Genomic DNA, 72,089 nt, shown 5'->3' with positions numbered 1-72,089 from the left:
GGCAAGATCTTTAGTATGAACATCAATTTTGCGCCAATTTTCAAGCATAGTTCATCATTTCGTGCTTCCTCATATTGGACTTTCCGCTCAAGGATTTCATATTTTTCATTTTCCTCTGTGATGAGGGTTTCGAGTTCCTTAATGGTGATGGTGTGCTTACTCACCATCTCCATACGACCACGAAACATAGTGAGATTCTTTCCTTTGAGGGAGCACATGAACCTATTTAGTATATCAAGCTTAGGATCATCTATATCATCATCCTCATAACTATCTTCTGCATCAAGATACTCATCACTAGAAGTAGGAGGAGTGAAGTGGCGGGTTTGATCGTGGGGTTACCTTGACCTTGTCAGGAGAGCTTTGGTCCTTTCCATCTTCAATCATGGCCTTTGCCATTAGGCACTTGTGAGTGTTGCCCTTGTAGTCCTTCATATAGTTGTAGCTGACAACATCACCACTCTTTTTGACTAGCCTCAACGTGTTTTGAGAATCTTGAGAAACTCCGGCAACACCACTAACATCATCTGGATCGGATTCTTCATGTGCAATCATTGCTTTCCCATCCCTCTTTTGAGCTTGGAGTTCAAAGGATTTGGCAACTTCTTCTAGGGAAAGGTCTTGGGAAACCTTGGTTTATATTCTCTCTTCTCATAAGGGTACTCGTTGGAGAAGTGGTTGGTTTCTTCATAGTTGTAGCATTTTCTCACTTTCTTCTTCTGGAATCTTCCCTTGAATTTTCCCGCGCTAAACTTCTTGACAAAGAGAGCAATGTCTTCATATGATGGTCTCTCATCTGAGTCAACCTCATCACCATCCTCCTCATCATCATCATCTTCTTCTTCACTTTGCTCTTCTTTGCATACATGCTTGGCCTTCAATGCAAGATTGATCTTTGATGTTGAGGTACCATGCATTGCAAGATGTTTCATAGCATTTGCCTTTGACTCTTCAAATAATTGGAAGGTGGGTATGATGTCATTCGGAGTCATTTCCTTAAATCCATGGTGTTGTCTTATGTCCCATACCATTTAATGATGATACGGAGCAAGAGCATGAAGCAACTTATCCACAAGAAATCGCTTAGTCAAGTTGAATCCATCTTGTGTCTTGTCACATTCACATGACTCGATGTCGGCGGTGAGAGTCATGAGACGCTCAAGAAGATGCTTGGGAGATTCACATTTCTCCATACAAAAGTCTTGCAATTGACCCTTGGCAATTTTATATTGAGCAAGCTGGAGAGTGGAGGTACCGGTCCTGGTTCTCACAATGCTATCCCATAATTCCTTGGCACTTGTGATATGTATGTGTGGTCTCTTTTGCTTGTCAGTCATACCTCTTCTTATGCACATGGTTGCTGTGTCGTTGAGATTCTTATCATATACCTCTCTTGGTGTAAGATTCTTCGGATCAACAACTTGGTAGCCATACTCCAAGATCTCCAACATCTCATCATTTCCATATCGAAGATGGTCCTGCATAGCAACTATCCACAAAGCAAAATCGGCAGTTTCATCAAGTAAAGGAGGTTTGCCTTGAGGGTTATACTTGGGTTTCTCTATTTGAGGTCTTGCATAAACCAAGGAACATTGGAGTGTTCATTGCTAGGAGGTTGTTGGCCAAGTGAAGGAGTAGGCACAACTGGCCTTGAAGCCGCATCACCAGAAGGTAGTGCAAGCATCGAGGTTAGTGTGGCTATCCTCATTTGGACCAAGGCCTCAAGAGAGGCATCATGCTCCTCCTTTTGCTTAGCAAGAGCTCGTTCCAGATCCTCTAAAGTGAAGGACTTGGCTTCTGTGGAAGCCGCGCCCGTATTCTTTGGATCTGCAACAAGGGGGTCCCATCGGGGTTCTTCTCACTCTAGGGCGGTTAAGCCACAAGAATAGAGCACGAGGCTCGGATACCAATTGAAAGGATCAAGATGGACCTAGATGGTGGGGGTGAATAGGTACAATTACAAATTTTAATTGTTACTTAGCAATTTTAGGCAATAATGCGGAATATGAAAGTGAGCCTATCAATTGCAAGTGTGATGCTAAGATCTAGGCAAGATAAACAAGTAACACAAGTATATAAGTAAGCAAGCACAATATGATATAAGTAAGTGCTAAGAGACAAGTAACCACAAGTAGAGAGTTAGGGTTAGGAATAACCGCAACTCCGGGAGACGAGGATGTATGGCGATGTTCACTTCCTTGGAGGGAAGCTACGTCACCGTTAGAGAGGTGGATGTTACCACGAAGGCACACCAATGCCATGAAGGCTCACCCTATTCTCCCTTTGAGACAACACCAAGGAGGCATTTCTCAGCCACTAGTGGTAGACCTTGGGGTGGTCTCCAAACCCTCACAAACTTTTCCGGGGGTAACCACAATGGTCGATTCCTCTCCGAAAGACTCCTACCGCCTAGGAGTCTCCAACCTCCAAGAGTAACAAGAACATTGGGAAATTCTCAAGAACTTGCTCAAATCATGAATTCCTTTGGTGAGAAGAAAGGGAAGGAGTGGATCAATCACTTGATTGGAGAACTTCTCTCAAATGTTCCCAAATCCCTTGGGGATCTAGGATTTGGTGTAGGGAGTCAAGAGAGGGAGTGAGATGTGTTCTTAGTAAGCTCAAAGTGAATGGTCAACCTTATCCCGTGGGAGGGAGAAGGCTATATATAGTGATAGTGCAAAATAGACCGTTGAGCCACTTAGTGCACAGGGGCTGACGGACGTCCGGTGGGTACCGGACGACCGGTGACTCAGATTGGACCGGACGTCCGGCCGGGCGGCCGGTCATCCCGTCATTGGAACACCTACTAGGCTACAGAAGAGGCATGAGACACACAGATAGTGGATGTTCGGAAGACGTTGGTCGACCGGTGACCGAACGTCCGGTGGAGCCGGAAAACCATTAATAAGTATTCTGTTGGGACTGTACCAGACATCCGGAAAGGAACGGTCGTCCGGTGACCAGTCGACCGATGGGACCAGACATCCGCTAATATATATTCTGTGAAGATGCACCGGCCATCCAAGAAGAACCGGATGCCCGGTCGGCTGTGAGTGGTCAGACGTTTGTAGACAATCGGGCGTCTGGTGATAACTGACCCTACTAGCTTGGAATCATATGAGAATTTGTGCACCAGCTAGAGGAAGAATTTGAGATGACACGGAGATGATGTGTGAGGATATTTTGTGGGTTTAAGCAAGTTCTTTCACGAAGTCCAATGATCCCTTCTTAATAGTGTGGGATCCCTATACTCAAGAACAAACCGAAATGTCTTTAGCTTGTATCTCTGGTCTTGAGTGATATTTTTTGTCTGTAGTCATGATCCACACATGGCCCTTGAGACATAATCCTGAGATATACTTGATAAACATGATTAGTCCCAAAATGCATGTTGTCATCAACATCAAAATACGATTAAGGGCATGATTTCACTTTTAACCACCCGTTGCATTGGTAAGAACAAGTAAGAATTTTATACTAAGCTTGGGTGTGAGCGATTTTTCTCCACCACGCCCTACTAGTTGATACGGATTCGACATTGTGTTTTTATATATTTCGCTAACAATGGCACATGATAAACCCACACTTGAGGGCCTCAGTGCGGATGTGAAAGTCACCAATGAGCATCTCGCCCAACTTGAGGGTGCTCGGATTGTGGCTGAAGAGAGGCTCAAGTCCATCGAGAATGCACAAGGTGTTGCGAACACACATCTACAAGAAGTCTTGTCACGTCTGGACGAGTTGCGGACTGCACCTCCCGTCAACAACAACGCCGTTCCTCACAATTCCACGGTTGTTGCCGCTACTTCGCGAGCTCGACGTGTGCCCATTGGTCATCCACAACACCCAGCTACTGCCACTAATGCTGCAACCATTCCTCCCATGTCGCCGAGCAACATGGGAACAACTATGAGGATTCTTCTGGTGACACCAAGGACGACCATCACAATGACCGTGCTCATCAACAACTACGTTTCAACCGTCAAGGTATGGCACGTGGTCCACACAGGTATGATGTTAGAGATTACGACCACTCTAGTGCTAAAATGAAATTTACTATGTCTTCTTTCAATGGTAAGTATAATCCAGATGTTTATCTTGATTGGGAACTTTCAAGTGACAAAAAATTTGCATGTCATGATATTCCTGAGAACCAAAGAGTTAAGGCAGCCACTAGTGAATTTACAAACTTTGCTTCTATTTGGTTGAGTGAGTATTGACCTGTTAATGCGAACAATATACCTGCTACTTGGGGTGCTTTAAAACGAGTTATGCGACAACATTATGTTCCTTCATATTATGCTCGTGATAAACTAAATCAATTCCAACGTTTACAACAAGGTAGTAGTTCTGTAGACGATTATTATCAAGAATTGCAAACTGGCCTAGTGCAATGTGGCTTAGTTGAAACTGAAGATGCTATGATGGCTAGATTTTAGGTGGTTTGGATCAGGATATTCATTATATCTTGGACTATAAGGAGTAAAATTCTATTACCCGTTTGTTTCATTTCACTTGCAAAGCTTAAAGGGAAGTACAGGGATGACACAACAAGGGACGAGGTAATTTTTCTGCAGGTCGTCACTCATCATGGACACCCTCTCCTACTGTTTTGTCCACTACCGAGGCAACACCACCTATGGTGAATAATGATTGATAGTAGAGCAATTTGCTATCTCCGGTTATATGATTGGTACATCCACTATCAATCACCCATTTTAATCCACCGGAGAAGGCAACCTATACACAATTATGACTTGGTTAAAGGCACCAATTTTGCAATGGGGCCTCTCAAGTTAGTCACAAGGGTCTTACGGACCCAAATAGCGTAAAACTGGAATGCATTTCGAGGACCAACAAACTTTGCATAAACTTCTCCATCCTTAGTCTTATGAAGTACATAGGATGGAGGCATGAACTCTTTTGGCTTGTTGAGAGTGGGCATGCCCCTTGTGGCCTTCCCACTAACAACCTTACCTTTCTCCTTGCGCCCTTCTCGCACAAAAGTTTCTTTTAGAGGGGTGGTGCACTTTTGTGAGGATGTCTTCTTCTTGCTTGTGCTTGGGTCAAACCTGAGTCCCTCTTTGGAAAACACCTCATTGTGTTGGGTCAATACCTCATTAAGGTAATTTTGCCCTTGAGCACATGTCATGAGACCTTTCTCGATTTGAGCCTTGAGAAAGCGATTCTCATCAAGAATAGATGCTAGATCACTACTAGAGTTAGTAGTACAAGCATCAACATTGGTAATAGGAGAAGAGTAAGCCTTGGCTAGAATTTCAAGAGAAGTAAGCTTGAGCGTCTCAAAACTCTTTGTAAGAATGGTGAGTTCTTCTTCCTTAGTCTTGAGGGGCACGGATAGGAGCTCACAATCCTTAGAGAGAGAAACATTAGACTTCACAAGCTTACTTTTATCATTCATCAACTCTTCGCAAGAGTCAATAGACTTTTTCAAGGAGGCAAGCTCTTTAGTATGAACATCAATGTTTGCACCAATTTTCAAGCATGGTTCATCATTTCGTGCTTCCTCATATTGGACTTTCCACTCAAGGATTTCATATTTTTCCTTCTCCTCGGTGATGAGGGTTTCGAGTTCCTTAATGGTGATGGTGTGCTTACTCACCATCTCCATAAGCATACGAAACACAGTGAGCTTCTTTCCTTTGAGGGAGCACATGAACTTATTTAGTTTAGCAAGCATAGGATCATCTATATCATCATCCTCATAACTATCCTCCGCATCAAGATACTCATCACTAGAAGTAGGAGGAGTGAAGTGGAGGGTTTGATCATGGGGTCACCTTGACCTTGTTAGGAGAGCTTTGGTCCTTTCCATCTTCAATCATGGCCTTTGCCGTTAGGCACTTGTGAGCATTGCCCTTGTAGTCCTTCATATAGTTGTAGGTGACAACATCACCACTCTTGTTGACTAGCCTCAACGTGTTTTGAGAATCTTGAGAAACTCCGGCAACACCACTAACATCATCTGGATCGGATTCTTCATGTGCAACCATTGCTTTCCCATCCCTCTTTTGAGCTTGGAGTTCAAAGGATTTGGCAACTTCTTCTTGGGAAAGGTCTTGGGAAACCTTGGTTTATCTTCTCTCTTCTCATAAGGGCTCTCGTTGGAGAAGTGGTTGGTTTCTTCATAGTTGTAGCATTTTCTCACGTTCTTCTTCTAGAATCTTCCCTGGAATTTTCCCGCGCTAAACTTCTTGACAAAGAGAGCAATGTCTTCATATGACGGGCTCTCATCTGAGTCAACCTCATCACCATCCTCATCAGCATCATCATCTTCTTCTTCACTTTGCTCTTCTTCCATACATGCTTAGCCTTCAATGCAAGATTGATCTTTGATGTTGAGGTACCATGCATTGCAAGATGTTTCATAGCATTTTCCTTTGACTCTTCAAATAATTGGAAGGTGGATATGATGTCATCCGGAGTCATTTCCTTAAATCAATGGTGTTGTATTATGTCCCACACCATTTGATGATGATACAGAGCAAGAGCATGAAGCAACTTATCCACGAGAAATCGCTTAGTCAAGTTGAATCCATCTTGTGTCTTATCACATTCACATGACTCAATGTTGGCGGTGAGAGTCATGAGACGCTCAAGAAGTTGCTTGGGAGATTCACCTTTCTCCATACAAAAGTCTTGCAATTGACCCTTGGCAAATTCATATTGAGCAAGCTGGAGAATGGAGGTACCGGTCCTGGTTCTCACAATGCTATCCCATAATTCCTTGGCACTTGCGATATGTATGCATGGTATCTTTTGCTTATCAGTCATACCTCTTCTTATGCACATGGTTGCTGTGCCGTTGAGATTCTTGTCATATACCTCTCTTGGTGTAGGATTCTTCAGATCAACAGCTTGGTAGCCATACTCCAAGATCTCCAACATCTCATCATTTCCATATCGGAGATGGTCCTGCAAAGCAACTCTCCACAAAGAAAAATCGGCAGTTTCATCATTTAAAGGAGGTTTGCCTTGAGGGTTATACTTGGGTTTCTCTATTTGAGGTCTTGCATAAAGCCAAGGAACACTGGAGTGTTCATTGCTAGGAGGTTGTTGGCCAAGTGAAGGAGTAGGCACAACTGGCCTTGAGGCCGCATCACGAGAAGGTAGTGCAAGCATCGAGGTTAGCGTGGCTATCCTCATTTGGACCAAGGCCTCAAGAGATGCATCATGCTCCTCCTTTTGCTTAGCAAGAGCTCGTTCCAAATCCTCTAAAGTGAAGGACTTGGCTTCCGTGGAAGCCGCGCCCATATTCTTTGGATCTGCAACAAGGGGGGTCCCATCGGGGTTCTTCTTACTCTAGGGCGGTTAAGACACAAGAATAGAGCCCGAGGCTCGGATACCAATTGAAAGGATTGAGATGGACCTAGAGGGTGGGGGTGAATAGGTACAATTACAAATTTTAATTGTTACTTAGCAATTTCAGGCAACAATGCGGAATATGAAAGTGAGCCTAACAATTGCAAGTGTGATGCTAAGATCTAGGCAAGATAAACAAGTATATAAGTAAGCAAGCACAATATGATATAAGTAAGTGCTAAGAGACAAGTAACCACAACTAGAGACTTAGGGTTAGGAATAACCGCAACTCCGGGAGACGAGGTTGTATGCGATGTTCACTTCCTTGGAGGGAAGCTACGTCACTGTTAGAGAGGTGGATGTTACCACGAAGGCACATCAATGCCATGAAGGCTCACCCTATTCTCCCTTTGAGACAACACCACAGAGGCATTTCTCAACCACTAGTGGTAGACCTTGGGGTGGTCTCCAAACCCTCACAAACTTTTCCGGGGGTAATCACAATAGTCGATTCCTCTCCGAAAGACTCCTACCGCCTAGGAGTCTCCAACCTCCAAGAGTAACAAGAACATTGGGAAATGCTCAAGAACTTGCTCAAATCACGAATTCCTTTGGTGAGAAGAAAGGGAAGGAGTGGATCTATCACTTGATTGGAGAACTTCTCTCAAATGTTCCCAAATCCCTTGGGGATCTAGGATTTGGTGTAGGGAGTTAAGAGAGGGAGTGAGATGTGTTCTTAGTAAGCTGAAAGTGAATGGTCAACCTTATCCCGTGGGAGGGAGAAGGCTATATATAGTGATAGTGCAAAATAGACCATTGAGCCATTTAGTGCACAGGGGCTGACGGATGTCCAGTGGGTACCGGACGACCGGTGACTCAGATTGGACCGGACGTTCGGCCGGGCGGTCGGTCATCCCGTCGCTGGAACACCTACTAGGCTACAGAAGAGGCATGAGACACACAGATAGTGGACGTTCGGAAGACGTTGGTCGACCGGTGACCGAACATCCGGTGGAGCCGAAAAACCGCTAATAAGTATTCTGTTGGGACTGTACCGGACATCCGGAAAGGAACGTTCGTCCGGTGACCAGTCGACCGATGGGACCAGACATCCGCTAATATATATTCTATGAAGATGCACCGGCCATCCAAGAAGAACCGGATGCCCGGTCGGCTGTGAGTGGCCGGACGTCTGTAGACAATCGGTCGTCCAGTGATAACTGACCCTACTAGCTTGGAATCATACCAGAATTTGTGCACCAGCTAGAGGAAGAATTTGAGATGACACGGAGATGATGTGTGAGGATATTTTGTGGGTTTAAGCAAGTTCTTTCACGAAGTCCAATGATCCCCTCTTAATAGTGTGGGATCCCTATACTCAAGAACAAAACGAAATGTCTTTGGCTTGTATCTCTGCTCTTGAGTGATATTTTTTTGTCTGTAGTCATGATCCACACATGGCCCTTGAGACATAATCCTGAGATATACTTGATAAACATGATTACTCCCAAAATGCATGTTGTCATCAACATCAAAATACGATTAAGGGCATGATTGCACTTTTAACCACCCGTTGCATTGGTAAGAACAAGTAAGAATTTGATACTAAGCTTGGGTGTGAGCGATTTTTCTCCATCAAGCCCTACTAGTTGATAGGGATTCGACATTGTGTTTTACTATATTTCGCTAACAATGGCACATGATAAACCCACACTTGAGGGCCTCACTGCGGATGTGAAAGTCACCAACGAGCGTCTCGCCCAACTTGAGGGTGCTCCGATTGTGGCTGAAGAGAGGCTCAAGTCCATCGAGAATGCACAAGGTGTTGCGAACACACATCTACAAGAAGTCTTGTCACGTCTGGACGCGTTGCGGACTACACCTCCCGTCAACAACAACGCTGTTCCTCACAATTCCACGGGTGTTGCCGCTACTTCGCGAGCTCGACGTGTGCCCATTGGTCATCCACAACACCCAGCTACTGCCACTGATGCTGCAACCATTCCTCCCGTGTCGTCGAGCAACATGGCAACAACTATGAGGATTCTTCTGGTGACACCGAGGACGACTGTCGTGGTTCTAACTCTGACAGTGATGTAGGGGGGTATGTATGGAGAGGCTAGATCTTAGCTATGGAGGAGTTGTAAGCACACGAGGATTACGAGTTCAGGCCCTTCTCGGAGGAAGTAACAGCCCTATGTCTCGGTGCCCGGAGGCGATCGACTGAATTATGTGTGTATGAATAACAGGGGTGCCAACCCTTGATACTAAGGAGGGGGTGGCTTATATAGAGTTCGCCAGGCCCCTCCAGCCCTCAGTAATGCAAGGTTTAAAGTACATTAAGACTGGGGGTTATTGGTAACGCCCCTAATAAAGTGCTATGATGACCATAAAAGCTACTTAATGACCGACCATTTGTGTGCAGGGTGACTTTAGATCTCCTGACAGTCGAGTGGTTGGAATTTGGTCGCGTGATTGCTTCGTGGTCGAGTGTCTTGAATCTGTCGAGTGGGATACCTCCAAGTCGATTGAAAGGTGACTTCTTCTAGGGATGTCCTTGGGTAGGGTACTTAGGACAGGTCCATGCCCCTACCCTAGGTACATAGCTTCATCATTAGCCCCCGAATGGATCGAGGTTCGAGTGGGGAAGGAGTTGGGGATCTTTCTGACTGGTTCTTCATGTTATATGAACGTCTTGTTTTGGATCAATTGTCACGGATGACATCGTCAACTTCTTTCAGTCACCTTGATCCATTCTTGGCCTCTTGTCGAGTGAATTTCTTTACTTGTGAAGTTCCGAGTGACGGTGTGAAAGGGATCTTCTGTTTGACGAGTTGTTCTGCAGCCCGCGGATTTTGCGGGATTTGAATTTCGGGAAGCGCGCGGGACGGGGGTGGCCGCAGTAGTCGGATGGTATAGGATGGAAGCTCCTCGATCCCTACACCACCTTTTTCGCCACGTACCGCGCGTGCTCCTGTTGCGGGATTTGACGGGATTGCCTGGGCCTACCAGTCAGCCACTCGGAAGCGACCTCTTATAAGCTGCTGGCTCGGGACCCCCGAACAGTGCGCCTTCACTTTTCCCCCTTCCTTCACAAGATCCTCCGCCACCTCCGCTGTCACCTTGGTGCCGTAGGTCTGTTCGAGCTTCGCCGGCGACGATGGTGAAGGAGAAGACGTTGGCTCTGGAGCGCGCGAAGAAGGCGGCGGTGCAGGGGATGGGGAAGAAGTCCGCTCGGGGCAGATCTTCCTCGAGGACTGCTCTGCCCAAGGATTGGATCCAGGGCGACTGGATGCTGTCGGTAATTCGGCAGGATGATCTCGATGATCTGGTCGAGGGGGGATTCATTACCCACAAATTTGCGCGCCTCCCGGGGAAAGAAGTCGAACCCCTCGCGGTGCAGGGGATGGTGAGTGCGTCCTCCTCGCCACCCATATCGATCATGGATTCTCTCTGCCTCCTCATCCTTTTTTCTGGAGTTTCTTGAACTTCTTCGGAGCGCAGCTCCATCACTTTACTCCCAATTCTATTGTGTATCTTGCTGCTTTCGTTTCCTTGTGTGAAAACTTCTTAGGTTGCCGCCCCCATTGGGGACTCTTCAAGCACATCTTCACTTGCCGCTCTCAGTCGGTCAAGAAGGCCAAGTCGAGTGACGAATGGACGCATGTGATCCAGCTGTGCGGGGGCCTGGCGGTCCAGATGAGGGGAGAAAGTTCCTTTCCGTCTATCACTTTTCCCAAGTCAGTCCGTGGGTGGTAGTCGACTTGGTTTTACTGTAAAGACCAGGTGACCCCAGGACAGTCGACTGGGCTTCCCCCTTTTTCTCTGAATCGAGCACAAAAACCTGCCTCTCTGAAAGTGACACCGGAGGAAAAGGCGCAAGTCAAGGTGCTGGTCGGTCGAGTGGTTCAGCTTGTCCGCGAGGGTGTGACTGGCATGGACTTGTTGGAAGTCTTCCTTCGGAGGCGCATCCAACCGCTTCAAGCTCGTGACCACCCGATGTGGCTGTACTCGGGTCTCGAAGACACCACTCGGATTTACCCAGAGGAGGTCACTGACGATATGTTGGAAGGGTGGCTGTCGAGTATAACAGGGAACAAGGACAACCCCCGAGGAGCCAGGAGGATTCCTCCACTCAACCAAACATACGAAGTGGACAAGGTCTGACCTTGCGTTTCCGACTGTCATCTTGCTTTCTTTATTTGTTCTTTTTGGATTAGTCGATTGACTTTTGTCTCGTTTGTTGTCCTCTAGGCCACTACTGAGATGTACTCGACACCCAATGGAGCACAGGAGCAGGCCGAGGAAGGAGAGGCGAGCGGAGGTGAAAGTGGAGACGAGGGAGAAGAGTGGGAATCTGACGGCGAAGGAGAGGGGGATGACGACGATGACTCCAGTGAAGAGGAGGAGGAAGAAGTCGAACCTCCCCGCTCGGAACAGCGATCCAAGCTTACACACGACCCTGCGCGGGAACGTGGTAAGGCGACTGTCCCTGTTGGGCAATCGTTGAAGCGCCCTCGGACCTCATCTCCAGCGCCAACAGAAAAAGCTCCCAAGCACCCACGAGCGACGCCGTCCAAGCCGCCCAAGGCTCTGCCCAAGATGAAGATGACTGTCCCCACCATTGCTGGATAATAGTAGAATTTGTTTTCCTTTGTCGAACGTGACGGACTCTTGATCGACTCATTGAATAAGCTGACTGACTTTCGAAATTTGTAGTGCTTCCACCTCGAAGATCTCCGCCAAGGACGATGATCAAGAGATGGAAGATGTTGTTACCTCCAACCCCGATACGATTACTGATGCTCTGCTTTTAGTCGACTGACGATTTCTTATAATTCCGGTCGATTGGATTTTTCTTGTAGCTCCTCCTCATGTCATTGACCTCCCTAATGATGACGATGAAGTGCCACTGAGGGCGCGAAGGAACAGGAGGGCGCCGGCTGGCAAGACCCCACAAACTACACCGGCGCCTGAGGCCGCAGTCCGGGAGGGTGGTGATACTAGTCGGGTTTCTGTGACCTTCGCTGAAGCTCTGACGAGTGTTCGGCCTTCGACGTCGACTGCAAATCCGCCTTCGCTTTTTGCCACACACCACGTCCCTGAGGACCAAGTGGGTGCCGCTAAAGAGGCTATACGCCAGACGGGGACCATGATGGAGCAAGTGAAGGTGGTTCAGGAAGCCAGCCAAGCAGCTTATGACGCGAGCTCAGCTCTTCAGAGCAACGTCCAGGTCAGTCGATTCACCGCTTGTTCTGTTAGGATATGCTATCTGAAGAATCTCTTTTCCGAAGATCTTTATATCTGTATGCCCACTGGGTGTGTCTATTAATCTTTTTGACGAGTGGGGGCACGCTAAGTGCACCCACTGGGTGTAGTCTCCGAGACTACGGTGGACTGCTGGCAGTCGACTGTAGTCTTTATATTGTGTTGCTTTAGCTGAACTTCTTCACTCGGTCTGGTCAGGCCATGTCGAATGGCACTGTACACGGTCGGCTGCGGGCAGTCGATTTTTTTTGGTCGAACCAGTGGGGGCACGCTGAGTGCACCCACTGGGTGTAGTCCCCGAGACTACTGTCGAATGTTTTTGATTCGGCTGTAGTCTTAGAAATGCCATCATTGTCTCTTGGTTACTCGGAAGCAACTTATCTTGGATTTCTGTCGACTGATTTTTTGCAGAAATCCTGCGAACTTGTGGCTCGCTATACTGAGTTGGAGAACAAACAGATCCAGCTGAACCTTGACTTGAAGCTTGCTCAGGAGAACTTGAAGAAGGCGAGGGACGAAGCGAAAGGTATGGCTTGTGAGCTTTTGTCGACTGTCCTTTCTTTCTGGCCGTCCTCGATGTTGATCTCACTTGTTGTTTCACAGACAAAATGGAGGAGGCTCTGAAGAAGAAGGATCAAGACCTTGCCGAAGCGCAGAAGGAGGCCCTGAACAAAACGAAGCTTGCTGAAGAAAAACTGGCTTCAGTCGGTACTCTTGAAAAGGAAAACTCCAGGCTGAAAACTGCTCTCGACGCGGCTAACCGAGAGGTCAGCCGTCTGAAGAATGGCAATATAGCTCTGAATGACAAGGCAAGTGAACTGGCAGGAAAGAGGAACGATTTGGAGGCTTATCTCGGTGGACTCGCCAAGAAGCTGTTTGTCATGCTCAAGGGTAATTACTCCGGCCCGACTGACTTGCAGTTACCAAATCTGCGTAGAACCACTGACTTATCCTTGAATTGTGTTTACAGAATTTTGCCAGAACTTCGAAGAGGAGACCAGTCGAGTGGAGACAGACTTGGACCCCATCAATTCTCTAGTGAAGGATGAGGCTGCTGTGAACGTGCTCCGACTGGAATCTCGTGTTGCCGGCGTTGTTGACTATCTTGCTCGGTTGAAGGTTGCGATGTCACGGATCGACACGTCGCTCTGGCCTAGGACGATGCTTCAGAATGACCTTGAGTCCCTGATGACTCGACTAAATGAAGTCCCAGGTCGAGTGGCGGAATGGAAGAAATCTTCTGCTAGATGTGGCGCTGACGTCGCTCTGTCTCTGGTCCGCGTCCACTGCAAGGAGGCGTGAGAACAAAAGTTGGCCGCCATCCAAGTTGCCAATACCAGTAAGCATAACTTTCAAGACTTCATGGAGACTTTCATTGCTGCTGCCACTCGCATTGCAGACGGGATCGACTTGGACGAGTTCGTCGCCCCTTCCAGTCCTCCGCATGAGGAATAAAAACTTTTATGCTTCACTTTAAATTTGCCTCGGAATGCCGAGTGGATTTTGTAACCATTAAACTCTGTCGAGCTGGAGGCTCGAGTACTTTGATCTGCGGTCTAGAACCTTTGGATCTTATGTGAACTTGATTTATCGTTGAATATCTTCATGAATTATCTGTCGAGTGGAACTTGTTCTTCACTAGAAATAACTTTGTATTTGTGGTGCAACTCCAAAGGAGAAGGTAGCAGTCGATTTGCACCTCGTCGTCCTTGCGGATTGGGATGTGTTCCGTACTTAGGCGAGCACTGGGCTGCAGCTAAGCCTCCGAGTGGAAGGTCTGCTCTCCACTCAGTAGGATTTTAAAAACTTAGGCGAGTACTGGACTGCAGCTAAGCCCCCGAGTGGGAGGTCTGCTCTCCACTCGGTAGGATTTTTTCAAACTTAGGCGAGTACTGGACTGCAGCTAAGCCCCCGAGTGGGAGGTCTGCTCTCCACTCGGTAGGATTTTTCAAACTTAGGAGAGTACTGGACTGCAGCTAAGCCCCCGAGTGGGAGGTCTGCTCTCCACTCGGTAGGATTTTTTCAAACTTAGGCGAGTACTGGACTGCAGCTAAGCCCCCCGAGTGGGAGGTCTGCTCACCACTCGGTAGGATTTTTAAATACTTAGGCGAGCACTGGGCTGCAGCTAAGCCTCCGAGTGGGAGGTTTGCTCTCCACTCGGTAGGATTTTTAAACACTTAGGCGAGCACTGGGCTGCAGCTAAGCCTCCGAGTGGGAGTCTGGCTCACCACTCGGTAGGATTTTTAAACACTTAGGCGAGCACTGGGCTGCAGCTAAGCCTCCGAGTGGGAGTCTGGCTCACCACTCGGTAGGATTTTTAAACACTTAGGCGAGCACTGGGATGCAGCTAAGCCTCCGAGTGGGATGTTTGCTCTCCACTCGGTAGGATTTTTAAACACTTGGGTGAGCACTGGGCTGCAGCTAAGCCTCCGAGTGGGAGGTTTGCTCTCCACTCAGTAGGATTTTTAAACACTTAGGCGAGCACTGAGCTGCAGCTAAGCCTCCGAGTGGGAGGTTTGCTCTCCACTCGGTAGGATTTTTAAACACTTAGGCGAGCACTGAGCTGCAGCTAAGCCTCCGAGTGGGAGTCTGGCTCACCACTCGGTAGGATTTTTTTTACAAACTTAGGCAAAACGGATTCGCAGCTAAGCCACCCACTGGGAGATTTCACACGCAAGCAAAAGCAACAACAATTATAGGAAAATTTGTAACACTCTTGTCTTTGATAAATAGACTACAAAAGTTTTTCTTATTACATCTCATCCGAGTGAGAATTCAAGTGTGAAAGGGGCGGAGCAGTTCTGCATTCCAAGATCGTGGCTCATCGATCTGGCGATCGACATTGTAAAGGTGATATGCTCCATTGTGGAGGACTCTGGTGACGATGAAGGGACCTTCCCAAGTAGGAGCGAGCTTGTGTGGTTTCTGTTGATCCACTCAGAGGACCAAATCTCCTTCTTGAAAGGCTCGACTCTTCACATTTCTGGCATGGAATCGACGCAAGTCTTGCTGATAAATGGTCAATTGGATCATAGCCATTTCTCTTTCTTCTTCCAGGAGGTCGATCTTGCCGGGCTTGTTCTGCTTCATCTTTGGTATAAAGCTCGACTCGGGGTGCATTGTGAAGTAGATCACTCGGCAGGACTGCTTCCGCTCCGTAAACCAGAAAGAACGGAGTTCTTCTAGTCGAACGATTCGGGGTGGTCCTCAATCCCCATAGAACTGACGGAAGCTCGTCGACCCAAGCGCCTGCTGTGTGCTTGAGATCACGCATCAGCCGAGGCTTTAGTCCTTTGAGAATCAGACCATTTGCCCTTTCTGCTTGTCCATTTGACTGGGGGTGGGCGACCGATGCGTAGTCGACTCATGTGCCTTGAGAGGCGCAAAAAGCTCTGAACTTGTCTGAATCAAAGTTTGACCCATTGTTGGTGATGATGCTATGCGGGACTCCATATCTGAATGTTAACTCTCTAACGAAACTGATAGCAGTGCAAGCATCAAGATTCTTGATAGGCTTAGCTTCAATCCATTTGGTAAACTTGTCGACTACCACAAGCACATGTGTGAAACTGCTCCTGCCTGTTCTCAATGGGCCAACCATGTCCAGTCCCCAAACAGCGAAGGGCCAGACGAGTGGAATGGTCTTCAGGGCTGATGCAGGCTTGTGCGACATGTTGGAGTAGAACTGGCACCCTTCACACTTGTCGACTATCTCTTTTGCCATTTCATTCGCTCTTGGCCAGTAAAATCCCGCTCGGTATGCTTTGGCCACAATGGTCCGAGAGGACGCATGATGACCACAGGTCCCCGAGTGGATATCATCAAGGATTATCTGACCTTCTTCTGGTGTTATACACTTCTGACCGACTCCAGTCGCGCTTTCTCTATACAACTGTCCCTTTATGACTGTAAAGGCCTTGGATCGACGGACGATCTTTCGAGCTTCTTCTTCGTCCTCCGGGAGTTCCTTTCTCAGGATATACGCGATGTACGGTATCGTCCAGTCAGGGGTGATTGCCAAAACTTCCATGATTAGGTCGACCACTGCCGGAATTTCAACTTCAGTCGGATCTGTGGCACTCTTTGGCTGCGGGGCTTCATCTGTAAAAGGATCTTCTTGGACTGATGGCGAGTGGATGTGTTCCAAAAACACATTACTGGGGATGGATTCTCTCTTGGAGCCTATCTTTGCCAAATCATCAGCCGCTTGATTTTTCAGTCGGGGGATGTGATGAAGCTCTAACCCCTCGAATTTCTTCTCTAACTTTCTCACTGCATTGCAATAACCAGTCATAGCTGGACTTCTTACGTCCCATTCTTTCATCACCTGATTAACCACCAAATCTAAGTCGCCATAGACCATGAGGCGACGGACGCCGAGTGAAATGGCCATGCGCAACCCATACAAAAGTGCTTCATATTCTGCTTCATTATTGGAGGAATCGAAGTGAATCTGGAGAACATATCTGAGCTTATATCCTCGGGGGGAAACCAATACTACCCCAGCACCGGAACCATTCAGCATCTTAGATCCATCGAAGAACATGGTCCAGTGCTCCGAGTGAACTTGAGTCGGAAGTTGCTGTTCCATCCACTTGGCGACGAAATCTGCAATTGCTTGGGACTTGATAGCTTTCTTTGCCTCAAACTTGATATCTAGGGGAAGAAGTTCAATCGCCCAATTGGCCAATCAACCAGTTGCATCTCTGTTGTGCAAAATCTCTGATAGTGGAGCGTCGCTGTCGACTGTAATGGAATGATCAGAGAAGTAATGTGCAACCTTCTTCGTGGTCATATAAATCCCATATACAAGCTTCTGGTAATGAGGATATCTTTGCTTTGAAGGAGTCAAAACTTCAGAAACATAATATACTGGGCGCTGAACTTTGAAGGCCTTTCCTTCTTCTTCCCGCTCGACCGTAAGTACTGTACTGACAACTTGTCCTGTGGCTGCAATATAAATCAGCAAAGGCTCCTTGCTGATTGGGGAAGCAAGCACCGGTTGGGTGGAGAGCAGAGCTTTGAGCTCTGTAAACGCTGCATCAGCTTCTGGAGTCCACTCGAACTTGTCGGACTTCTTCATCAGTCGGTAAAGAGGCAATGCCTTTTCACCAAGGCGAGAGATGAATCGACTTAAAGCGGCCAAGCATCCTGTAAGCTTCTGGACGTCATGCACACGCACAGGAAGTTTCATCCGGAGTATAGTACCAATTTTTTCAGGATTGGCGTCGATTCCCCGTTCGGAAACGAGAAAACCAAGTAACTTCCCACCTAGAACTCCGAACATGCACTTTGACGGATTGAGCTTGATATCATACCTCCTGAGGTTGGCAAAGGTTTCAGCAAGGTTAGTCAGCAGGTCGGAACCCTTTCGTGACTTGACCACAATATCATCCATGTATGCCTCCACATTCCGACTGATTTGAGTGAGAAAACACTTTTGAATCCTCCTCATGAACGTGGCTCCGGCATTCTTGAGGCCGAACGGCATGGTGACATAACAGAAGCACCCGAATGGAGTGATGAAAGCTGTTTTGATCTCGTCGGGCCCGTACAGACGGATCTGATGGTACCCGGAATAGGCGTCTAGGAAAGACAAACACTCACATCCTGCAGTCAAGTCGACTATCTGGTCGATGCGGGGGAGAGGAAAATGATCTTTCGGGCAGGCCTGATTGATATGCTTGAAATCAATGCACATGCGAAGTGACTTGTCCTTCTTGGGGACCATAACAACATTGGCGAGCCACTCGGAGTGGTAAATTTCTCGGATGAACTCCGCTACTAAGAGCCGAGCCACCTCCTTGCCAATGGCCTTCCTCTTCTGGACGGCGGACCGTCGAAGATGTTCTTTCACAGGTTTAAATTTTGGGTCGACTTGTAGATGGTGCTCAGCCAGCCCCCTGGGAACTCCAGGCATGTCAGCAGGCTTCCATGCGAAGATGTCCCAGTTCTCATGGAGGAACTAGATGAGCGCTTCTTCCTATTTGGAGTCGACCGTCGTTGAGATGTGAGTCGGAGCAGCGTTTGGATCGGTCGGGTGAATGTGAACTGCCTTCGTTTCACCGGACGACTGAAAAGCTGATTCTGAAGCAGGCTTCTTAGCTCGTAGCAACTCACTCGGATCTGCAGTCTTCTGATACTCTTGCAGCTCGACTACCGCCATCTGAGCGTCAACAATCTTTGAGCCTTTCTGAAAACACTCTTCTGCTTTCTTCCGATTGCCTGTAACAATGATCACACCTTTGGGACCAGGCATCTTCAATTTGAGATACACATAACATGGTCGAGCCATGAAGCGTGCATAAGCTGGCCTACCCAAAATAGCGTGATAAGCACTTTGGAAATCCACAACTTCGAATGTCAACTTTTTCTTGCGGTAATTCTTGGAATCACCGAAAACCACATCAAGAGCAATTTGGCCGAGTGACTCGGCTTTCTTCCCAGGAATGACTCCATGGAAACTCATGTTACTGGTGCTGAGCCTGGACATTGGAATGCCCATCCCTTTCAATGTTTCTGCATACAGTATGTTCAAACCGCTGCCTCCATCCATCAGGACTTTGGTCAGTCGAGTGCCTTCGACAACTGGGTCGACCACCAGAGCTTGCCTCCCAGGGGTGGCAATGTGCGTATGGTGATCAGACTGGTCGAATGTGATGACAATCTGGGACCACTTCAGATAATCGGGTGTTGCCGGAGCAACCATATTTACCTCACGGCTAATAACCTTCAGTCGACTTTTGCTCTCAACGTCAGCAAAAATCATCAGGGTGGAATTGACCTGGGGGTACCCATCATCACTATCTTCCTTGTCCTCAACTTTGTCCGACTCCTTTTCCTTATCTTTGGACTGCTTGCCCTGAAACTGCTGGATCAGAAGCCGACACTGTCGAGTGGTATGCTTTGGGTAAATGAGTTTACCCTCTTCATCTTTCTTGGTGTGGATGTGACACGGTAGATCCAAAACATCATTTCCATCTTGGTCTTTAACTTTCTTGGGGTTCCAAGGTCCTTTGGGTTTTCCCTTAAATTTTCCCTGGGTTACGGCCAGGGCCTCCCCAGGAGCGACTGGCTCGGCTTTCCGCTTCTGTTTCCGACTGGAATTTCCTCCGGATTCCTGGGCGACTGCTTTATGCTTGCCACTCCGGAGTCGATCCTCATCTTCACCATTAGCGTATTTGGTGGCAATCTCCATCATCCAATTCAGAGACATCTCTCCGGTTCGACCGAACTTCAGATTCAATTCTCTGTACTTAACGCCTTCTTTAAAGGCACAAACTGCTTGATGATCTGTTACATTTTCAACTGTGTGATGCAATGTGATCCACCTCTAGATGTAATCCCTCAGAGTTTCATTCGGTTTCTGCATGCAAGACCGCAATTCTGTAAGGCGTGCAGGTCGCTTGCATGTTCCTTCAAATGTGGTGACAAACACTCGAGAGAGATCCTCCCAAGTGTAAATGCTGCTGGGTGCTAACTGATTCAGCCACGCTCTGGCCGAGCCTTCTAACATGAGAGGCAGGTGTTTCATGGCTACCTCATCATTCCCACCGCCAATCTGGACAGCCACTCGGTAATCTTTGAGCCAAGTATCGGGCTTGGACTCACCGGTGAACTTACTAACTCCAGTCGCCAACCTGAAGTTGGGAGGAATTACAGCGGCTCTGATGGCTCGACTGAAACACTCCGGCCCTGAAACATATGCTCTGCTACTGGTAGGCGCATCTCTGTCGTGGCCTTCTCGGTGAGCTCTATTCCTGTCGACCAAACCTTGAACGAGAATGGATCTCGCATCAAAGCCTGGTTCCCTGGGGTCAACTGGAATTCTCCGCCCAACACTATGAGGGCGTCTGTCAACCTGCTGTCGAGGCACATATGATCCACTCCTCGGGGGAGGGGTTGGCACTCGATGTCGATCATCACGATCGAATCGGTGATCATACTGATCATTCCTTCTATACTGATCACGCCGGTCTCCACGTCCCTCACGCCTCGGAGGCGATCTTGGGCTATGAGCCGACTGGACTGTATCCGCTGCAACAGATCGACTGTGGATCCTGTTCCGCGACTGAGAAACAGCGGAATTCTGGTCTCCCGCTGCCCGGAGCAACGCTCTGATTTGCAACAAGCCTCTGCCAGCCTCTGACTGGGAGGGCTGAATCGACTCTGCTATACTGGCTGCAGCCACCAAATTCTGAATCGGAGTATGATATACCTGCGGGGGCGGAAAGAGTTGACGTCGACTGGATTCTGGAGCCTGTTGACGCGCTCGCTCATCGAGTATTCGCTGGAGATTCTCCAGTCGAGTGCGCTCGGCCAAGTTAGCCAAGCGCGCGTCCTCCAAGGCTCAGGCCTCGGGGGTTTCTCCAACGATAGGAGTGTGGAGTGCATCCATGTTCCGGCGGCGAAGCTCCTCCCGCTGCAACGACGTGAGAGGCTCGGGGAGATACTCCTCGTGAGGACGCGACGGGTCGCCCCCATCCGCGCCTCCGTCAGCGCGGGGGAAACTAGGAGGATTGTGTGGCCCATCGATCACCAGAACCTCTGCAGCTGGGTCACTGCTGTCGCATTCGGATGCGGTCTCTGTGGAGCCAGTCGACAGGTCGAACAGGCCGTAGAGGGATTCGTCGGGCTCGATTGTCGCGACTTGTGGGGTGGCCGACTGGCGGGCCACCGCATGCCTCACCCACCTCTGAAGCCTCGACTGACCGGAGCGCTTGCGCCGGCGAGAAACAAGGTGGGGAGATGCCAAGAGAGCCGACCGATACTGGGTCGACGGCTGCCGCAGGAGGACACCGCGGACGCATGCGCGAAAGTGCGTCGCCCCACGGATGGGGAGCGCGTCGACGTCGAGTGGAGCCTCCTGAAGCCAAGCGGAGTCGTCGGCGATGAACGTGAGCGCGCCGAGACAGATCTCGCGGCCCTCTACCAAAGCTCCACCCGAAACCATGATCAAGGAGATCGAAAAAAATTGCAACTTCTGAAACTAGGCGCTAAGACTCCTAGCCCCACGGTGGGCACCAACTGTCGTGGTTCTAACTCTGACAGTGATGTAGGGGGGTATGTATGTAGAGGCTAGATCTTAGCTATGGAGGAGTTGTAAGCACACGAGGATTACGAGTTCAGGCCCTTCTCGGAGGAAGTAACAGCCCTACGTCTCGGTGCCCAGAGGCGGTCGACTGAATTATGTGTGTATGAATAACAGGGGTGCCAACCCTTGATACTGAGGAGGGGGTGGCTTATATAGAGTTCGCCAGGCCCCTCCAGCCCTCAGTAATGCAAGGTTTAAAGTACATTAAGACTGGGGATTACTGGTAACGCCCCTAATAAAGTGCTATGATGACCATAAAAGCTACTTAATGACTGACCGTTTGCGTGCAGGGTGACTTTAGATCTCCTGGCAGTCGAGTGGTTGGAATTTGGTCGAGTGATTGCTTCGTGGTCGAGTGTCTTGAATCTGTCGAGTGGGATACCTCCAAGTCGATTGAAAGGTGACTTCTTCTAGGGATGTCCTTGGGTAGGGTACTTAGGACAGGTCCATGCCCCTATCCTAGGTACATAGCTTCATCAACGACCACCACAATGACCGTGCTCATCGACAACTACGTTTCAACAGTCAAGGTATGGCACGTGGTCCACACAGGTATGATGTTAGAGATTACGACCACTCTAGTGCTAAAATGAAATTTAATATGTCTTCTTTCAATGGTAAGTATAATCCAGATGTTTATCTTGATTGGGAACTTCCAATTGACAAAAAAATTGCATGTCATGATATTCCTGAGAACCAAAGAGTTAAGGCAGCCACTAGTGAATTTACAAACTTTGCTTCTATTTGGTGGAGTGAGTATTGTCGTGTTAATGTGAACAATATTCCTGCTACTTGGGGTGCTTTAAAATGAGCTATGCGACAACGTTCTGTTCCTTCATATTATGCTTGTGATAAACTAAATGAATTGCAATGTTTACAACAAGGTAGTAGTTCTGTAGAGGATTATTATCAAGAATTGCAAACTGGCCTAATGCAATGTGGATTAGTTGAAACCGAAGATGCTATGATGGCTAGATTTTAGGTGGTTTGGATTGGGATATTCGTTATATCTTGGACTATAAGGAGTAAAATTCTATTACTCATTTGTTTTATTTTGCTTGCAAAGCTGAAAGGGAAGTACAGGGACGACACAACAAGGGACGAGGTAATTTTTCTGCAGACCGTTGCTCATCATGGACACACTCTCCTACTGTTTCGTCCACTACCGAGGCGACACCACCTATGTTGAACAATGATTGATCATAGAGAAATTTCCTATCTCTGGTCATATGATTGGTACATCCAATATCAATCACCCATTTTAATCCACCGGAAAAGGCAACCTACACACAATTATGACTTGGTTAAAGGCACCAATTTTGCAATGGGGCCTCTCAAGTTATTCACAAGGGTCTTAGGGACCCAAATAGTATAAAACCGGAATGCATTTCGAGGACCAACAAACTTTGCATAAACTTCTCTATCCTTAGTCTTACGAAGTACATAGGATGGAGGCATGAACTCTTTTTGCTTGTTGAGAGTGGGCATGCCCCTTGTGGCCTTCCCACTAACAACCTTACCTTTCTCCTTATGCCCTTCTCACACAAAAGTTTCTTTTAGAGGGGTGGTGCACTTTTGTGAGGACGTCTTCTTCTTGCTTGTGCTTGGGTCAAACCTGAGTCCCTCTTTGGCAAACACCTCATTGTGTTGGCTCAATACCTCATTAAGGTTATTTTGCCCTTGCGCACATGTCATGAGACCTTTCTCGATTTGAGCCTTGAGAAAGTGATTCTCATCAAGAATAGATGCTGGATCACTACTAGAGTTAGTAGTACAAGCATCAACATTGGTAATAGGAGAAGAGTAAGCCTTGGCTAGAGTTTCAAGAGAAGTAAGCTTGAGCGTCTCAAAACTCTTTGTAAGAATGGTGAGTTCTTCTTCCTTAGTCTTGAGGGGCATGGATAGGAGCTCACAATCCTTAGAGAGAGAAGCATTATACTTCACAAGCTTACTTTTATCATTCATCAACTCGTCACAAGAGTGAATAGCCTTTCTCAAGGAGGCAAGATCTTTAGTATGAACATCAATGTTTGCACCAATTTTCAAGCATAGTTCATCATTTCGTGCTTCCTCATATTGTACTTTCCACTCAAAGATTTCATATTTTTCCTTCTCCTCGGTGATGAGGGTTTCGAGTTCCTTAATGGTGATGGTGTGCTTACTCACCATCTCCATAAGCATATGAAACATAGTGAGCTTCTTTCCTTTGAGGGAGCACATGAACTTATTTAGTTTAGCAAGCATAGGATCATCTATATCATCATCCTCATAACTATCCTCCGCATCAAGATACTCATCACTAGAAGTAGGAGGAGTGAAGTGGAGGGTTTGATCATGGGGTCACCTTGACCTTCTCAGGAGAGCTTTTGTCCTTTCCATCTTCAATCATGGCCTTTGCCATTAGGAACTTGTGAGCGTTGCCCTTGTAGTCCTTCATATAGTTGTAGGTGACAACATCACCACTCTTGTTGACAAGCCTCAACGTGTTTTGAGAATCTTGAGAAACTCCGGTAACACCACTAGCATCATCTGGATCGGATTCTTCATGTGCAACCATTGCTTTCCCATCCCTCTTTTGAGCTTGGAGTTCAAAGGATTTAGCAACTTCTTCTTGGGAAAGGTCTTGGGAAACCTTGGTTTATGTTCTCTCTTCTCATAAGGGTTCTCGTTGGAGAAGTGGTTGGTTTCTTCATAGTTGTAGCATTTTCTCACTTTCTTCTTCTAGAATCTTCCCTTGAATTTTCCCACGCTAAACTTCTTGACAAAGAGAGCAATGTCTTCATATGACGGGCTCTCATCTGAGTCAACCTCATCACCATCCTCCTCATCATCATCATATTCTTCTTCATTTTGCTCTTCTTCGCATACATGCTTAGCCTTCAATGCAAGATTGATCTTTGATGTTGAGGTACCATGCATTGCAAGATGTTTCATAGCATTTGCCTTTGACTCTTCAAATAATTGGAAGGTGGATATGATGTCATCTGGAGTCATTTCCTTAAATCCATGGTGTTCTATTATGTCCCACACCATTTGATGATGATACAGAGCAAGAGCATGAAGCAACTTATCCACGAGAAATCGCTTAGTCAAGTTGAATCCATCTTGTGTCTTATCACATTCACATGACTCAATGTCGGCGGTGAGAGTCATGAGACGCTCAAGAAGTTGCTTGGGAGATTCACCTTTCTCCATACAAAAGTCTTCGAATTGACCCTTGGCAATTTCATATTGAGCAAGCCGGAGAGTGGAGGTACCGGTCCTGGTTCTCACAATGCTATCCCATAATTCCTTGGCACTTGTGATATGTATGCATGGTCTCTTTTGCTTGTCAGTCATACCTCTTCTTATGCACATGGTTGATGTGCCATTGAGATTCTTGTCATATACCTCTCTTGGTGTAGGATTCTTCAGATCAACAGCTTGGTAGCCATACTCCAAGATCTCCAACATCTCATCATTTCCATATCGGAGATGGTCCTGCAAAGCAACTCTCCACAAAGCAAAATCGGCAGTTTCATCATTTAAAGGAGGTTTTCCTTGAGGGTTATACTTGGGTTTCTCTATTTGAGGTCTTGCATAAAGCCAAGGAACACTGGAGTGTTCATTGCTAGGAGGTTGTTGGCCAAGTGAAGGAGTAGGCACAACTGGCCTTGAGGCCGCATCACGAGAAGGTAGTGCAAGCATCGAGGTTAGTGTGGCTATCCTCATTTGGACCAAGGCCTCAAGAGATGCATCATGCTCCTCCTTTTGCTTAGCAAGAGCTCGTTCTAGATCCTCTAAAGTGAAGGACTTGGCTTCCGTGGAAGCCGCGCCCGTATTCTTTGGATCTGCAACAAGGGGGTCCCATCGGGGTTCTTCTCACTCTAGGGCGGTTAAGCCACAAGAATAGAGCACGAGGCTCGGATACCAATTGAAAGGATCAAGATGGACCTAGAGGGTAGGGGTGAATAGGTACAATTACAAATTTTAATTGTTACTTAGCAATTTCAGGCAACAATGCGGAATATGAAAGTGAGCCTAACAATTGCAAGTGTGATGCTAAGATCTAGGCAAGATAAACAAGTAACACAAGTATATAAGTAAGCAAGCACAATATGATATAAGTAAGTGCTAAGAGATAAGTAACCACAAGTAGAGAGTTAGGGTTAGGAATAACTGCAACTCCGGGAGACGAGGATGTATGCCGATGTTCACTTCCTTGGAGGGAAGCTACGTCACCGTTAGAGAGGTGGATGTTACCACGAAGGCACACCAATGCCATGAAGGCTCACCCTATTCTCAGTTTGAGACAACACCATGGAGGCGTTTCTCAACCACTAGTGGTAGACCTTGGGGTGGTCTCCAAACCCTCACAAACTTTTCCGGGGGTAATCACAATAGTCGATTCCTCTCCGAAAGACTCCTACCGCCTAGGAGTCTCCAACCTCCAAGAGTAACAAGACCATTGGGAAATTCTCAAGAACTTGCTCAAATCATGAATTCCTTTGGTGAGAAGAAAGGGAAGGAGTGGATCAATCACTTGATTGGAGAACTTCTCTCAAATGTTCCCAAATCGCTTGGGGATCTAGGATTTGGTGTAGGGAGTCAAGAGAGGGAGTGAGATGTGTTCTTAGTAAGCTCAAAGTGAATGGTCAACCTTATCCCGTGGGAGGGAGAAGGCTATATATAGTGATAGTGCAAAATAGACCGTTGAGCCACTTAGTGCATAGGGGCTGACGCACGTCCAGTGGGTACCGGATGACCGGTGACTCAGATTCGACCGGACGTCCGGCCGGGTGGCCAGTCGTCCGGTCGATGGAACACCTATCAGGCTACAGAAGAGGCATGAGACACACAGCCATCGGACGTTCGGAAGACGTCGGTCGACCGGTGACCGGATATCCGGTGGAGCCGGAAAACCGCTAATAAGTATTCTGTTGGGACTGTACGGGACATCCGGAAAGGAACGGTCCTCCGGTGACCAGTCGACCGGTGGGACCGGACATCCGCTAATATATATTCTGTGAAGATGCACTGGCCATCCGAGAAGAACCGGATGCCCAATCGGCTGTGAGTGGCCGGACGTCCGTAGACAATCGGTCGTCCGGTGATAACTGACCCTACTAACTTAGAATCATACCACAATTTGTTTGTGCACCAGCTAGAGGAAGAATTTGAGATGACACAGAGATGACGTGTGAGGATATTTTGTTGGTTTAAGCAAGTTCTTTCACGAAGTCCAATGACCCCCTCTTAATAGTGTGGGATCCCTATACTCAAGAACAAACCAAAAAGTCTTTGTCTTGTATCTCTGCTCTTGAGTGATTTTTTTTGTCTGTAGTCATGATCCACACACGGCCCTTGAGACATAATCCTGAGATATACTTGATAAACATGATTAGTCCCAAAATGCATGTTGTCATCAACATCAAGATATGATTAAGGGCATGATTGCACTTTTAACCACCCGTTGCATTGGTAAGAACAAGTAAGAATTTGATACTAAGCTTGGGTGTGAACGATTTTTCTCCACCACGCCCTACTAGTTGATAGGGAGACGACATTGTGTTTTTCTATCTTTCGCTAACAATGGCACAGGATAAACCCACACTTGAGGGCCTCACTGCGGATGTGAAAGTCACCAACGAGCATCTCGCCCAACTTGAGGGTGCTCGGATTGTGGATGAAGAGAGGCTCAAGTCCATCGAGGATGCACAAGGTGTTGCGAACACACATCTACAAGAAGTCTTGTCACGTCTGGATGAGTTGCAGACTGCACCTCCCATCAACAACAACGTTGATCCTCACAATTCCACGGGTGTTGCCGCTACTTCGCGAGCTCAACGTGTGCCCATTGGTCATCCACAACACCCAGCTACTGCCACTGATGCTGCAACCTTTCCTCCCTGTGTCACCGAGCAACATGGGAACAACTATGAGGATTCTTTTGGTGACACCGAGGACGACCACCACAATGACCGTGCTCATCGACAACTACGTTTCAACCGTCAAGGTATGGCACGTGGTCCACACAGGTATGATGTTAGAGATTATGACCCCTCTAGTGCTAAAATGAAATTTACTATGTCTGCTTTCAATGGTAAGTATAATCCAGATGTTTATCTTGATTGGGAACTTTCAGTTGAACAAAAAATTTGCATGTCATGATATTCCTGAGAACTAAAGAGTTAGGGCAGCCACTAGTGAATTTACAAACTTTGCTTCTATTTGGTGGAGTGAGTATTTCCGTGTTAATGCAAACAATATACCTGCTACTTGGGGTGCTTTAAAACGAGTTATGCGACAATGTTATGTTCCTTCATATTATGCTCGTGATAAACTAAATGAATTGCAACGTTTACAACAAGGTAGTAGTTCTGTAGAGGATTATTATCAAGAATTGCAAACTGGCCTAATGCAATGTCGATTAGTTGAAACCGAAGATGCTATGATGGCTAGATTTTAGTTGGTTTGGATCGGGATATTCAGGATATCTTGGACTATAAGGAGTAAAATTCTATTACTCGTTTGTTTCATTTTACTTGCAAAGCTGAAAGGGAAGTACAGGGACGACACAACAAGGGACGAGGTAATTTTTCTGTAGACCGTCGCTCATCATGGACACCCTCTCCTACTGTTTTGTCCACTACCGAGGCAACACCAGCTATGGTGAACAATGATTGATAGTAGAGCAATTTGCTATCTCCGGTCATATGATTGGTACATCCACTATCAATCACCCATTTTAATCCACCGGAGAAGGCAACCTATACACAATTATTACTTGGTTAAAGGCACCAATTTTGCAATGGGGCCTCTCAAGTTAGTCACAAGAGTCTTAAGGACCCAAATAGCATAAAACTGGAATGCACTTCGAGGACCAATAAACTTTGCATAAACTTCTCCATCCTTAGTCTTATGAAGTACATAGGATGGAGGCATGAACTCTTTTGGCTTGTTGAGAGTGGGCATGCCCCTTGTGGCCTTCCCACTAACCACCTTACCTCTCTCCTTGTGCCCTTCTCGCACAAAAGTTTCTTTTAGAGGGGTGGTGCACTTTTGTGAGGACGTCTTCTTCTTGCTTGTGGTTGGGTCAAACCTGAGTCCCTCTTTGGCAAACAGCTCATTGTGTTGGCTCAATATCTCATTAAGGTTATTTTGCCCTTGAGCACATTTCATGAGACCTTTCTCGATTTGAGCCTTGAGAAAGTGAATCTCATCAAGAATAGATGCTAGATCACTACTAGAGTTAGTAGTACAAGCATCAACATTGGAGTAGGAGAAGAGTAAGCCTTGGCTAGAGTTTCAAGAGAAGTAAGCTTGAGCGTCTCAAAACTCTTTGTAAGAATGGTGAGTTCTTCTTCCTTAGTCTTGAGGGGCATGGATAGGAGCTCACAATCCTTAGAGAGAGAAGCATTAGACTTCACAAGCTTACTTTTATCATTCATCAACTCTTCACAAGAGTCAATAGCCTTTTTCAAGGAGGCAAGATCTTTAGTATGAACATCAATGTTTGCACCAATTTTCAACCATAGTTCATCATTTCGTGCTTCCTCATATTGGACTTTCCGCTCAAGGATTTCATATTTTTCCTTTTCCTCTGTGATGAGGGTTCCGAGTTCCTTAATGGTGATGGTGTGCTTACTCACCATCTCCATAAGCATACGAAACATAGTGAGCTTCTTTCCTTTGAGGGAGCACATGAACTTATTTAGTTTAGCAAGCATAGGATCATCTATATCATCATCCTCATAACTATCCTCTGCATCAAGATACTCATCACAAGAAGTAGGAGGAGTGAAGTGGAGGGTCTGATCATGGGGTCACCTTGACTTTGTCAAGAGAGCTTTGGTCCTTTCCATCTTCAATCATGGCCTTTGCCATTAGGAACTTGTGAGTGTTGCCCTTGTAGTCCTTCATATAGTTGTAGGTGACAACATCACCACTCTTGTTGACTAGCCTCAACGTGTTTTGAGAATCTTGAGAAACTCCGGCAACACCACTAACATCATCTGGATCGGATTCTTCATGTGCAACAATTGCTTTCCCATCCCTCTTTTGAGCTTGGATTTCAAAGGATTTGGCAACTTATTCTTGGGAAAGGTCTTGGGAAACCTTGGTTTATCTTCTCTCTTCTCATAAGGGCACTCGTTGGAGAAGTGGTTGGTTTCTTCATAGTTGTAGCATTTTCTCACTTTCTTCTTCTAGAATCTTCCCTTGAATTTTCCCGCGCTAAACTTCTTAACAAAGAGAGCAATGTCTTCATATGACGGGCTCTCATCTGAGTCAACCTCATCACCATCCTCCTCATCATCATCATCTTCTTCTTCACTTTGCTCATCTTCGCATATATGCTTGGCCTTCAATGCAAAATTGATCTTTGATGTTGAGGTACCATGCATTGCAAGATGTTTTATAGCATTTTCCTTTGACTCTTCAAATAATTTGAAGGTGGGTATGATGTCATCCGGAGTCATTTTCTTAAATCCATGGTGTTGTCTTATGTCCCACACCATTTTATGATGATATGGAGCAAGAGCATGAAGCAACTTATCCACGAGAAAACGCTTAGTCAAGTTGAATCCATCTTGTGTCTTGTCACATTCACATGACTCGATGTCAGCGGTGAGAGTCATGAGACGCTCAATAAGATGCTTGGGAGATTCACATTTCTCCATACAAAAGTCTTGCAATTGACCCTTGGCAATTTCATATTGAGCAAGCCGGAGAGTGGAGGTACCGGTCCTGGTTCTCACAATGCTATCCCATAATTCCTTGGTACTTGTGATATGTATGTATGGTCTCTTTTGCTTGTCAGTCATACCTCTTCTTATGCACATGGTTTCTGTGTCGTTGAGATTCTTGTCATATACCTCTCTTGGTGTAAGATTCTTCGGATCAACAACTTGGTAGCCATACTCCAAGATCTCCAACATCTCATCATTTCCATATCGAAGATGGTCCTGCATAGCAACTATCCACAAAGCAAAATCGGCAGTTTCATCAAGTGAAGGAGGTTTGCCTTGAGGGTCATACTTGGGTTTCTCTATTTGAGGTCTTGCATAAAGCCAAGGAACACTGGAGTGTTCATTGCTAGGAGGTTGTTGGCCAAGTGAAGGAGTAGGCACAACTGGCCTTGAGGCCGCATCACCAGAAGGTAGTGCAAGCATCGAGGTTAGTGTGGCTATCCTCATTTGGACCAAGGCCTCAAGAGAGGCATCATGCTCCTCCTTTTGCTTAGCAAGAGCTCGTTCTAGATACTCTAAAGTGAAAGACTTGGCTTCCGTGGAAGCCGCGCCCGTATTCTTTGGATCTGCAACAAGGGGGTCCCATCGGGGTTCTTCTCACTCTAGGGCGATTAAGCCACAAGAATAGAGCACGAGGCTCGGATACCAATTGAAAGGATCAAGATGGACCTAGAGGGTGGGGGTGAATAGGTACAATTACAAATTTTAATTGTTACTTAGCAATTTTAGGCAATAATGCGGAATATGAAAGTGAGCCTAACAATTGCAAGTGTGATGCTAAGATCTAGGCAAGATAAACAAGTAACACAAGTATATAAGTAAGCAAGCACAATATGATATAAGTAAGTGCTAAGAGACAAGTAACCACAAGTAGAGAGTTAGGGTTAGGAATAACCGCAACTCTGGGAGACGAGGATGTATGCCGATGTTCACTTCCTTGGAGGGAAGCTACGTCACCGTTAGAGAGGTGGATGTTACCACGAAGGCACACCAATGCCACGAAGGCTCTCCCTTTGAGACAACACCACGGAGGCGTTTCTCAACCACTAGTGGTAGACCTTGGGGTGGTCTCCAAACCCTCACAAACTTTTCTGGGGGTAATCACAATGGTCGATTCCTCTCCGAAAGACTCCTACCGCCTAGGAGTCTCCAACCTCCAAGAGTAACAAGAACATTGGGAAATGCTCAAGAACTTGCTCAAATCACGAATTCCTTTGGTGAGAAGAAAGGGAAGGAGTGGATGTATCACTTGATTGGAGAACTTCTCTCAATTGTTCCCAAATCCCTTGGGATCTAGGATTTGTTGTAGGGAGTCAAGAGAGGGAGTGAGATGTGTTCTTAGTAAGCTCAAAGTGAATGGTCAACCTTATCCCATGGGAGGGAGAAGGCTATATATAGTGATAGTGCAAAATAGACCGTGGAGCCACTTAGTGCACAGGGGCTGACGGACGTCCGGTGGGTACCGGACAACCGGTGACTCAGATTGGACCGGACGTCCGGCCGGGCGGCCGGTCGTCCGGTCGCTGGAACACCTACCAGGATATAGAAGAGGCATGAGACACACAGCCAGCGGACGTTCGGAAGACGTCGGTCGACCTGTGATCGGACGTCCGGTGGAGCCGGAAAACCGCTAATAAGTATTCTGTTGGGACTGTACGGGACATCCGGAAAGGAACGGTCGTCCGGTGACCAGTCGGCCGGTGGGACCGGACATCCGCTAATATATATTCTGTGAAGATGCACCGGCCATCCGAGAAGAACCGGATGCCCGGCCGGCTGTGAGTGGCCGGACGTCTGTAGACAATCGGTCGTCCGTTGATAACTGACCCTACTAGCTTAGAATCATACCAGAATTTGTGCACCAGCTACTGGAAGAATTTGAGATGACACATAGATGATGTGTGAGGATATTTTGTGGGTTTAAGCAAGTTCTTTCACGAAGTCCAATGATCCCCTCTTAATAGTGTGGGATCCCTATACTCAAGAACAAACCGAAAAGTCTTTGTATTGTATCTTTGCTCTTGAGTGATATTTTTTTTGTCTGTAGTCATGATCCACACACGGCCCTTGAGACATAATCCTGAGATATACTTGATAAACATGATTAGTCCCAAAATGCATGTTGTCATCAACATCAAAATACGATTAAGGGCATGATTGCACTTTTAACCACACGTTGCATTGGTAAGAACAAGTAACAATTTGATACTAAGCTTGGGTGTGAGCGATTTTTCTCCACCACGCCCTACTAGTTGATAGGGATTCGACATTGTGTTTTTCTATATTTCACTAACAATGGCACATGATAAACCCACACTTGAGGGCCTCACTGCGGATGTGAAAGTCACCAACGAGCGTCTCGCCCAACTTGAGGGTGCTCGGATTGTGGATGAAGAGAGGCTCAAGTCCATCGAGGATGCACAAGGTGTTGCGAACACACATCTACAAGAAGTCTTGTCACGTCTGGACGAGTTGTGGACTGCACCTCCTGTCAACAACAATGTTGTTCCTCACAATTCCACGGGTGTTGCCGCTACTCCGCGAGCTCGACGTGTGCCCATTGGTCATCCACAACACCCAGCTACTACCACTGATGCTGCAACCATTCCTCTCGTATCGCCGAGCAACATGAGAACAACTATGAGGATTCTTCTGGTGACACCGAGGACGACCACCACAATGACCGTGCTCATCGACAACTACGTTTCAACCGTCAAGGTATGGCACGTGGTCCACACAAGTATGATGTTAGAGATTACGACCACTCTAGTGCTAAAATGAAATTTACTATGTCTGCTTTCAATGGTAAGTATAATCCAGATGTTTATCTTGATTGGGAACTTTCAGTTGAACAAAAAATTTGCATGTCATGATATTCCTGAGAACCAAAGAGTTAGGGCAACCAGTAGTGAATGTACAAACTTTGCTTCTATTTGGTGGAGTGAGTATTGCCGTGTTAATGCGAACAATATACCTGCTACTTGGGGTGCTTTAAAACGAGCTATGCGACAACGTTATGTTCCTTCATATTATGCTCGTGATAAACTAAATGAATTGCAACGTTTACAACAAGGTAGTAGTTTTGTAGAGGATTATTATCAAGAATTGCAAACTGGCCTAATGCAATGTGGATTAGTTGAAACCGAAGATGCTATGATGGCGAGATTTTAGGTGGTTTGGGTCGGGATATTCGGGATATCTTGGACTATAAGGAGTAAAATTCTATTACTCGTTTGTTTCATTTTGCTTGCAAAGCTGAAATGGAAGTATAGGGACGACACAACAAGGGTCAAGGTAATTTTTATGCAGGTCGTCGCTCATCATGGACACCCTCTCCTACTGTTTCGTCCACTACTGAGGCAACACCACCTATGTTGAACAATGGTGCACACCCATGTAGTTCAAAATCAGCTCCACAATCATCTAAGGCTTCGAAAGCAATGTCTCCAGCACCCACCACTTCATTTGGACGCACAAGGGACATGAAGTGTCATATATGCAAAGGTGGCAGGCACTTGATGAAGGATTGCTCAAATAAACGTTCATTCATTGTGCGGGAAGATGGTGAGTATTCCTCTACTAGTGATTTGGATGAAAATACACATGCTATGCTTGCTGCTAATAATTTAGGTGACACTAAGGAGCATGACATGAAGGAGGTACATATTAATGCTGAGATGGCATATAAATACCCAAGTCTTGTAACAATGCAAGTACTTAGTGCCCAGATGGGGCATACTGAGATGCCTCAGTGCCATAATCTTTTTCAAACTAAGTTGTGAAAGGGCATTCTGTTCGTGCAATCATTGATGGTGGGAGCCGCAAAATTTGGTGAGTACAGAGATGGTACAGAAGCTTTGCCTCACAAGTACGAGACACCCCCATCCATATTATATCCAATGGTTCAACGATATGGTAAGTTGAAGGTAACACGTCGTGTGAGAGTACATTTTACACTTGGTTCATATCATGATTACATTGACTGTGATGTCGTATCTATGCAAGCTTGTTCTTTATTGTTAGGTCGATCTTGGTAATATGATAATAGTGTTACTGATCATCATGGTAGAATAAATTCGTATACTCTTGTGTTTGAAGGAAAAACCATTACCTTGCTTCCTATGACCCCCCATGAAATAACACATAATGACAAAGCTAAATCAACAGATCATACTACGTATAGTATGCTTTCTATCAATACTGAAATTTATCCATTAAGTGTTCCAACTTCTGATCTGGACGTACTGCGTGTTCAGATAGTTCATTTGCATTCCCATAATTCATATATAGAATTTTTGAGGGATAAAATTTATCATGATATTCATAATGGTGCTATTATAATTTTTTCACACCCTCATGAGCTAACGCCTTTGGGACTGCCTATATGTTGTATCTATTTTTGTGTTGCTCTATAATGTGTTCCAGATAAATGAAAACTGAGGACGGCTTTGTTTTCAAGAAAGGGAGGATGATGTGGGCATAGACACCATAGATACTATATTACACGAGACATTTTTCAGGTAATTTCCATTGATAATTCTATAATATTATATTATATTATTAGGGGCAAAAAATACTACACAATTTTATTTCCTTTATAGAATTATTGAAGGCATTTGTGAAATAAATATGAAGATGAGAGATTGTGTTGAAGATTACACGATGCATACACATGCACACGTCCCTTCATATGCATGTTTTTTTGAGGATCCTTCATATGCATGTTGGTACTCATACAATCAACCAAGGCCCTACGTCTGTACTGATTTTCAAAAAAAAGGAAGGAGGAGGCAGCCTTGTTTGCGTCAATCACACATGCGTGTGTACACGAGCCGGTGCAAAGGAGCTAGCGATACGATGATCAATTAGTGGGCCCGTACATCAAGTTGGGCCACGTCTTGTCAACCAAATCAGAAGTCGGTCTTTTCGAGCAATCCGGCCTCTGTACGAGCCCTGCGTCTGCCCACCAAAAGACGGTAGCCACTCTTTAATAAATAGTTAGTCTGGGTTAGGGTTTAGACTTGAGTTTTGTTTAGAAAAGTTTAGTCTTAATTATTTTTATTTGTCTTCACTCGTAGCGGCTAGTGCAACTGTCAAGACATCCTATCAAAACCCCATCTTGTGAGATTTATTTCATCTCGCATATTTGCAATTTTAAGATTGCTTGGCTATTATTTTCTTGCATGTTCTTCGATTTGCTTGCAGAAAAAATCCTTCGTGAATAGGTCGAACGTGTTGTTGGCTCGGTTGATAACACTGTGGAGTTGGTTCAGCGATTGCCGTGGATATCAGTCGTGTACGATTCTCCCTATACGGTTGGTAGCCGGATCATGAGGGTCAAGTCCCACCCAAAAATCACAATTATCTCTCTCATCGAAAGATCAGACCCAAGTTCACATCAATGAGGCACATTTTTTTTGTGTGCATATTTTGCTTTTAGTTGAAATTGTCCCCTCCGTGGTTGCTAGTCACGCTCCGCCCCTGCCCATGATGAATTCCTATATTGGTCGTACTTGATTCACACGCTAGAGAAGAGGATACTATAAAGGTCCCTCCAAATCCAACAATTATGCAACATTTCTGCGTGTCCGGGAGATTGTGTGTTTGTGCAGATTCGCCATGACATCAATATCTATATGAAACGCGCTTCATATCCTATATGACGATAGAAAATATGAAGACTTTGCTAAAATTGCTCTTAGGCACCTGGAAGATATATGAGGGAGAGCACAAACCTCTCCTGCTTCACCTATGGAACCATGAATGAAAGGACAAGACACAAGCTTCCATAAACCCACTAATGCAAACATGATTGGACGGAAGTTCATCCAAGGATACAAGAAAGAAATCCCAAACACACAAAAATCTTGGGAGAATATCACACAGAAACCAATATTCAATGAAAACTTCGTTGAAACAATATTTTAAACTTTCGAAAAAATCTGAAAAAAATACGAGATGTTTAGATGGTGATGTTTTATTGCCACACAAAATTTCAAATTGAAACACATTACGAAATGTGAGCTATGAAAAAGACAAATTCAGCCTTGAATAGTGATATTACTGTTCAGCACTATTCATCGTTGATTTTGTCTTTTTCATAGTTCACATCGCATAATGTGTTTCAACTTAAAATTTTGCGTGACAATAAAACATCATCCTCTTAACATCCCATATTATTTTCAGATTTTTTTCAAAACTTCTAAACATCTATTTCTTGTGGTTTTCACCGAATGTTAGTTTTCGTACGATATTCTCCCCGAAAATCCTAAACATACTCTTAGAACATGCAAGGAGGACCCTAACTCTAGATAAAATTACAATTAGGTCCAGAATACAACTAGTGTCACCTCCCGTATCCATAGGGCTGGAATTCAAGCTGATTGGCTTGGTTTAACATAACAAGCTTAGATTCAAACTCGATTTGACTTGACTCGTGTAGCACACAAACTAGCTCGTTTAACTCGTTATATCTATAAATGACAAAATGTATGTATCATGTATGTAATTAATCTAAAAAATATTAGTAGACACGTACTTTTCTTCACAATTATAACAATCAACAATTTACGTCAAATGACACTTGGTGCACACAAATCACAACAATGTTGGTACTTACATCATATCTATTTCAGTTAACAAGGTAAACGAGTAGCTCGTCAGCTCGAGTCATTCAACTCAATCTGTTAACGAGCTCAAATTGAAACCCATTTCAACTCATTAGTCAACGAGTTCGAGTCAAAGTGGAGCCGACTCACCGGCTACTCATAAGGGCATTTCCAATGGTTGTAAGATAGTTGTTGATAGATTTTACCACATGAGATTTTTGATGATGTGTCATATAATAAATGACATGACATATTTTACCAATAAGCTAACATACAAACTGTTGAAGATGCCCTTAGCTCACGACTTTTATTTGCAGCCCTTCTTATCCATCCGGCATGTGGAGGAAACACGACCAGCCGCCGTGCGCGGTGACGTCCCCGCTGACGCCCGGCCCCTGGAGCACGCAGCTCGCTGGCTGCTCACGGCTCATCGTTACGGCCTATTTATGGATCCGCCGCCTGCCACCGGCCGCCGGCAGAACTCCCGCGACTATCAGGATCGGCCGGCTATACACCGTGAACTGCGCCACTAGACTAGGAAGAAAATGGGGTGGAAGGGCGTCCTGGGGTTCGACTACGGCGTCGTGCAGGCACCGCTCGGCCCCGACATCTCCGGCCCGGAGCTCGCCGCCGCCGTCGCCAACGCTGGCGCCATAGGCCTCCTCCGCCTTCCTGACTGGGTACCTCCACTTTCCTACCCTCTTTGCTACTATTTACATGCGCTCTGTCAGTCTTGGCTAATCCCTGGAGCCCCCTACCTGCCTGCAGTCGGCGCCGGACCACGTGAGGGAGCTGATACGGAGGACCAGGAGCCTGACCGAGAAGCCATTCGGGGCGGCCATCGTGCTGGCCTTCCCGCACGAGGAGAATCTGAGGGTCGTGCTGGAGGAGAAGCTCGCCGTGCTGCAGGTGTACTGGGGCGAGTTCCCCAAGGAGCGGGTCGACGAGGCCCACCGCGCCGGCGTCAAGGTCTTGCATCAGGTGAGAACTTTAGCTGAAGGACATTTCACCGGAATGGATAAACCCGGCTGCGGCTTGCGCTTACTTAACGGGTGAATAGCTCCCATGCGACGTCGTTGGTGTGAATTGTGTCTCTCATGCGACGTAGTTGGGTGTAATCGCTCTCATGCGACATCTTCGTTGGAAAAAATAGCTCCCATGCGACACTGTTGCCTAATCCAAAGACACATGTTTAAAACTCGAATCAGGTGAGCGGGACCCACAGCATGGGACCCACTAACTTATCCAACTCAGCATTGGTCAGGTGAGCGGGACCCACAGCGTGGGACCCACTAACTTATCCAGGTCAGCATTGGTACAAGAGGACACCGAGCTGTGCCCCGAGCCGTGCAGCACCCGAGCCCATCCTCCCCCCTCCCCCTCCCCGACCGTTGTTGTTCTTTTTCTCCGGCGACGACGCGCAGCAACGCCGTTCCGGGCCGCGACCTAGCAATGTCGAGCTCCGCTTCAGCCTCCCGCCGCTCATGGCCGCGCTATGGCGCAGTGCCCATGACAAGATGCCCTGCATGCCAACGTATCGCACCCCTGAAGCGGCTAGTCACAACGACCGACAAGAATGGCAACCTTGGGCGGGAATTCGTGAAATGCGAGAGCAAACCAGAGCAGGGAAAGGTGAGATTTTACTTCTCAATATGCCAATTTTGGTTTTTATCTCCCAATTTCATATTTGCCCATTTTTCCCCATCGGATTTGGGATTTAGGGTTCATCTTTCCGATTTCAGAAATTGAAGCAATACACCCATTTTGAGTGGCTAGATGAGTACATAGAGCGGATTCAACTGGAGGGTGCATCAGGGGAGCTCGATTTACCGTTGGAGGCGGAGAAGTTGGGCAAGTTTGGATCGGGCGCATCTGGATCCGGGGCCCCTGGATCTGGCAATTCCATCGGGGGCGCCCGCCCTTCCATTGGTGCTACTGTGGGGGATGCAGGAGTGACGGCAGAGCTGAAGAAGCTGAACAAGCAGATGAAGAAACTCATCGAATTGCAGAAGCATGGCAATTTGATGGGGCTGATGGCCGCATTTTTTTATGTTTGTGTAATTGGTCTCGCATTTGTTTATGTGATGATAATTAGTCGTAAGTGAATAGATTGGGCATCATTTGTAATCGTAATGATATGTACATTTGAATAAAAGTGTTGCGCTGTACGAATTCGGCATGTCTTCTTCACTCTGTTTTGTTTTTTCAGTTCTTCAGTTAGTCATCAGTTTCAGTTTCAGTGGTAGAGGGAGAAAAAGAAAAAAAAATCGTCCCACAGTTGCCCGAAAAGGCCAGGCCCATATAGAAGTTACGCAGGGCCCAGGCCGAATAGAACATACCCAGGCCCGTTGATAAAAGAAGTGTAGCTAGTGCAAAAAAAAGTGCACACGGTCATTAACATCAATATATCTTTTCGGCTTTAGGTTATTTTACAAATTTTAAGTTTCCTGCCTTCACCTTTTTTTAGATAACTCATCTGATAATTATTTGAGCTATTTTTATGCATAAGCTATCGTGTCCGATTGTAGGGCCCCGTACGTGTTGTTTCGGCTAAAACAAAAGGTTGGTTCTAGTTAGCAGTCTAACTTGTAGTCTTTGTGAACCAAAAAAGTTGCATTTGTTTGGTTCTAGTTTATTTCAACGAAGCGCCATTTTTATTGCATATAGTGCATAAAACATAAAAGGAAGATAATTAACTAGACACGTGCTAACAACAACTTCTATGATTGGATCATGTTTTAGTGCATTTTTTAGTACACATGGCCACATAAATAAAATGCAATGGAGAAACTTTAGGACCGAAAAAACATATAGATAGATAGAGGGGCATCGGGTACCCTAGTAGCATAGATAGATAGAACATATAGAGGGGCATCCCCCCACTACATATAGTTCATAAAACATGAAAGTAAAATAATTAAAACTAGATATATAGAAGACACGGGCACACACACCCGAACCAACACAAACACAAACTAGATAGATAGAAGACTCGCACTTGAACAACTCCTTGGCCCCTCCTCCTTGCCACTCCTTGGCCCCTCCTCCTTGGGCCCCTCACTCGTCGTTCTCCGGCATCTGGTAGGGGAGGCTGTGCATGCCGTTGGGGTGAGGGAAGATGTGGTGGAAGTTGGTGAAGATGTTGTAGGTCGTGAACGCGATAAACTCGCATCCACACCAGAACACCTGGCCAAGGAGGTGGTGAGCGTCGTAGGGGTTGGTGAAGGTGACGTGGAGGCCGATGACGAGGCCGTTGGCGTTGCCATCGTACTGCTCGTGGAGGTGGAACATGGGCGGAGTGCCCGGAGGGAGGTGGCGGTAGCCGGCTTGGAGGAAGAAGCGAGCCAACTCTCTAGGGCCCCTCCACCTAGAGATGGCCCACACCCTCAGGCTATTCTCGACGACGACTCCGGCCGGGTACTGCCTCTCCGGCACGGTGCGAGGGCGACGGTAGGTAGGGCCGTTGAACTGCATGGTGGCTCGAGTGGTAGATTTGGCTCGAAAAGAAGAAGGGGAGGAGGCTTGAGAGATGAGTGTGAGAGGATGAGGAAATGGTGCCCTTTTATAGCCGCGTTGCAGCTGTGGTCAATGTGTACACGGTGCCTTCTGGATCGTTTTCTCTTCTCCGTTCGCACTGGCATAAGTAATTGCGGGCATTAATTCAAAAAACGGCGGCCAGAGCATCCAGGCGAGTTGCATCGTTTCGTGCACTTGCATCGGCGGTGACGCCGCGTGGGAAACAGGCCCGTTCATCCGCGCGTGACACTGAAAAAGGAGCTGCGCCACATCTGCACCACCGACGCGTCCGTCTCGTTCAAACATGCATTTGTTAAAATAGCTTAGATGCGACGTACCTATACGCTGTGCCCCTGCCGTGCTTTACTGCGTCGATGCGTGCATGCAATGGCGGGCTAGGTGTTCACGAGCAAAGAATAGCTAGGCTGCAACGTTGCATGGCATGCATGGGACAGGGATGGCCCACATGTCATTGACCCTCTCGCATGCAGCCCATCCCCCTCTCGACGGCCGTGCGCACGCACGCCAGGCTCTGCCGGGCCCGATCCACTCGGCCCAACGGTCACTTAGATGATCCCCCGCTCAACGTTATCTGTTCGTCAGAGAGAAAAAACGGTGGCCAATCAGATTGGAGCCCACGGATCGCCCCCACGGAATCCTTCTAGAAGGCCTATCCGACGGCCGCAGTTTGGCGTTAGGGTTAGATCGACGGTGGACGTTTGGCGCTAGGGTTACATGGGGTTTGGCGGCAGTCAACGGGGTTTTGAAAGGTTTGACCGAACATTCAAATGTGTATAACTAATTCAAAAAAATCTAAAAAAATGAAAAACCTGCGCATATAGCCTTTTTATGTTACATAGTTATGATATAAAATGATAAACTTGATCTAATGATCTTTGCTTGAAAAAACCTTCACAAATTGGACTATCTCGACTGAGGTTGCATGGAGTTCACAGGAGTGAGAAGAGGGTTTGAGGTTTTGAAAATGCAAAAAAATCAAAAACATCACCTTAGCTTCATTTTAGAGTGACTAAGGAGGATCTGAAGTTATTTTTGCATTTAAAAATTTTAAACTTGTTTTATTGCTAACTTTGTATTAAAGGGTGTTTTTTCAAAAATAAATTAAATAATATGAATACTTATTCAAAAAAAGGTGAGACTTCGTATTGATCCTATATAGGTATAATATAAGCTAAGAAAATCTTTTTTGGGTGATTTTGAGAAGGTCGAAAAAAACTTGCTTAGAAATGGGGCCGTTTTCCCTTACTTTGGAGCCTGTTTGGACAACATTGTCCGTGACTATGAGTTGGAATTCACAAAAAGGGTTGGATTTATGAACTAAAGTGCATAGTAGTACATAAAACGATGCAACATCACAGAACAAACAAATAAACTCAAAAAATATTGGAGATAGGTTCAAATTTGAATATCGGTTCAAATTTGAATTTTATTTCAAGTCAAATCAACATCATAGCACATAAGTTATCACATGAAAGAACATAAGTTTTCACATCAAATGACAACAAACTTAAGTTTTCACATCAAATTTGAATGATTTCGACTCTATTTCTTTTGCTTCTTTCTACCACTCGATTTCTTCTGCTTTTTTCCACCGTTTGGTTCCACGGCGCATAGTTTGTTGATGCTGATGCTCTTGCTTTTTGGCCCCTTGCAAACTCCACTAGGCCCCCTCAACTTTTGCACCTGACCATGTCTCACTTCTTCAGTTTGCACTTCTGCAGATTGAGTAGATGGCACACATTGTTCAACTACTTCAGTTTGCAACTCAACACTTGGCAGCACAACCTCCAAACATGGCAACACAGTTGTCAAAGCAGATTCGAATGGCAGCACAACAGTTGCTTCATCTGCAATAGTTTCAGATTGCCCTAGCGTCTGCAAAACAGATTCAGTATGCATCACATCGTCCAAAACACAAACACTTAGCTCATGTTCAGCAGTAACAGTTTCAGTTAGCTCCATATCTTTGTCACCAAACATTATCTGCTTAGTGCTCTTCCTTCTATAGCCACTGAGTCTTGCTTTTTTCACTGGCCAGCATTGTTCAACAACAAGCGGTGGGGCTTTTTCTGCACGCTTCCTCCTAAAAAATAAAGCATTTGACTTGGTCAGATACTAGAACAAGTAGCAAAATCAAAAACTTGCAAAAACAGTAACATAAACATACTTTGGCCTCTGAGGAGTGTAGATGCACTTGGATGAACCAATTCTGTGCCCAAGTACCTCACACAACTTGCACCTATTTTTGTTACCTTTTTGAGCCCTTTTGGGCTTATCATTCTTTTCCTTTTCCTTTTTCCCCTTCTTACTACAACCACCTTTCTCAAACCAAGCTTTGAATCTGCTCTGTTTAGGCCTCCCAGCCTTTCTTCTAGTGACAGGGGGACACAAGGTAAATTCTATTTCCACCTCAGGCCACTGAGATTGGTCAGTCAGTGCAGGAATTGGACTTGCATATGCAGCTTTGAATTTTTGTACTGAATAATACTCATGCAAATATGGGTGCATATTTAACCTGGGTTTAGATGCCAAAAAAAGTATGGAATGCTCACATGGTTTTCCAGTGTGTTGGCACTCTTGGCAAGTGCACTCATGCAACTCAGTATTTACCACATGCCTCTTGCCACTCTTTGTATCTCTAACTTCAGCACCCCACAAGGAAGATTTCTCAACAGATAGATGTGAAAGATTTCTACTCCTGTTGACCACCTGTTGTACCACTGCTGGAAGCTTGTCCCCTTCCAAAATATTAGCAATTTTTCCTCTCAACTCCCACAAACGCATGATCATGATCCTTATTTGGTCCACCATGTCATGCACAGGCAAGTCTTTCAAATGCTTCACTTTGTTGTTAAAACTTTCTGCCAAGTTGTTATTGATATGATCACATTTTATGGCAGTATTAAAACCTGATCTATACCACAACAGAGAATGCTGGGTGTTCAACCATGAAGCAAATTCATTATTACTACATGATGCCAATATCTTACCAAGGTGATAGGAATGTGTCTGTCTGGTGTAGGATCTTGCTGCTGGCCACATGCGCCCAAATTCATCTCCTCTGAATTTTTTTATCAGATTCATCCACATATGTCCAAAGCACTCCCTCTGCTCAGCATGGGGGAAAAGACTTTTTACTGCATTTTCCAACCCTTTACATGCATCTATGTGGATGGCCAAAGGAGAAACTGGCCCTATGCATCTTTTCAGTTGCATCATGAACCATATCCATGATGCCTCTGTCTCTGATTAAAACATTCCTATTGCAATTGGGAACATCCAATTGTGTCCATCTAGAGCATTGCATGCAGCCAACTGACCATTCCACTTTCCAGTCAAAAAAGATGAGTCTATGCTCAAATATGGACGACAACCTGCTTTGAATCCATCTATGCAAGGCTTCAAACACATAAAAAACTTGCTGAATAAAACCTTGCCATCCTCTGTTACCTCTGTATCTATCTCCACCACACTCCCAGGTGACCTCTTCTCCACCTCTGCTTTAAAACTATACAACATCCTAAATGTATTTGCCCAGTCACCATACAATGATTTCATGGCCCTTTGTTTTGCTTTCCACACTGTGGTATATTGCAGCTGGATGGGGTACAACTTCTCCAAGTCAACTTTAAGCCTCTTTGCAGTAGTGTTTGGAGTCTTGGCTAAAATAGGAGTAATCTTCTCTGTAACCCAAAGCTGTGATGTCATCTTTGAAACTCTCTGTGAAGTGGTCATACATGTATGCTGGTGTGGTATTTGATTTACCCTTACTGTACTTCCATCAGGTTGTAGTCTGGCAGACAAGTACCATTTGCAAGGATTGCCACCACCATCATAACCTTTGCACCGAGCATAAAATTTCTTTCGATCAGTCCACATAGTCTTGGCATCAAACTCTTTTTTCACTGCATAGGTCCTGAAAGACATCCTAAACTCCTTCATGCTTGGCCACAACTTTCCCACCTCAATAACTGGGTTCTCTTTGTCATACAAACAAACCAGCTCATTATCATCTGCATCATCCACAACATCTGCAGCCTCTCTCATCAGGTGTTCTTCATCCTCATTTGCATTTCTAGGGCCTGTGTTACCTTCAGCTGGCAAAGAACTGTCATCCTTCTCCTTATCTTTGTCATCAACTTGAATGCCAAACATTTCGGCCATATCAATGTCAGATATTGGTGTAATGACCAAATCTGTTTTTTCATTCAACTCTACTACATTCCAGTCAACAACAATCTTCCTAGCACCATGGGTTCCCTCCTCTCCATCTGCATCAATCCCAGTATCTTCAGCTACTATAGTCGGTTCAGTCAACAATGCCAACATCTTCTTTTGTGAAACCCACTCATCATCTTCCATCTGTGCAGCCATCTTTGATGGCACATAACCAACTCTGGAATGAGTTTGCAGATCAATTAGCTCTGCATAAAATGTTACTTGTTTGCTTGCCCATCCTCCTTGCTGATCAATTTCAGCAACCATGGATTCTCCATCTTCAATTCTCACATATTCACCATTATAGTTATCGAAACGTTGCAGAGATACCTCTTGTTCTGGACCCCAAACAATACTCTCCCCAATTCTCTCCACCAAATTGCCCACGGCCTTCTCCTTCATGATCTCCAATTCCTGGGGATCAACATCTGCAAAATCGACATCCAACCTCACGGTGGTATCTCTATCAATGTCTTGGACACTGCCATCACTGAGCTTGGCTTTACAGGGAAAAAATTCCACTATAATTGCGAATGTGGTGGCAGAACCTGAACCTCCCCTGTTTTGTCAATGGCAGGCAGCGGCGGCAGTCACTACCAAATCGAGTTCGATTCTAAATCGCCAAGAAAAGAGGGTGGCATTACCGATTTGAAGCACTGTCTCCTCGGGGCAGCCCGTCTCCTCGCTCCATCTCATCTAGCCCTCGCTCCATCTCCTATCCAATCAAGCAACAGGGGCAGCATGAGGCCACAGATTTATTCAAAATTCAGTGGAATGGGAGTAGTGTTTGGAAAATACTCACTCGCAATAGCCGCTGCAGGGATAGGCGCTCCACCACCGGGCCGCGGAGAAGAAACAACCCCCGGATCCAATGGAGCCCGATTCTAAATCGCCAAGAAACAGAGGGCAGCATGAGGCCACAGATCCCCCAAAATTCTGGGGAGTGGGACTAGGGTTTCGGGCTCACCTCGCAATAGCTCTGCCGCTGCCGAGAAATGCGCTCCACCACCGCGGAGAAGAAACCACTGCCGGAGAAGATGCTTACGGTGGCGCCGCTCGCCCAGTCCAGCACGGGCGAGTCGAGCACGGTCACACAGTCACCGGTCGAGTCGTGGACGGTTGACTCTTGACTACGTGGCCATAGGTGGACCCCACCAGTCAGAGCACATAACCCCCAGTGTCCTAACCAAATCTCAGCCTAACGGACAGCCAACTAGCCGCGTAAATGGTGTGTCGCATGGGAGCTATTTTTTCCAACGAAGATGTCGCATGCAAGCTATTACAGCCAACGACGTCGCATGAGAGACAGTTCACACCAACGACGTCGCATGGGAGCTATTCACCCTTACTTAACACTTATTTTCTGAACTGTACTTAACACTTGTTGTGCCGTTCATATTACCACTTTACTTGTCTGATTGCGTTTGCCTAGTCTATGTTCGTTCCAATTTCAGTAATTAACATTTGTGATGTCATTGTGGTACTAGACTGGACTCTTTCTTCCTACTCACACTCCTGACTAATAGTGCCCAACTAATTAGATAGAATTTGTTGGAGCAAAATCATTTTGTTCTTGACAGTTGTGAGAGTGCAAAGTCCGGTGGCCGTTAGCTAAGATATGGCTGCTTAACACCTTTGTTAATTAGTCAAAACTTGTGAATGGTATGTATCAAACTTGCTAAATCATTGGAGGGCGGTGGACGTTGACTGGTCATTATTCTGTATATGTCCAACTTCAAACAAGTGTTGTGTTCTTCAATGGTTTTGGTGCAAATGTAATGAACAACAACGGAATGGGCTTTTATGTATATAGACAGATGGAGACTTCCAACAGAATTTGGTCTCTCACAATGATATTTGGACTAAGAACAGAAGGGGCTAGAGTTTCTTATATGGACTCTGTCTCTGCAGCAAACCATGAAGTCATGAATATAGCTAATTAAATCATACTCCCTCCGATCCAAAATAAGTGTCGCAGTTTTGAATTGTGGTTAGTTCGAAACTGCAACACTTATTATGGATCAGAGGTAGTATTTTCAGCCTTTCCAACAAAGAAATCAGAGCTTTCTACTATCAGTGCACACTTGCAGCTATTCTAACAAGTACATTTAAAATTCATAAGCTTCTTTTGGAGGCCTAGTAAGAAACTACAGTACTGTTATGTCAAGTTTTAGAATGTGATCCTTTTCATAAAAGAAATACTTCTTATAGGTAGTGAACATAAAGTTGAGTTTATAGGAAAATGCTCATTACTCATTTCTCTCCAATTTCCTAGGACTGCTGGGATCATGGGGTGATTTGTAATATTGATGAACAACTAGGACTAGCATCTGATGTAGACTATTCAGGTTTCAATGAACTCCTTGTTGGTGCGAAGAAATTCACAATAAGTGGCAATGCATGACCTGTAGTCAAGGCTTTGGTGTTCTATGATGATGATATGAGCATGTAAGTCCTTGCACTTGTTCTGTTGATTATGCACATTTAGATTTATTTTTTCCTTTGTGACTTGAACAGGTTGGTAACCTTGAGGAGGCAGCAAAAGCTAAGGAAGCTGGTGTAGATGGAATTATCGTTCAAGGCCGTGAAGCAGGGGGGCATGTGATTGGTCAAGTAAAGTCACTACACACTGTTTCCATCTTGTTTGTGCTTCAATATTTTAAAATGCTGTTAGGCAGTTTACCAAGAAGCAAGCACGCATGCAATAAGAATCTACACAATGTGCCCGTGATATAGTCCAGGCTACTGATTTAGCTTAAGGCCCCTTTTGTAGTGTCATCTTTGGAAGCATGACACATCTTGCAAGTCTGTTTCTATTTAATTGTCTTCATGGGCTTTTATCTCAAACAGCTTTTCTTCTTTGAATAAAAAGGAGGGTCTGCTACCATTGCTGCCGAGAGTAGTAGATCTAGTTTCGGATAGTACTATTTCAGTTATCGCCGCTGGTGGAATTGTAGATGGCCGTGGCTACGCTGCTGCATTGGCACTTGGTGCTCATGGTGTTTGCTTAGGAACTAGGTACTTGCTCAGTCTTGCCTTTTTATGATTATGTCAAGCAAAGCTTTTCTTTATACTTATGCATGTTCTGGTTTCCGCATTATGAAATTCCTTAATATTCAGGTTTGTAGCCACCGAGGAAAGCTTTGCGCATCCGCTGTATAAGAAAAAGCTAATTGAGATGAATTGCACGGACTGTACAACTGTGTTCGGGCGTGCTAGATGGCCTGGTGCTCCACAACGTGTCCTGAAGACACCTTTCTATGTTTAGTGGAAGAATCTTCCAGATCATGAAACAGAGGAAAATCAGCCTATTATAGGTCATTCTATCATCCATGGTGTGGTATGTATTAGTTTTTTTTTTTAATTTACACCCTCATTCTGCATTTAGAAGTTGAAACCATCTGTGGTATGACCTTTTCTGGTTTTCTTATTTTGACCAGTAATGTACAGTACTTTACTCCTAAAAGTCTTACCCCGGCACAGTATATAGGCACAGTGATGAGTGAATGTGCTTTATCAGAACTTGGTTGGCTAACTTCAGTTCTCAGGCATCTAATTTGGGGAAGTTTACTTCCCAGTGAGAAACATGAGTCTTCAAGCTGTACCTTTGAAACTGTTTGTCAATTTAGACATGTCAGCTAACTTTAGGAGCTCTTGGACACGGGAAAGGCTGCCCAGTCCAATGTAGGGCCAAACAAGCCCCACAACTGAACCTAGCTACTTTGCAAGTTATAGCTCAAGCGATCAAATTTTAAATGGCAATGCCAGCTCAGAATGATTTCATTGATATGATCCTTGGGGAAAAGGATCTCAAAATGTTTCAAAATGACCATGATTATTTATTAACTTCTGTTTTTTTTAATTAAAATTGGGTCTGTTTCCTGGGCATATAATGTGCATTTTCGTCATGTTACTTGAATATAGGTTGAAGAAGGGGAGCCTTGGCGCAGTGGTAAAGCTGCTGCCTTGTGACCATGAGGTCATGGGTTCAAGTCCTGGAAACAGCCTCTTACAGAAATGTAGGGAAAGGCTGCGTACTATAGACCCAAAGTGGTCGGACCCTTCCCTGGACCCTGCGCAAGCGGGAGCTACATGCACCAGGTTGCCCTTTTTACTTGAATATAGGTTGAAAAACAAAAGTTCTAGGAGAACTTGTAATGTACCATAGTTGTGATTAATCATGGCCATCTATTATGCTGTTTGTACAAGATGGAGCTCAGTAGAGGAGTTCACTCATTCCAAACCTTAAATGCACATTTCATACTTGTGCATCTAGAACTTAATAATGGAGAACTAAGCAATGGTTTCATAATTCCAGCACAAGGATATACATCGGTTTGCTGGTACTGTTCCTAATGCGACAACAACAGGCGATATCGATAGCATGGCCATGTATGCTGGCCAGGGTGTTGGGCTAATCACGGAGATTGTACCAGCAAGGGAAGTTGTCAAGAGGCTAGTTGTCGAAGCACAGCGCGTCATTGGAGAAAAGCTTTCTGGTTTCCCCAAATCATCAGAGTAGTGCTGGTGAAGTCCTTGGTAATTAAACTGTTAAGGTATCTAATGGTGTACGCTGTGTGTTCTTTGTAGGTAATTAAGGTATCATTTTTTACCACAGTTTTGTACTTGTATGTGTTGTTTGTAAGTATATATTCAATAAAGGTAAATGATTTCAATACAATGAGACTGACAAGTGGAGCATGTAGGCTGGAGCCACTTGTCAATTACACATCGGCTTGTGCTTATGCTTTTGGAAACTTTCATTTTCATGAACCTCAGAGCAGCTGTCACTAATCAGACCTCAGGTGTTGGGTCATCTAAGATACCAACCTATGATACTACGCACTACGGAGATAGTAGCATTATGATACCACCCACTATGAAAGGTCTTAGTGACAAGGGCAAACTAGTAATCCTAACTAGCAAGATTTTGGAGTTTGATTGGGCTGGATATGGTAAAAGAAGTTTTGGAGGTGGCGAATTTGGGAGTAATGTGGGTGGGCTGAAATGACACATTTATTGTCTTAGTTCCAAAGGTAGATGGTTCAATCAAGAATACTCAGTTTCGGCCCATTAGCATGTAGTATAATATGGTCTATAAGATAATATCAGAAAATGTTAATCACGTGCCCAAAGGTTATTTTGCCGAAGGTGATTGAACAGACGAGAAGTGCTTTTGTGTCGGATAATATTCTCATTGCATACTTTCCACGCAAAAATAAAAATAAAATAAAAATATTCTCATTGCATACGAATGCATTCATGGAATTAAGGCAGGGTGACTCTTCTGGACGCACATGTTCTAGTTTGTGCTGAGGCACTCTGTCTCAAGTACACAACTCCATCCACTTCTCCCCTGCTCTCTCCCTCCGGTGGATCTCCAGCCACCCAAGGCCCGGGCCATGGATGGAGATGGCGACGTCAACGCCGCAGGCGGCGGAAGGGGTAGCGCGGGTCGGAGGCGTGGGGCCGCGGGGCGCGGGCGGGAGACGCAGAGCGGCGCCCCGGCCCGAAGGTCGCGGCAGGAGTTGGTCGCCGAGGGTCTGAGGCGGAGCGCACGGGGTCGGCAGGCGCAGCGCCGGCGAGTTGGTGGAGTAAGGATTGTGCAGCGGCGAGGAGGCGCCGGCTGCTTCCGCTTCCGCGCCACGAAGGCGACGATGCGCGAGTCCCGGCCTCGTCCAGACCATCCATCGCCAATTCGCCAGGCAAGCTGAGCTCCACCCTCCTCTCTTTTCCAAATCCTAATGCTTTGATTTGCTACCGGTTTTTTCATCAAATCAAAAACACTAAACATGGCTTAGCTCCCCTAAACACCTTGTCCCGCCCCGCTATTTTGATTTTGATTTAGCTGAAACTGAAACCAGGCTAGCGCAACACTCGACACGTAGCGTCGTCCTCTCGGTCACTTCCACCACCACCCGCCAGCATTATAGCTTCCTCTTTTTCCATAGATGGAATCACGGAAGCTCAACCTCTCTCTCTTGCAGTGCACCCACCACCAGGCCACCACCGCCACTAGTGACTAGTCCTCTCTCCCTTTGGGTCACTTCCCTGTTCCCTCCTCCACCATTTCCCATCAGCTCTGCAAGCTGCGTGCTGACGCGGTTGAACCTTTGTTTGTTTGGAGGCTTTCTCTCCACCAGCGCAAGCTCGACACACGCCGGTGTCTATAAAGGATAGCCTTGCCCTTGTGTGCTTTGCAGGGACTAGCAGATATGTTGATCGAAACTCTTACCTTAGCTTTCTGTCTCTACCACTCCCCTGATGTGATTAGATACATGATACAAAGATTATTCGGTGGAACTCTGTGGCGTCTCGCAGTGCAGGAAGCCTTTTCGTTTGGAATCTTTTACCCAGCCACCCCACAGACGACACGACCCTCTCCCTAGCCATGTAGCTCAAGGACGAACCAGACCGAACAATCTGATTTGACCCACGTCACGTATAGGCACAGGAGCATCTAGGGCTTGAAGGTTCAGCACGCAGCATTTAACTTGAGGCCCCGAAGCCATTCTTGTGCTCTGCCCATCTTTCTTTCTCTCACAAATCCAACCGAGGTAGAGTGAGCGAAAGAGGAAGACGCATTTGCTGCTCTGCGCCGTGCCGTGCCCCCCTTCCAGTCGAGGAAGATCCTGTGCGCTGCCGCCACCACCCGGTCGTCCTCTCTCCCTCTCGGTTCCTTCCACCACCAGCACCACCAGCACCACCTCTCCTCCTCACGCACCAAGCTCACGCACATTGGCGTCACCCCCAGCTTCCTTTCGGAATCGCAGCTCCAGCCATGGCATCCTTCGCCAATCTCCTGATCTCACTTTTCTCGTTCACCCTCATGCTCCTGCACCTGCGGTATGCGACGACCTAGGTGCAGGCCTCTCTCCAAGCCATCGCACATACATTGTGCTGCTGAGGCCACCCGTCGACGCCGGCAGCGAGGACGACCACCGCTGGTGGCAGGATTCTTTCCTGCCAACGCCTCTCGCCGGCTCCCATGAGCCACGCCTCATCCATACCTACACCGAGGTCTTCACGGGGTTTGCCGTGAGGCTCACCAAAGCCGACCTCGCCATGGTGTCCCAGAGGAAAGAGTTTGTGCGGGCGTTTCCAGACCATCTCTGGCGCCCCAGCACTACTCACACTCGACACTCCCAAGTTTCTCGGACAGGAGAAAGATGCCGGGCTGTGGAGGGACACCAACTATGGCGAAGGAGTCATAATCGGTGTAGTCGACACCGGCATCTATGCGGCGCATCCTTCCTTTGATGACAGTGGCATCCCGCCACCTCCATCAAAGTGGAAGGGTTCATGCCATGGTACTGCTGCTGCCCATTGCAATAACAAATTGATTGGTGCGAAGTTCATCACCGTCAATGACTCTGGAGATGTCATAGGGCATGGGACACATACCTCGTCCACGGCTGCTGGGAACTTTGTCAGTGGTACCTCGGCCCAGGGTCTCGGCAGGGCCACAGCAGCCGGGACTGCTCCACATGCACATCTGGCCATGTACAGCATGTGTACGCTTCGTGGGTGTGACTCCGCTGACATCGTTGCGGGGATAGACGAAGCTATCAAGGATGGGGTTGATGTGCTCTCACTCTCCCTCGCCCCTGTTTACGATGTTGAGTTCAGTGCAGACCCGGTAGCCATTGGTGCACTCAGTGCAGTAGCTAAGGGCATCGTTGTCGTGGCTGCAGCTGGGAATAACCGACCCAAATCATTTCTTGCAAATTCTGCACCATGGTTGCTCACAGTTGCAGCTGGCTCAGTGGACCGAAGCTTCGAGACTGTTGTGCAGCTTGGGAACGGCAATCGCATCAATGGAGAGGCTTTTAACCAGATTACAAACTCAAGCTCCAAGCCCAAATCTTTTCCTCTGCATTTGAACAAGCATTGCAAATCATTGCCTGGAAAAAATGTGGCCGGCAAAATTGTGATTTGCCATAGCACAGGACCAATGAATGACACTGGGCCATCAATCAACAAGACCGACATCAGTGGCATCATCAGTGCTGGGGCGGCTGGTGTAGTGCTAATAAACATGAAAGCTGCTGGTTTCACCACCCTTCTCGAGGACTATGGCAATGTGGTGCAGGTGACTGTGGCTGATGGCAACAATATCACAGAGTATGTGAGGACAACAAGCAAAGCCAGTGCCAAAGTCATATGCAAGAACACTGTCCTTGGTGTCCGTCCATCTCCCACGGTCGCGGCATTCTCATCCTGCGGTCCCAGCGCGTTCAGCCCCGGTGTGCTAAAGCCAGATATATTGGCACCTGGGCTCAACGTCATTGCTGCATGGCCACCACTCACCATGCTTGGATCCGGGTCATTCCACATAAAATCAGGGACGTCCATGTCGACTCCACATGTCAGTGGTGTCGCTGCGCTTGTCAAGAGCTGCCATCCTGACTGGTCTGCTGCTGCTATCAAGTCAGCCATCCTCACCACTGCTGACATCATGGACAGCACTGGTGGCCCGATCTTGGACGAGCAGCATCAGAGGGCAACCGCGTACGCCATGGGTGCTGGCCATGTCAACCCTACAAAAGCAGTTGATCCAGGCCTTGTGTATGACCTTGGCATTACTGAATATGCCGGCTACATATGTGCTCTCCTTGGTGATCAGGACTTGGCATTCATTACGCGTGACCCGAGGTTGTCCTGCAAAATACTTCCCAAGATACCTGAAGCACAACTCAACTACCCTACCATAACGGTGCCACTCAAGACAAGGCCGTTCACAGTCCACAGAATTGTGACAAACGTGGGCCCATCAAATTCCATATACACACTGAAGATGGAGATCCCCAAATCTCTTACAGTGCGAGTCTACCCAGAGACGCTGGTGTTCTCCAAGGCTGGACAAAAGATTAGATATAGTCTGACGGTGAGCAGCTCTGACAGTGAGAGCTCAAACTTCATGGAGGGAAGTTTGAGCTGGGTCGCAGTGACCCATGTTGTGCGCAGTCCGATCGTTGTCGCACTTTTGTAAGCGGGAAGAGTATGTGTGATATGTGCGATGTTCTAGAGAAATGACTGTCTTTTAACTAGTAGGATTTCCATGTGTGGAAACTAATTGAAGTTTGGATGTGGAGCATCCATTGCTCTGTCGCAAAACTGACCACACATACACTGCCAGTTTTTGATGTGGTATTCATTCTCTATAACTCTGTTACTTTGAAAAAGAAAATGATTTCGTATCATATCATTTGGTTCATCAGGTTTGCTTACATCTACATGGAAACACACAACACTATGTTGTTTGGATACTGAAATGTGTGTTTTGAAACCAATTTTTTATGCTTCATATTATTTATGCATTCAACTATGTGGACATGTTCTTAGCTGCAAATATTCTGATGAGGGATGTGCCTAGCAAAAATGGTTGTGTTTAACTGAATTAGATGCAGATAAAATCCGAAAGGTTTTGACATTTGTGTTTATTTTACGCCCATATGCTCCGAAGTTACCTTAATCATGCCTCAATATCTATAACATACAGTGAGTTATATTATACCTTTATTGTGCTGCAGAATTAATGCCATGGTTTTGTTAGAATTTGTGTCCCTGTATTTTCCTAGGAAGATGCTATTTATCTTGGTAAATTTGGAGTGATTGTGTAACTTTGTTTAGATATGTCAGATATACAGTTAAGAAACTGCATTATTATTTATTTTCTGTGAACATGAAGACTTGCATTACCAGTTTTATTTCGATGATATGTAACTTTTATAAGTTATGTTTTGTTGTGCAGGCGGACACATTCAGATTTTAGAAATATTATTCAAGTGCTTGTTCTTGCTGGTGACCGAGGAATATGGAGTGGCATGCACGACCACAAATGGTGTTTCAAGCAGTTTTTTCATGTTATGCTCTCCACCCGAGTAACAAAATTGGGAAAACCCTAGTCGTAATCCCAAATAGATATTGCATTCTTGATTGGCAACAGAACAGCATCCCCAAACCATTCTGAAATTCTTGTCTTTTTTCACCTTTTTCCTTTAGTTTATTTGGTGTGATGCTGCTAAGGTGTTCCGCAACTAACTGTAATTATTAAAGACACAGTTCTATTCTTCCTTGAGTTATTCCATACCTTAATAATCTCAGGTTTGCCATTTGGACCTTTCTATGAAACCCCTTCTCTAACAGGTGCATGCACCATTATTTCATCGATAATCATTTTCATTTTGCAACAATGTTTACACCAAATGGTGCTGCAGATGGATAAAGTGATATCAAATGCTCAAGCTACCCTAGGAACACTTATGTCACAACAATCAATAATTGGTGGCATTACTATGAAGATAAGCAACATTGGCAGGTATTCACCGTATATCTTTTTTAGTTGCCACCAAAAAATATATTTCAAGTCTAATGCGCATCTGACCAAATTGTGTTTCCTTGCTTCTACAGATTAATCATATGACTGTGACATTGACAAAACAAAAATGCCAACACGATGATCATTGGTCAGTAATTGTTGATACCAATTGATCCCATCTCAAAGTGCCTATCAGATGACCATTCCTTGAGATAATGCCACATTCCTCAGCCACCAGACAAGTTCTGTTTGCTCCTGGTTTTACATGTAAGAGTTCAAGAATTTTGCATCTCCTCATCCAATTCCCTGCTCATCGCTAAAACTATGTTAGTTATCCCAGACAAGTTCTGTTTGCTCCTGGTTTTACATGTAAGAGTTCAAGAATTTTGCATCTCCTCATCCAATTCCCTGCTCATCGCTAAAACTATGTTAGTTATCAATATGCACTGGCGAGCCAAAATGATAAAATTATTAGCATGTTTAATGTTTTTATTTTCAAGAAAACAGTACAAACTCTCACCTCTATGAATGCACACGCATATATCCCTACTGGTAAGAAAGTAGTAGTCTGATGAGGCAATAACTGACATAATCCTGTCATGGGATACTAGTAATTAATTTTGTATGGTATATTTTGGAGCGAATAAATCGACATCCAGAGGATATTGGGAAACACTTTCCTACAGGCGCCTATTACTGGAGGATCTTAATTAATTACCGCGAACTATACAAAGGAAACACTAAGGGCCTCTTTGATTCGCAGGATTGTCAAAATGAAGGAATAGGATGGCATGTCCCATAGTGTCCTACAGGATTTGAAAGAATGTTTGATAGCGCGGGAAAAACAAAGGAATTCTACAAAGAGGTTTGAGTGGATGGAAATTTTCCTTCAAAATGTAGTACAAATGGATCCTATGGAAAAATTCCTAAGGATGCCAATCCTACGAATCAAACGAGCATCACAGGAAAAATTCCTAAGGGTTCAAATCCTCCAAAAATCCTATGCAATTCCTTTGAATCAAAGAAGCCCTAATGCAGGAAGTAATAATAATAATAAAACGGCAAAATAAGGTACTTCAAGGCGTATCTATCTCTACTCTTAATGAAGCAGTTGGTAGCTTGGTACTCCAGTTTTATTTCGTCCCACCTTCCACCACCCTTTTTCCCACCGATTTTTATCTATCTACAAATCTTCACTCCCATTGGTTTAAGCCGGTTATCAATCTTTGGTAATGCAATAAAAGTCACACGGAAATAAATCATACCATGGTCGGAAGTCAATCTCAAACCCGCGAAGAGATTTGGTAACCGAATAAATACAAATGAAAGGGTGGGGACGTTCGTATACAAAAGGATGGTAATCTCCATCGCATGCATACCAATTAAACTGAATTAATCGCGGTCATACTAATCTCCAACACCTAATGGAGAAGTCCGTACATCATTTGGTTGGTTCGCACGCAGTCATTAATCTCTCTCTATTTCTAATGAAGCAGTTGGTAGTCTCGCTTTCAGATTTTTTTTCGTCCCATCAAAGCCGGGTTTTTTCGTCCTCAATCCCACCTCCCACGTCCCAGCGATTCCCCCAGGACCCGCAAACCAAAAAAAATGCTATGCATCGACGATTTCCAGTGGCAAACCTCCGGTCAATGGAGGAAAGAACGAAGTAAAAAAAATCTACGAAATAAAACCTACGAAAATTAACCAGACATCAGCACCCACGAGCGATTCCTCGTGCCCTCGAAGCACTAACCCGCACGAGTCGTTCGCCGCCTTCATTCGTCCCTACGTCCGCCGCCGCCCTCCCACTGCAAAGCAAGGTCAGATCTGCAGCCGATCCCGTTGAGGGTCCGCGGCGGATCACTTTCACATCGATCCCCTTCTGGAGTCGCACGTGGATCCCCTGATCCGGCGCTGTTGTCGTTTAGGATTCAGGATCCGCCACCGATTGCTTCCAGGACCCGTCGCCGAACGCTTCCACGACCCGCCGCCGATCGTTCCAGGACCCACCGCCGACCGCGTCGAGGATCCGTCACCGATAGCGATCAAGGTATTACACAGTACACAGTTTATCATACAACCAACGCATGCTCATACAGGCAATAGAAAGTTTATACACACATGATCTTTACTTCTGTCACATTAAAATCACTCTTTTAGTGGGAAAGTCTATGCTAAGGAAACATCACATTGTAGGACATAATTGATCCTGTTGAAGAGTAGCACAGGTGAAAAAGACCAAAAAGGACAAGAGTGCTGATCCATTAACTTGCCTGTAGGTCACTCTAGACATGAGCGTGTGTAAAATCTTAATGTTCCCGTGCTCAGTTCCAGTAGTAAGATCTTAAATGTTGTGCCAGGTAGAAGTTATTTTGGTACCTGGTGTCAAAGAATTTCTAGGAAATAAACATTTCTCATATTTCGGACCATAAGCAATGATCCTCTAGATAAGCAATAGTGTCAAAGTTATTTTGGTACCTGGTGTCAAAGAATTTCTAGGAAATAAACATTTCTCATATTTCGGACCATAAGCAATGATCCTCTAGATAAGCAATAGTGTCAAACTATGAGAGGATATTACCTTACATAGTCTGACACTGTGTAACCCTCTTTAATTTGAGTTTGAAACACACAAGGGTTTTGCATATGCAACAAGCTATCTTGAAAAAGTAATCTTAATGAAAGGTTCACTCCATGTCTATACTGTCTAAAAGAGGACCATGTCAGCAAACACAGGTTTTCAATGCTGTTTTTACCTCGCTAGGTGTTGGATGACAATGCAACGGAGGAGGTGGATGCTGCCAAGGTGCAATAGGCAGCTCCAGAGTACTGGGAAGCTGCTCCCACTGGTGTTGGTGGTTGCCATAGGTTGTGTGTGCGTCATAATCAAATGAGTTAGGGGCAGAAAATTGCTGTGAATACCAATGGTAGCCGGCTCCACTGCAATTGTTGAAGGATGGCAAGGGTGCCTGAAATCATAGGCAACAGCTGATGGTAAGATGATGAAAAAATAGACACCTAGGCAACACATCAAAAGTAGCCCATCACAGCATGGCAGAAATACATAATTTCATCTTTGTTGCTTATTACTCCCTCCATCCCATAATGTAAGACGTTATTACATCCAATATACTATAACATCTTACATTATGGGACAGAGGGAGTATATTCCAATGAACTCAAATAATGAATTTAATATAACAGTTTAGTTGTTTTTAGGCTTACTGATTACATATTTTTAAACTTGGTGCCCATAGTTTTTTTTTCATCTTTTACTTTCAAAACACATAATGAAAATTGCACAGAACATGTCAAGTTGGATCCATCAACCATGACAGCACATGTGAGAGAATTACTACTAAGAATATTTATCTCGCGAGTAATTCTTAACAAGTGAAGATGGTCCGTTCCAGGGCTACAGAGCTACAGGTCAATAGAGGAGATAGCAGAATATCATAAGCTTCACCAATGTTTTTACCTCATGAGGTCCAACCTCACTGTTATAAGTCAACTGCTATTTTGATGGTGGTGGCTGCTGCCACAGTGCCTGGTGACGACCATGTACAGGGGCGAACGATGCATAACCAGGGTCACATGGTCCATCTGGCTTGTTGAAGTATTGCCACGCTGGCTGGAATGGGTACATTCTAATTAATTTTGCTTGACGATGATGAGAAAATAGACAACTGTAAAATAGGGTATATGGAATACAACATACCAGATTGTTTTGGGGCCACAATGAATGCCCAGGGGGATAGCTTGCCGCATCCCACTTTTTGAAGCACTGCTGTTGTGGTTGTAAATGGTGCGTTCTAATCAATCTTGCTACCCCCACGCGCTCTATTTCAAACTTTCTTGCCATCAGACAATGTTCATTTCGTGTCAGGGAGCTGCCATTCCATATGTGTGTATGGGGAACAAACAGATTTCATAATAGGTGTTCTACTGAGCAAGGAAACTGATTTCAGAAACCAGAATTTCCATGTTGACAATATATGTGGTCAGGCAAGATAGCATCAAAAAAGTTTGGAAGTTAGTGCATTCTTTATCCTTAATCATACATGTCGGCCGGTCTATTTTGTTGTTCCTAGATTTCCTAGTAGCTAAATATGTATAGTTCCTTTCGGTCAGCTAAACATTAATATGTTGGATGATGTTGTGGAGATGGCCACGAGAGGGGGTTTGCATTTCCAAAGTCAAAGGTGGCCATCGCCTTGATCTGCCTGGACCTCCTAACCTTTCACAACGCTGAAACAGGAAACACATGTTGGAGGAGAAGGCCATAGGCTAATTGTAAGCATCAACTATTTGTTAGCTATCAATCTTGTCCTTTGAGCATCTATACTTTATTTCTTAAACCATTATGCATGAGCTTTGCAGGATGATTTGGATGAGTGGATCAGAGGATGACATGAACAGGTATTTTCATTCGATCATACCCAAAATGATAACGTATACCCTCACTTAACATGCATGTGCTTGTGTGGAGTGCCTGCAAAATTAATAGCTCAAGTCTCTCAACACGCGGATGTGGAGAGACTTCTCCTAGCGGTCATTGCAACTGTGATATACATTTCCTTGCTTTCGGCTCTTATCAAGTTTGTAGCGTCTGGGAATGTGCACATGAAAATCCACATGTAATAGTATTGTAATGCGATTTGGCTGTTATATTTTTTTCACACTGGTTTCTAGAGATGTTCAAGTTATCTCATATAGTATATCGAATTATAATGGATAAGTTAGTGTACATACTGATTTGAAGATCTTTTTGCTGTCATACACATATTACTGCAGGACCATAGCGGACCATTGCAATGCGGCAAATCAAATTTCAATACTCAGCACTCTTCTATGTGGATCAGTAAGTTTTTTATCTACTTTCACTTTTAAATTGCTTGTTGAAGACACTTGATTCACTTTGTGCCTGTTACTTTAATCTTGCTAAGTGCATACAGAAAAAATTCTACTTGCCCCTTGTCACGCACAAAATCGAATAAACATTGCAAATTACTTTATGTGAATCTGGTCCTGTAGTTAAATATTATTTGGTCTAAGAAATCTCTACTATTATTAAACAAGCAAACATATTCATTGCTAAGTGCACCCAACCTCACGTACACACAGAAACACGAATCAATTACAGCCGCACGATCAGGGTCATTTAATTTAATCTAACCATTAAGATTATATACTAACCCCATCAAAACTGTGTTTAGCGATTTGTCCAGGCGGACGAAAACTCTGCTGCAAGCGCTCCACGCCCCGCATCCCGTTCGTATCCTATAAACTAGGAAACAAACACCCCGTGGAGAATAAATTAGGCGTTTAAAAAAAAGAAAGTACCATGCATGCTGAGAGGGTGCTTGGATACAAGGGACTATTTTTAGTCAGACTAAAAGTAGTCTTTTTTAGAGGCTAAAGTTCCAAGCACCCCTGACTAAAAAGAGGCTAGGACTAGTCTTGAGGCTAAAATCTTTTAGTCATGGGAAACCTACTAAAATATGTATTAGCTCTCTCTCCTCATTTAATTCCTCTCCTTAGTTCTGGATTGGAGGGTTTGGAGGATAATAAATGCTCAATAACTAGATTTTAGTCTCTTTAGTATTTGGATCCAAGCATGGGTTAGACTAGCAAGTTTTAGTCCCACTACTTTTAGTCATGGGACTAAAACGTATCCAAGCATGCTCTGAGGAGCAATCGGTGGAAGCTTACCACGCGAGAGAACAGGGTCGCATGCATCAGGTAGTTACTGCTTCCGCTAATCAAGGTAGAAAACCAAAAAAATAAAGCTAGACCATCTTGGATATTCCTCCCAAAAATCCTTCCAAAAAAATTCCGCAAATACGACGCCTTGATACAAACAAAGACGTGGCCCAGCGTCTCTTCACGTCGCTTGCCGGCGCAGCGAACGTGCTCGCCGCCGATGTCCACGCTGCCGTGTACGGGAGCACGGACCGCTTGGGATACTGGCATGCCTTCATGGTATTTCACGGCTGACACCGTCAAAAGCGATATCTTCATCCAATCGGACAAGAACCTCTCTGCCGCCGTTGAGGGCGTCTTCACGCTGCTCGGCCATGCGTGCGATGTCTTCTTCTTCGGCCGTGCGACGCCGCCGCCCTCTCTGATCGTGCAGGATTGGTCGCTCCACCCGGCGAAACAAAGAGTAGGTCTCGGCCGGCACGCATGCAGTGGAACCTGGATGGGCAGGAGGCTCGCCAGGTCGGCCATGCGGCACGCCCGCATCGTCAATGTCGTCAAGACAGATACAACACCTTCAGGCTATACTCTTCCTCTTCATCTTTTCCACCTTCATTGCACTGGAATCTCACGTGTCCCCAGCGGCCCCGCCTCCATGTCTGATGAGAAGAATCCCTACAATATGCATGCATCTTGTCAACTCAATCCCCTCTTATATTATTTAAATCTTAGCCAGATAGCCACGTTTGAGGCAGGAACTGCAAGTACTTTAGCCAGTGGGATCTATTTTGTGAGGGAATGAACATGCCATAGGGCACAGGTGAGTCCCCTGGTTGCTCTTTATATTTCTATTCTTATTTTTCTGTTTGTTTCTAATCTTCTTGATACTTTTCGCATGACAGTACCCTGCGTTTTTGTGTTACTACTATCTATTGGCACCATGTCTGACATTTGCTGTCTTTTTGCACATCGGGTTTCTGTGTTTTGTGTTTTTGTGCTATATAACAGAGAGTATGCAGTTATGTGTTTGTAGTTCTTAGGGGGTGAGGGAGGCTGCAATGGGGGCTTGTGAGCTGGATGCACAATTGTCAGCAGTGACAAGCTTAGATTGGGGATGTGAAGAGGTGCATATGCATGATACATTCCAAATCACGGGCAGATACCTTGATTTGTTACAAGTGTGAGTAATCTCATTTGAATATATTGCGATCCATTCCATAGATTTGTACTCACTTTATTGTTCGGCATAATTGAATTCTCTGTGTCCAAAATGCATATGATTTTATTTTGTACGCTCACACTAGATGCCACCACACAATTACCACTTATAATAACCGGTTCTTTTAGAATTATAAATGGAAGTACATACTGATTTTAGCTTCTAGGCAAATGTTTGTAGATTCCCCTTCAATCTGAATCACATGAAGTGGAGAGTTCACCAGAGTCCGTGGAAGAAATCTACATGCCATCATGAGGAAAGAGGGAACAACCCGATATGCGACACCGAAGAGTGTAAATTGCAGTTCTATTTTCTTCTTCAAACATGTCTTTTTTTGGGACCAATTTATGTTGTATACTAAACTCATGTTGTTCTAAGAAGTATCAACCTAGAATTAGTTTGTCCAATGACTCGATATGTTTAACAATGGGAGTTTGGAGGATTAGTTAGTAGATTTAAGCCCAGTGACTCAATATGATTAAAATGGGGGTTTGGAAGATTAATTAGTAGATTTAGTGTTCATCGTTTACAACCTATAGAGATTGAATGAATGAAACAATATATTATTATTCTATGCGGCAATGTGACCACCATGTTGTTCAATTTATCTAATTTTTTTCTCAGACGTGCGTTGCACGTGCAAGCTTACTAGTGAGATGAAGTTTGTCCTTAGAATATATAATGGACTGAAAACAAAACCCAAGATGTGGCAATTCAAACACCCAAAAGAAATTACTTGCATACCTTGTTGAGATGATCTTTTTAAAGTTTATGCGTTTACCAGCTTCGTGAATGAATCACTTGAGCTCATGGTACTATTCTCACTTCCACTCCAACTGACTTCTTACTCCTGAAAGCAAACATAATTGAAGGTCACATAGTATACACAGGAATAAACACATCATCCATCTACTTTATATTTCCTAGATTCAGTGTGTACAAAGGTATAACCGGAAAAAGTAAATGTGCCGAGTCAAGAAAAAATGAAGATAAAGAGAATAGTAAAATACAGAGCTCGCCTAAGAAGTAAGACTGCTTATGAATTGTGACTTGTGATAGAAGAAAATCAGGTAGGTGTGCAGGGGTGATTTATTACAGGTGGATAACCACATGATGAAGAATATATTTTAGTAGAGATGAAGAATGCCTACATCTGTAGTATCAGTCCTTTATTTTATCCATTTTAGTAGGGATGAAGAATATACCAGGGGAAACGAGAAGCTTTTTTTTTGGCATATGCCAACTTTCTAAATGCTTAGCATGCAAAACTTAACAGGAAAGATATAACGTCGATGTGTTCCTGCTTGTTACAGTAAGTCCAGGTGTAGAATTAATTTTTATTTACACTCTACTGGATATAATAGTATATGATTGCGATGCAACTCATGGGAGTTTTGACAGCCAGCATCCACTGCTCCTGTATTTGTAATAAGACCAACATCTACAATGTGAGCAGTATGATTTTGTTCTCTCCTTGTCTTGGCTACTGACCAGGGGATCAAAGTGCAACCATTTACTTTAATTTCCTTGTAGATAGCATGGAGTATGGACAAGTTTGGGCCCGTGTCTAGGACTGCGGAGACCATCATATAGGCATCCGATTCGAGTATGACAGTATCTTCAAAACATCTAGGCAAGAAGTGGCTTTAACTTCTTCAAAATCAAAACGAGGTATCTTTAGTATCTTCAGCCACAATACGACCTGCAGGAAGACCACAGGTGGAGTGTGCTTGGACGGCAACTTGGCCGCCAGCTGCACGCCCTTCCAGGTGGCTAGGCAGAGATTCTCGCCTTGGCAACCGCCTTGGCCTGGAGCCATGCCAGGTCGTCGTCGTCGAGGATGGATGTCGGCAACAACATCGATCTCTGTGATACCGACGGAGTTGGTTGCGGGGTGAGACCATGGCGGGGCAACACGTCAATCTATGTGATACCGACGGCGTTGGTTGTGGGGTGAGACCATGACGGGGTGGCGCGAGGCCGTGGTGGGGAGAGGACATGGGCGCGAGGCTGTGGAGGCTGGCGGGAGATGAGGTCGGAAAAGCAGCGCCATGGTGGGGAGAAGCGACTTGTGTGAGCGGCTGCTTTGCAGTGAGGGGGCTACCTATACGGTGAGAGCCGTACGGTGAGGTACTTGTACATATAGGAGTGGCTACCTGTACGGCGAGAGCAGTCCTAAATAGCAATTAATTAGGTCCACTTAAATAGGAATTGTTTTTGCACTGAATCAATTTGAAAATCAAGTCATTAATGTAATTAATTAATTAGTAGACAGTTAATTATGCATGCATATAATTTGAAGTAGGGATTTTTCCTAATTAGATAGATAAATAATTGATTTGGTTGGCAGTTAATTAGGCATGCAGTGAATTAAGTCAGCCGCTAATTATTTGTGTAATTAAACAATTAATTGTGTCGAATTTTTTTGAAAGCGCTCTTGGGCAATGACAGTCAACATGCTCTCAGCGACATGGCCGAGCATCGCCTGCCAACATAGACAACGACCACCATCCACTCGCGACATGGGCGACCAAGCGTTCACCAAGATGCATGACGAACATACTCTGCGGGATGTCGACACGCTGATGGTTGCCGAAATGTTCACGGATGATGACAACCCAACACTACATTGGGCAGGTGGTTCATGCTAGAGTAGAAAGGAAGAGTTTTCCAGGAATAAGAAGGAAGAAGAACTAAAGCGGACAAATGGTCCATGATGTTGGAGAAGAAAAGAGAGTGTTCCAAAAATAACGTAAAAAAAATAAATGAAGAGTATTTTAGGAAATAAGTAGGAACAAGAAATAAGCTGAGGAGGAAGGAGGAAGAAGATGATGCGTCACTGACGAATGCACTGTTGACATGATGTTGGTTGACGAAGAGGCTAAGAGTAGAAGATATAGGGAAGGAGGAGGAAGATAAGAACAAAAGTATCCCTTCTGACAATGAATGTCGTGTGGGCTGAAAGTGGAGCTTATTGGAAACTAGAAATATGTTTAGGTTGCCATTAGCCTAACATGTCCATGTGCATTCGCAAAGTTGTTTTGTGTCAATAATATGACTTAGTTTAACCTGCTCTATTATATTGTAAATACGGAACATTTCATCCCTGTTGCAATGCACGACGTAGATGAGGTGGGCGTCATCCATTTTTAAAGGAGAGGGCTCCAGCGAGAAATATCCCTCTATGGTGGAAAACCGAGCGGGTTCGACAAGAAAAGGGAAGGGTGCGTGGTGGGATGGGATTTTTGTATTAGGCCCGCGTGTTGAAGATAACATGACGGATAATCTGGACAACCAATTTTCTCCCCATATATGGTCTAGATTTAGGAGGGTCCGGACTGTCTAGACGGATGAATTTTGGGGATCCCACCGGATGCCCGTTTGATGTCCCAACACGCACGGACGTACGCGGGAGAAATAAGCTTCGGCCTTGAAGACACATCCTTAACTATTTGTTTGATTCATTTATATATGGATTATAGCCCGTAGCAACGCACGTGCGTTCTACTAGTATCTATATAAACAGCATCAGAAGGATCCAACTAAACACCACAAGCACGACCAAAAATACAATAGTAGAAGGAATCAAGGAAATAGTAAAAAACTTCGTTATGGCTCTAATCAACTTAAGGTTTGTGTGCTTGATGGCTCTTTTGCTGATTTCGACCACTTGCTTGACGAGTCAAGTATCAGGGAGAAACAACATAGGTACATTTCTTTCCAGGAGAGCTTATCAACTTTATTATAGAGAAATTTGTGGTTTCCGGGAGCCAGATTTTATCCTCTTGCTTGATTCTCCTGTTTTCAGTGATATTCGTTCGAAATAATATTCCTATCAATTTTATATTTGAAGGTCAATTTGAGGGTCACTTATGAATTAGAGACAATTTTGAATCCATTGCATGGCCTGCTGCACCCACGGATACAAAGAAGTCTGAATCTATTGCATGTTTTGGTTCGATGATCCATTACTCAAGTATACAATCTAAAATTTAACAATGGCATGGTTGTTTTGCCCGTGTTTTATGATTAGCACCCCCTTACTGCCGCGGAACATATCTTAATACATGTTTTTCATACTAGTCTTGAGCTGCCATGGTGGTTGTTGACTCCATCCTGGTATATTGATTCCATCATAACTTCAATGATGACGACGGGATATAATATACCACTAGTTGTTGTGCCTGTTTTTGTATTCGAGCGCCTCTTCTGTCCTAATATTTGCATAATACGTGTACATTTTTATCCAGATTATCCGAGTTTATTTAATTATGAACTGCTGTCGGTTCTGATTCACATTTTTTTCTTTTCACCTTATAGGTCTGCAAAGCGGCATACGCGGCAATCGCGAACCCTACCAGTACAATTGTACGCAACAAGGCTGTGTTACTGCCTGCAGAAAAGCGGGCTGCGGAGGTGGGATTTGCCATAAAGATGGTAGTTGCAACTGCAGTCTCTAATTTGTAGTAAGAAGACGATCCAGAGTAAGCTTAGGAAAATAAGAGCATTATGAGTTTCTTCAGTTCCTGGAATAAGTCAAATATATGCTGATTCTTTATTTTTCACGTGCTCTTACGTGAACTATCATGCATGACGTTTATTAATGGAAATGTTGGTCTTCTGGCCTCTCGTTTAAAAAGTCTACCACTTGAGTTCAGTACTTGATTTCAACCAAAACGACTTGCTCCATTTGGTTCCGTTAGTAAGCATGAAACAGAAACTAACACGTGTCAATGCTCAATAATAATTGGCCTGCAACTTTGCAACTAAAAAAAGGGAGAATCAGTGCCAAATCATATAAAAATAACTAAACCTTCCACAGAAACTTGATTTAAGCACTAAAATAATTGCTTTATCAGATAATTTTATCAGATACAAATAGTCGGGACCACTAGCTATCATGGCTGATCCATAGACAAAAATATCAGTGCACAACAATTTGCCAGCGAAAATTCTGATATGTAAATTTGCAACGAGAAATGTTTGTATAATGATGTATCGCCCTTGAAGCTTTCAGTTTTTGTTCTGTTCATGTTCTGCAAATTTGGCATGCCATGATGCAGCAGTTGCGCAACATATTTTTGTGATTTCAGTCTCACTGTTTGTAGAGGAGTAGCATTTTCAGTTTTAAGAGTAGATTGAGCAGATATCCATGAAGGATTACATCCATATACATTGGCTAGACAAGCACGCAAAACACCATGGTAGTTGTACCATGGCAACTTTCTTAATAAGATGGCTATTTTTTCTATGGACGTGGTTGGCAATTTTTGGAGGGGTGAGTTGGGATAGTTTTAGTGTGGGAAACACGGCAGTTTTTTCCAGTAACATGATCATGACAAACATAGTTATGGTAATCAATACTCAGTATAGGGCACTGTATCTTTGTTGAACCTTAGCAAATCAGTAAACCTATGACTGTTCACTGCAAGGTGTATATCGGTTTCTGCCATGTTTCTTTTTCATACTGTTTGCCATTAGTGTACATACTATTGCCATGAGTTGTTCATGGCCACAGAAATGAGTAAACTTGCCATGCTGTTTGATCTCCATGGCAAAATTACCTTTTAGTTGCCATGGCAAATTCACCTATATTGACACGGCGAATTTACCTATAATGCCCTGGCAAATTTACCTATACCGACACAACAAATTTACCTATAATGCCCTGGCAAATTCTTCACTTTCTTTTTGCCATGAAATGTTTACTTTTAAATGTGCCATACCATTTTTTTTTACTTTTTTTGCTATCCCAAAATTACCATATTGGGATGGCAATTTTTATCCTTTTTTCATACATGTCAATATAATAGCAAATACATGCCATGGCAATTTATTTTAAAAACCCGTGGCATTTTTAACTTGAAGTCCATGGCAAATTAACCTTGCATCCACCCGATGGCATTTTCTTATGCTTTCACATGACAATTATATTTTCAAAAACCCATGGCAAATTAACTTTAAATCCCATGGAAAATTGACCTTTGCAAGCATGGGCAAATTAACTTTAAATCCCATGGTAACTCTACAACGAATGGCAAATTTGCTTTATATTATTTTACGCATGGCAAACCTACCTACTGTACCGTGACAAATCTTATTTGCCATGGCATTTTTTCTGTCCATAATTTTGTTTTATTTTTTACATACACATCAAATCTCTCATACAACACATGGAAATTTAAATTAAAATAACTTGTCAATTTTTAATATGAATCTGACATGGCAATTGTTTGTCAACTTTAAATCCCACACTTTTGTTAGAAATCAAAGTATTTGTAAAACTTTGCCATTGTAAAAAATAACATCGTGGCAAATCCTAAATAGTTCTGTAAACTCAAATGCCAATTTTTTTGGAAATTTTGATTTTTTTTTGCATTAACAAAAAATTTCGTTCAATTCATTTAGGTGGCGAGTTTTAGAATTTCTTTTTTTTGCAAATTCAACTTCGGAGCCATGGCAAATTGCATTTCTGACGGACAATGAAATTTTACATCCATGGCATTTTCTTTGAACCATGAAAAGTTTCAGAAATATGTCAAATAGTTTCTTTTACATGGCAAATGTTTTTAAAAAGTCATGGAAAATATATGTAATCATCCAGTCATGTCAATTTTTGTTTTCCATATATATATATATATAATATTTTTTGAATATTTTTTAACCATGGATTCGTTTTATTGTAAAAGGGATGGAAAGTTTTGTATGTTTTTTTACATCAGAGTACTATTTATTACAAGGATCACCATAGTATCTTTTACAAGAGTACCAACAATCTCTACAGGTGGATCTTCACTCACCTTACTTCTAGCTAGCATTGCTAAATCATGGGTAGCATAATTAGTCTCTCTAGGAGCATGCTCAAAAATATTATGCGAAAAGTCACATGCAAGGTGATAAATATCGTCAAATACTGCCGCCGATAGACCGAAAGAGGGACCTCCATTCTTCATTGTCTTTATCACCTTGATGTTGTCGGAGTTCACCTCTATGAATACACCCAACTGTAGTTGCCGAGTTGAGACCAAACCGTAAGGCCAGTGCCTCGACCATATGTGCATCTTGATGAGTCCAATTTATGTGATAATTTTAGTAGGTATGTTGTGCCTACATAGTAGGCTTTGTGGAATTTTACCGTGTTCGCGCACCTCTTTTTGTTGATAATCCCTTAGGTAATGCCTTTTGGACCACTTAGCATAATATGGAAGAAGTCCCTGGAAATGGTAGTGAATCACGTATTTAAAGTAATAGTCACCTATCATAAAAGAATCAAGCAAGAAGGCCAAAGAAGACATCATCGTTGCGCTTCCAGGGCAAAAGACAACGTTCCATATGACCGTGAGCGGTCATATATAGTGTCATCGCTGCCGCCAGATCAACTATTTCCACCTCATAAAATTGGATCGTGGATCTGATGCCCAGAGACACCAGAAACTCATCTAAAAGGCAAAACCCTAGCCTCCGGGGTTCTCCTCCACTTACAAGAGATCTCGTCCCGAGATCTGAGGATGGCAGCGGAGAGAAGCGGAAGAGCAAGAGGTAAAACAAATTTGCTTCTTTGACAAAAGAGTGAAACCAACGAACCTTGAGAGGTTGAACAAATTGAAAGAAAGAATACAATGAAGATGAACAAAGTTGAAAACACTCCGTTAGAAAAGAGGAACAAGGAACATTGCGAGAAACTTGTAGGTTGAAGGACACGAAACAAGATCTTAACGGACCAAAAAGAATATGAAAGCACACCGGTAAAAAAGAGAAACAAGGAACACCATGTGAACCTTGGAGTTTTCAAAGCTATAAATGTCGAGAGCAATGGACAAGAAGTACATGCAAGCACTCCGGTTGAAACGAGTTGTACAAGGAACGATAAGGATCAATTACGATAACACTCCGGTTGGAAATGGAAGGCATAGAATATGAACTTGGCAAAATGAAAGCACTTAGATGCGACTCCGGTTAGAAGAGGAATGATAGACACAACACTCCGGTTAAAACAAGATAGAGAAGGAATAAGAATGATATAATTTGGACAACACTTCGACTGTAAATGGAAGGAATTGAACAAACTTGACAAGATAAGAGGATACTTGATGAAATCAACAACAAACTGCCTCTGGAACTATTGAAAGAATGGCACAAGGGGTTAGAAAGATATCAGACATCACTCCGGTTGAGAAGGGATGTAAAACTTGATAAGATGAGAGAACTTGAATGGAGGACACGACACTCCGGTTGAATGGATAAGCAAAGGAAAAAACATGATCTTTAACAAGAATGGAATGATGGGTCGAAGAGTGCAACATCACAATGCCTCCGAAACGAAAGAATAGAAGCTAGATCGTTAGGAAGAAAGGAAGTAGAAGAAAAAGATAACTTATACCACCAATGAATTTGAAGGCATCCTTAGAAAGAAGGATTGAATGGAGTTGTTGAAAATTAAACAACAAAAGAATAAGGTTGTTGTGGGCTTATGAAAAACGTCTCAAAATTATGAGGTGAAATTCTGCCACTAATGGAAACAATATATTGGATTGATATCAACAAGGAGACGAGAAACTTATTTCGCCAAGAGGATAAATGAAGAACTTGGGTCATTTATAAGCACCATAAATAACAACAATCCTTAGGGAAAGCTTTAGGTGAAATATAACCCAAGATAACTCCAATGAAGAGATTGATGGGTTGCAAAGGATCTCATGAATGAATTGAAAATGATGAAGGAAATATGCCCTAGAGGCAATAATAAAGTTATTATTTATTTCCTTATATCATGATAAATGTTTATTATTCATGCTAGAATTGTATTAACCGGAAACATAATACTTGTGTGAATACATAGACAAACAGAGTGTCACTAGTATGCCTCTACTTGACTAGCTCGTTGATCAAAGATGGTTATGTTTCCTAGCCATAGACATGAGTTGTCATTTGATTAACGGGATCACATCATTAGGAGAATTATGTGATTGACTTGACCCATTCCGTTAGCTTAGCACTTGATCGTTTAGTATGTTGCTATTGCTTTCTTCATGACTTATACATGTTCCTATGACTATGAGATTATGCAACTCCCGTTTACCAGAGGAACACTTTGTGTGCTACCAAACATCACAACGTAACTGAGTGATTATAAAGGTGCTCTACAGGTGTCTCCAAAGGTACATGTTGGGTTGGTGTATTTCAAGATTAGGATTTGTCACTCCGATTGTCGGAGAGGTATCTCTGGGCCCTCTCGGTAATGCACATCACTTAAGCCTTGCAAGCATTGTAGCTAATGAGTTAGTTGCGGGATGATGTATTACAGAACGAGTAAAGAGACTTGCCAGTAACGAGATTGAACTAGGTATTAAGATACCGACGATCGAATCTCGGGCAAGTAACATACCGATGACAAAGGGAACAACGTATGTTGTTATGCGGTCTGACCGATAAAGATCTTCGTAGAATATGTAGGAGCCAATATGAGCATCCAGGTTCCGCTATTGGTTATTGACCGGAGACGTGTCTCGGTCATGTCTACATTGTTCTCGAACCCGTAGGGTCCGCACGCTTAACGTTACGATGACAGTTTCATTATGAGTTTATATGTTTTGATGTACCGAAGGTTGTTCGGAGTCCCGGATGTGATCACGGACATGATGAGGAGTCTCGAAATGGTCGAGACATGAAGATTGATATATTGGAAGCCTATGTTTGGACATCGGAAGTGTTCCGGGTGAAATCGGCATTTTACCGGAGTACCGGGCTGTTACCGGAACCCCCCGGTAACCTAATGGGCCTTAATGGGCCTAGTGGAGGAAGTAGAGAGGAGGCCAAGGGGCAGCCGCGCGCCCCTCCCCCCAAGTCCGAATTGGACAAGGAGGGGGGGGGGGGGCGGCGCCCCCCCTTTTTCCTTTCCCCTCTCTCTCTCTTTCCCCCCAAGTCCTAGTCCAACATGGAAAAGGGGGGGGAGTCCTACTCCCGGTGGGAGTATGTAACACCCCGGATGTAACTTTCCCAATTTGTACTCCAACTCTTGCCGTTTCCGACGTTAAGTTATTTTGTTTTCTCGGGTTCGGGTCTTTGTCTCCGT

At 44.8% G+C, this 72,089-nt stretch overlaps 1 protein-coding gene, 1 long non-coding RNA gene and 2 pseudogenes across 2 annotated transcripts; 3 read left to right on the top strand and 1 right to left on the bottom strand.

The window, feature by feature from the left end:
- Positions 1–37,376: 37,376 nt before the first annotated feature.
- LOC119277181 lies at positions 37,377–49,533 on the top strand (annotated as a pseudogene).
- On the top strand, positions 38,010–39,194 carry LOC119277193. The gene is made up of 2 exons (XM_037558437.1): positions 38,010–38,654; positions 38,765–39,194. The coding sequence occupies exons 1-2, from the start codon at positions 38,475–38,477 to the stop codon at positions 39,125–39,127; spliced, it is 543 nt and encodes a 180-aa protein (XP_037414334.1). The 5' UTR covers positions 38,010–38,474; the 3' UTR covers positions 39,128–39,194.
- LOC119277201 lies at positions 42,223–42,857 on the bottom strand. The gene is made up of 2 exons (XR_005136984.1): positions 42,727–42,857; positions 42,223–42,642 (listed from the first exon to the last, which is right to left on the bottom strand). It is a non-coding gene; the product is annotated as an uncharacterized LOC119277201 (long non-coding RNA).
- Positions 49,534–50,495: 962 nt separating the features above from the next.
- Positions 50,496–55,538, top strand: LOC119277175 (annotated as a pseudogene).
- The last annotated feature ends 16,551 nt before the right edge of the window (positions 55,539–72,089 follow it).

This window comes from Triticum dicoccoides, chromosome 1A, assembly GCF_002162155.2.
Source record: "Triticum dicoccoides isolate Atlit2015 ecotype Zavitan chromosome 1A, WEW_v2.0, whole genome shotgun sequence".
In the NCBI taxonomy this organism is placed as follows: Eukaryota; Viridiplantae; Streptophyta; class Magnoliopsida; order Poales; family Poaceae; genus Triticum; species Triticum dicoccoides.
Note: the sequence above shows the minus strand (reverse complement) of the source record. Positions and strands in the feature narration are given on the sequence as shown.

Bases quoted from the DNA above. Each gene is read 5' to 3' on its own strand.
- LOC119277193 (XM_037558437.1), top strand. From the start codon at position 38,475: ATGTCGAGCTCCGCTTCAGCCTCCCGCCGCTCATGGCCGCGCTATGGC. The intron at 38,655-38,764 runs GTGAGATTTTAC...TTCCGATTTCAG, and splicing joins GCAAACCAGAGCAGGGAAAG to AAATTGAAGCAATACACCCA.